At 39.1% G+C, this 72,089-nt stretch overlaps 1 protein-coding gene across 1 annotated transcript; it reads right to left on the minus strand.

Annotated features, from left to right (window-relative positions):
* Window positions 1–5,851: 5,851 nt before the first annotated feature.
* Window positions 5,852–46,504, minus strand: COLEC10 (collectin subfamily member 10). Its single transcript, XM_039227209.1, has 6 exons — window positions 46,297–46,504; window positions 25,034–25,105; window positions 23,614–23,685; window positions 12,919–12,972; window positions 10,947–11,042; window positions 5,852–8,832 (listed from the first exon to the last, which is right to left on the minus strand). Exons 1-6 carry the CDS (start codon window positions 46,442–46,444, stop codon window positions 8,441–8,443), a joined length of 834 nt encoding a protein of 277 aa, XP_039083140.1. The 5' UTR covers window positions 46,445–46,504; the 3' UTR covers window positions 5,852–8,440.
* Between the last annotated feature and the right edge of the window lie 25,585 nt (window positions 46,505–72,089).

Consider the following 72,089-nt stretch of genomic DNA (forward strand, 5'->3'; position numbering starts at 1 on the left):
TGTGGGTGAGCATACACACTGACATAAGAACTTTTTGTTCACCTCAAAATGAGTCAGCCAAAATGGATGTGTAAATGTATTCAAAGGAATGTGTCTGTGTTACTCTTTGAGAAAGGGTAATGTGGTACTGTGACATAAAAATTCCTTGCCCAACTTATTTCAGTATATCTTTGAAGAGGTGTTATGTTGAAGAGGAAGTACATATAAAAATAGGATAGATTTATATATTCCATTCCTGACAATGGAATAAATCTTGGGCCTCAGTGTGGTAGGCTTGATGTTCAATGAGCATGAAGGGAGTTCTGAGTCTAGAAATAAGTCTAGAAATCTGATTTGTCTTCTTTTCCATTGTGTCTCCTGCCTTATCATGGTGCCTGCCACTTAACATATATTCAACACTCCGTAAATATATTTGATAAATTAATGAACTCTACTATCCACCCAAGCCAATTGCTCATCATGTAGGCTTTATGCACATGGACTCTGATTTCGACTTGATTCTCCCATCAGTATTGGACACCTGCTCTGAACCCTCTCAGTGAGGCCTTAACCATCTACCTTTTAACAGTATCCTTCCTGCAGGTTGAACCCTGTGCACCCATGTACCTTCCTAATAAATAGATGATTTATGATTGAGATCCCCCACATGGTTTCAAATACCATTCATACTCTACCTCTGTGTCTCTCATGTCTTATAAACAAAATTTGAATTCATTGAATGTGGGGAATACCATCTAGGTTTAGAGAAATGTATAAAACTGGATATCCACCCTAGTAGTCAGTGCCCTAGTGAGGGCAATTCCCCCTGCCCTGATTCGTACTTTCATTAAGCGCCTGCTCCAGCTTGTCTCTGGGCCAGAACTCTCAGAGTTATAAACAGCAGAGGGCAGAACAAGGATGATGGATGGGAATTAGAAGGAAGATTTTAGTTCACCTTCAGGAAAATTTCTCTAATGGGGGTTAGCAAATTACCAAAATTCTTCAAATATGGATTGCATGACTATCTGTTACAAGTGCAGTGAAAGAGATTCCTATATTCATAAAATGATTTGTGTATACAATATCTATGGCAAATGGTTCCTTTCCTTTAACCTTCCTTCAAAAGGACATGACTATCTTCCCTTCAAATTTTAAGGGACGCGGCAAAATGATGAAGGCCTTACAACCTCTAGGTGATGCAAGTTGATGGTTTCCTTTTTAAGTTTAAAAAATATAGTTACTTTCTTATGTGATCAACATGAGTTCAGATGAACTACATCTTAGGAAAAGTAGAAATGGTTTTTAGGAATCTATCATACCCAGGAAAGAACCCCAACACTAATTCTAATCAGCCATGCAAGTTTTGGCAAATCTATTCACTGCCCTGAGGATGAAAATTTTATCTAGAAATGAGGATAAGAAAAGTTACTTGGGTATACATACTACAGACACACATATACAGCACATTCATATATATGTATATATATGTATAATGTATACATAAATACATGCATATAGCATACCTGCTGCATACATACATTTTGTCACTTAACTAATTTTTTGTATATAAAATGTATATAATTTAGAAAGTTCTCATGGTGCTACTTTGCTTTTACGAAAGACCTATATTAGCATTTGCTTTTACTAACTGAAAGAATCTGAAGAGAATTTTCACTTTTACAGGGAAAGTATCTGAAAAATGAACATAACATTTAGTGTTGACCTTGCAGCAGCCCTGACGGAAGAAGCCACACCCTGAAGAGTGACAGTTGCCCCTCCAGGCTCCATCCCTGTGACCTACACTTAGCAAGCATCTCAGCATCAACTGCCAGTGCTTTGACCTGTGCCCATGAGCATCTAGGATTTACCTCAATTTACTTATTTATTTATTTATTTATTTATTTATTTTTAAATTTTTCCTTAAATAGTTTATTGTCAAGTTGGTTTCCTTTCTTTTTTTTTTTTTGAATAGTTTATTGTCAAGTTGGTTTTCATATAACACCCAGTGCTCGTCCCCTCAAGTGCCCTTCTCCATGCCCATCTCCCCCCTTCCCCTCTCCCCACCCCCATCAGCCCTCAGTTTGTTCTCAGCATTCAAGAGTCTCTCATGGTTTGTCTCCCTCCCCCACCATTTCCTCCCTTCTTCTCCCCCATGGTTCCTCCTAATCCTCCTATACGTGCAAACAATGGAATACTACATGGCAATGAGAAGGAATGAAATCTGGCCATGTGTAGCAACCTGGATGGAACGTGAGGGTGTTATGCTGAGCAAAATAAGTCAGGCAGAGAAGGACAAATATTGTCAAGTTGGTTTTCATGTAACACCCAGTGCTCATCCCCACAAGTGCCCTCCTCCATGCCCATCACCCCCCTTCCCCTCTCCCCCACACCCATCCGCCCTCAATTTGTTCTCAGCATTCAAGAGTCTCTCATGGTTTGCCTCCCTCCCTCTCCCCAACTATTTTACCCCTTCTTCTCCCTCATGGTCTTCTGTTAAGTTCCTCCTAATCCTCCTATACGTGCAAACATATGGTATCTGTCCTCCACTGCCTGACTTATTTCGCTCAGCATAACTCCTTCAAGTTCCATCCATGTTGCTACACATGGCCAGATTTCATTCTTTCTCATTGCCATGTAGTATTCCTTTGTATAACTATACCATGTCTTCTTGATCCATTCGTCAGTTGATGGGCATTTAGGTTCTTTCCATGTTTTGGCTATTGTTGAGAGTGCTGCTATGAACATGGGGGTACATGTGCCCCTATGCATCAGCACTCCTGTGTCCCTTGGGTAAATTCCTAGCAGTACTACTGCTGGGTCATAGGGGAGTTCTTTTTTTAATAAATTTTTAATGTTTTATTTATTTCTGAGAGAAAGAGAGAGAGACAGCATGAGCAAGGGAGGGTCGGAGACAGAGGGAGATACAGAATCTGAAACAGGCTCCAGGTTTTGAGCTAGCTGTCAGCACAGAGCCTGACACAGGGCTCAAACCCACGAACTGTGAGATCATGACCTGAGCTGAAGTCGGACGTTTAACCGACTGAGCCACCCAGGCGCCCTGATATGGGAGTTCTATTGTTAATTTTCTGAGGAACCTCCACACTGTTTTCCAGAGGGGCTGCACCAGTTTACATTCCCACCAACAGTGGAGGAGGGTGCCCATTTCTCCACATCTTCGCCAGCATCTATAGTCTCCTGATTTGTTAATTTTAACCACTCTGACCAGCGTCAAGTGGTATCTCAGTGTGGTTTTGATTTGTATTTCCCTGATGATGAGGGACGCTGAGCATCATTTCATGTGTCTGTTGGTCATCCGGATGTCCTCTTTGGAGAAGTATCTGTTCATGTCTTCTGCCCATTTCTTCACTAGATTATTTATTTTTCAGGTGTGGAGTTTGATGAGTTCCTTATAGATATTGGATACTAGCCCTTTATCTGGTATGTCATTTGCATCTATCTTTACCCATTCTGGGTCAGTTGCCTATTAGTTTTATTGATTGTTTCCTTTGCGGTGCAGAAGCTTTTTATCTTGATGAGGTCATTTTTGCTCTTGGTTCTCTAGCCTTTGGGATGTGTCAAGTAAGAAATTGCTGAGGTTGAGGTCACCTCGATTTATTTTGTGCATCATTAGCAAGATGTGTCCTAAGGCATAAAAAAAGGCCTAAGACAGGTGATACACTTAGGTCGGAACGCTCAAAAAATGATCCATGTACATTCATGGTAATTGTTTCTTCACACCATTTCAGTTTATTTTTTTTTAATTTTTTTAATGTTTTATTTATTTCTAGGAGAGAGAGAGAGACAGCGTGAGCAGGGGAGGGTCAGAGAGAGAGGGAGTCACAGACTGAAACAGGCTCCAGGCTCTGAGCTGGCAGTCAGCACAGAGCCCGACGCGGGGCTCGAACCCACAACCGCGAGATCATGACCTAAGCGAAAGTCGGACGCCTAACCGACTAAGCCACCCAGGCGCCCCCACACCATTTCAGTTTAAAAAAAGGTTTCATGGGAAAGCTCTACTTTGGATCATAGGGGAAACCTGTATCTTAAACTATGACATTTCTTTTCAATGTGTAGCTGATAGTAATGGTTAAGTATTATTGCACCCTTATAATGTGCATGGCTGGTACCCTGGTTCTTATCTCTTTACACATCCTGTCTTTAATTGTCCCAGCACTCTGTGGAGGAACTGTACACAATAGGAAAAAAAGGTTTAGAGCATAGAAATTTCCCCCTTAATAGTGATAATAAGAGGCAGAGTTGGCATTGGAATTCAAGACATCATGACACTAGATCTGGATTTTCCCTTTTTTTTTTTTTAACTTTTTATTCATTTCTGAGAGAGAAAGAGAGAGAGAGACTGAGTACAAGCACAGGAGAGGTAGAGGGAGAAGGAGACACAGAACCTGAAGCAGGATCCAGGCTCTGAGCTGTCAGCACAGAGCCCGACACGGGGCTTGAACCCACAAATTGTGAGATCATGACCTGAGCCGAAATCGGACACTTAACTGACAGAACCATCCCTGAATTTTTACTTTTAAAGTGATACTCAAAGCTTCAGTGTTCTACATAGAATCTCATAATGATTTTCTTTCTTTTTCTAAGTTTATCTATTTACTTTGTGAAAGAGAGAGACAGAGAGAGAGAGAGAGAGAGAATGACCCAAGCAGGCTCCACACTGCCAGTGTGAATTCGTGAACCTCAAGATCATGACCTGAGCCAAAATCTTGAGTCAGAAGCTTAACTGACTGAGTCACCCAGGCACCCCATGATTTTCTTATTAGAAATAATACTTGAAGACATTCAGTCTCAAATCTGTTGATAACGCAGTGGGTGCTGTTATTTAATTAGTCTTTCCTATTCAATAGATATTTTATTGTCTCTAAGTATGCAATCCAGAGAGCTGAAAATTAGTTGGTTAATATCAATCAAATCAGCCCATATTTGGTTAACATATATCTAAGCAGGACAAAATATACATATATTTTTAGTGTCAACAGTTTTTATGGGTGAGGTGTCCAAAGTGTAATCAATGTTTGTTATATCTGTCTCAACCTTGAGTATACACTTTCCACAGTGTTTGGGGAATAACTCTGGATGTAAGATATTTCTTCTTATCTAGTTATGGAATGTGTTGCTTTGAGAAAGTAGTTCTGTGAAGTTGTCAATGTATTTTTTAAATTTTCTTCCCATGGAAACTTTATGTAGTCTTTGGGAGGTACACAGATGTATCCCTGAAAAGCCGAGTACAAATTTAACTTTTTGAGAATAAAATTGATTTTATTATACTTTTTAATATAATTTATTGTCAAATTGATTTCCATACAACAATAAAATTGATTTTAAGTGCTAATTATTTAAGGGAGTTCTCATGAATTTTATGGGGCAAATAAATTGTTTGCTCTTTTGCATTTTGAGCAAATCTTGATTTTCATACATCTGCTTTGCTTTCTCTTTAGCGGTGGTTATCTGCAGGACTATATGGAGGCAGTACTAAGTCACCTCCTCAGTGCTAATGCCATGGAAAGACATTGATGGATTAAAAAATTAACCAGTGAACACCAAATTTGCAAGGCAAGTTTATTTCCAGCATGCCTGTTAATTGACTCTAATCTTTAGCTTTGAAAAATAATCAAGAGAAAGAATTTGAGTGCCTGCTCTCATGAGAGAATCATGAAGGAGCTTCCATTTAACATGATCAGGCTGGAGAGATCACTGGATTGACAGTTCTTTTTATTTTTTTATTTCTAGGAGAGAGAGAGAGAGAGAGTGTGAGCAGGGGAGGGTCAGAGAGAGAGGAAGACACAGACTCTGAAATAGGCTCCAGGGTCTGAGCTGGCAGTCAGCACAGAGCCCGACGCGGGGCTCGAACCCACGAACTGCAAGATCATGACCTAAGCGAAAGTCGGACGCTTAACAGACTAAGCCACCCAGACGCCCCTAGATTGACAGTTCTGATCAGCAGGTTGGTCTTGTTCTCCCAAATGAGTTTACTTTGGTCCATTGGTTAGCTTCCTTGGGCCTCAGTATTCTCGTTGGGAAAATGGCAGCAAAGTGTCTTCCCTTTCTACTGCACAAAGTGTATCAGGATCAAATGAGAAATGGTGTGTGAGAGTATTTATTTTGTTATATGTAAAGCACATAGGGCTTCATAAAATTGAAGCAAGTTTTATAGTAAATCTAAATGTGTGGTACCTTAGACATTCTGTCATCTTTTCTTGAAAGCATTGGTAGCAAAAATGAGTCATTGAAAGAAATGTTTTAATAGTAATAATGATAATAATAGTACTTATAGTACATACAATAAATATTCTTATTTTTGCCAGTTAGAGCAAATCAGAATATGGAGCTCACTGCCAGTGGCCTCTAAGCAATGCTTACTGTCCATTCTCTCTCCCCTTTCTTCTTAGCTCTTTCTTTTCCCCCAACTGTCTCTAGGTTCTTTTCCTTATGCTCCACTCAAGGTTACTGGCCTTGATATAGTGTCCTGTTTTGTACTTTTTATTAAACTGCCTTGCCTTCCAAATATCATATGCCACACTCTCAGAAGTCTGAATAAGTAACTAGTTCATTAACTTGACGAATGGCAAACACTGGACAAATTCCTGTAATTGAGCTGAACTGATTGAAGTTTAAATGGGAGACTTTGACTTTGATATCATTGTATCCTAATGACATTCGACATGGTTAGAACGTTCAGAACTTTTCCGCAGAGGTGAGAAATAAAAAGTTCAGCTTTTTGGCTAGGGGATTGTTTTGTATGACTTAAAATTGGACTAAAAATGGACTAATTGCCAATATTTTCAAATATGGATATAAATTATGAAGTTCCAGCTTTATGACTTCTCTTGAAATATCAGAGCATGTAGTGATACTGGATCTCCATAAAAAAAATAGCAGTGACTGAGAGCAGCTGGTTTCTTTAGAAGAATAAGCTGTGTTCAGTACTAAGATCCCCCCCCCCTTTCCACTGGATTTATTTATGTCATCTTGTATGGCCCCTGTAGGACCTGAGTTTGTGACTCTCAATAAACTCACGGAAATAACCTAATTAAATCTTATCTCATAACCAGTTAGTCATGGGTGAAATCATGGACAGATGGTTGAAGGTGAACATATGTTGTTGATCTGTTTCTCTTACTTCATTAACCATTTTGCCAGCATTTTGAAGAGTCTGATCATATGTCACAAACTATAGCTGGTGCAGCAGTTTAGAAGGGGAAAAATCTAGAGTTTTGTTGACTATATTATTTTCAAATTTGAAATGAAAGCTGCTTTGAGTTTTGATCTGCAGTTCAAAGTAGAATTTTACCAGCTCAATAAACGTGAGTCTGAGGCATGTTCCAAACTCCACACCTGCCGCATTCCTGTGATATCAGAGCACTACAAAGAGCCTCCCTGGTATGGGGTTTTTATAACATATAGTTATGGCAAGTAAAAGGTCTCCAGTGAAATGTCACCATAAGTGATATATTAGAGGCAAGGAGTAGAGGACTTAGCAACTTGACATTGGTAGCAGCTTGAAGCTTCTAGAGTTTTCTAAAGGCTTCACAATCTTCTTCCTTTGTTTCCCATGTCTGAGGGGAGGAAAGTTGATATGGATACACCCAAGACACAGAAAAATGAAGCCATATTAGTAGCAAGAGGCAATTTAACAAGATTATAAGTAATATTGTTTGGGAAAAAATTCTCCCTTTCTTTTTTCTTTTCAATTTCTAAAGCTCCCCTTTCCTCAAATCAGAGCTAGAGCCTATAGCCCTAGGATTAAGTTTTGGGCCTATGGAAAGAGGCCAAAGCAACCTCCTGGTAGACCTCAATGAAGGCTATCAGTCAGAAGCACAGAAGTTCCGTGTGATTCCATATCGTCTGGAAAAAGGTCACAGGCTAGTAGTTTCTCACACAGAGGCTTGGGGTTGAAAGTATTCTTATTTCCGAGCAAACAAGAGGACCTTGCAAGTGTGGCAATAGACATGGTGGGTGACCAATAAAAGAAAAGGGGATCTTGGCTTCAAAGACACATAACATCTCTACATTACTAACAGAAGGCTTTCCCATATGTCTGGCTTTGAGCAAGGGCAAGTTAGCCTAGTCATCACCAACCAACTGTCCAATTATCCACTGTGTTAAATAGACAGTGGATTAGGAATCTTGGGAGAGGTAGCAGAGCAAATGCCAAGAGAACATTTCATTTGACACATGGACAACCACATCTTGCACAGCTAGTAATTCAAGCTCTCTCAGGATCCATGTAACTCCGTGAGCTATTGGCTCCATAATATACTGTGTATGAAAATGCTCAAAATCATCAGAGAAGACCATGGCAATGGAGATTCCAAACCTCAGTTCAACATTTTCTACTTATGTTGAGTCAGAATGAATTTGGCATAATTAGAAAGAAAAGGGTGGATAAAGATAACTGCCATGGTAGTCACAGAGAAAAAACAAATGTGTAGCACGAGGGAAGTTACTTTTTCTTCTTGACAAACTCACAGACAAAGTACATGGTATAATGGCACTCTGTGTCATTCCATCTGCCTGAGCTCAGCATTTCCACACAGTCCTCATGACCATAGGGGTCACTGGGCTCCCCCTCTCTCCAGTTGCTGTAGTTCTGCAGTGGAGTGTTGTCCGTGAACACATACTGCCCCTCCTTCTCAAGGTCATTTACCCCGATGAATACCCGGAAGAAGCCACTCTTGGCGACATAGTCAGCAATGAGGGTGTTGGCAGCTTCATCCTTTGGCATGGCGAGCATCCCACCCCGGATCCGGCAGTGGGTCAGGGATTCCCTATAGTTCTTCTCCTCCTGCACGATGTAGTAGAATTTCTCCTCAGTTTCTCTAATCCCTGCAATGACTTTGCAGGGAGGAAAAAGTGAACATGATTATGCATCTCAAAAAGGGAAAAAGCAAATATATAACATTGCTGTATTTAAATTCATTTATTTGAGGGGCACCTGGGTAGCTCAGTCGGTTAAGTGTCCAACTTCAGCTCAAGTCATGATCTCTTGGTTTGTGAGGTCAAGCCCCACATCGGGCTCTGTGCAGACAGCTCAGAGCCTGGAGCCTGCTTCAGATGCTGTGTCTTCCCCCCTCTCTCTGCCCCTCCCAAGCTCATGCTCTGTCTCTCTCTGTTTCTCAATAACAAATGTTTAAAAATTTTTTTATAAATAAGTAAGTTAATTAATTGATTTGATGTTCAACAGTTATTTTGCAAGCCCCTATTATGAGGTAGGTACTGGTTTAATATTTTTGTCACCTTCATAGTTTTCCAATGGAGAACAAAGTCTTGCCATTTGTCCTCCCTGTCCTTCCTCCTTAACTTTCCACACGACAGTCTTTGTCTTTGACAAAGACTTGTCACACGAACTGCCTCTCAGCTCCTCTCAGACTATTGTCCCATCCCACTTTATGCTCTGCCATACAGAGTCCCAACAGCATGTCCTTCTCTCTTCCACTTCAATGACTGTCGTGCCTGGAATGTCTTCTCACTGCTTTACCTGGAAAACTCCTACTGGTCATAAGGTCTAAGTGGAAGTATTTTCTCCTCTAAGGGCCTTTCTAATGTCTCTGGACGGACACGGGGCTCTTGTGCACTTTTCTCCGTGTTTCCATTGCTCCTGTCTCTTCCTCTTTTGTATCACTCAATGCGTTCGAGTCTAATTGTTTGTCTGCATGTCTCGTGTACTAAACTATGAACGTCTTGAGGATGATGTCCATGTCTTTACCACTCTGCAACAGTACACAGGATGGTAAAAGCTTATAGAATGAATATCGGAAAAATACAGGAATTTTTCCATCGGGGGCCGAATTCCTGGGCTATGAACATGTACATAGATTGAGACCATCAATAGTTCACTCCAGATACATGAAGTACTGAGCTACTGAGTAAGCTTCAGGACAGAACTGGGGACTCAGAATCATGCTGAGCTCACAATATGTTATGTTTTAGGCAAAAAAAAAAAAAAAAAAAGTATGTTTTAGGCTTTGGGGGTGTGTGCCTATATTTCTTAGGGTCTGTAAGTTAAAATTTGCCAAGAAATCTGTGAGCATGCCAATATATGTCAAACACTGTTGCTCTATGTTGAACCTCAAGGGTCTGGGTTTTTCATGAGAATCCAAGTCATGTCAGAGACAACGTCTCTAAGAGTATTCCAAGATGAAGATGAACACGAGATGGAATACGTGTATTTCTGATAATGTACAACAAACAGAATTGGATGGCATAAATAAACGTATAACAAAGGAAACCAATTTCAACTGTAACTACCATCGATTCCTCATTTGTTCTGTCTCTGAGGAGAACACATAGGCCCTGCTATAAGGGTTTCACTGCTAACTACAATGGGGAAATGGACCAAGGATAACAAAAATGGCTAGTGTGAGAAGTTGCACAATTCAGAGAAACAAGTTATGATCTGTTGGTTTTTACTGAGGGTAGAGGAATCAGTGAAACCCACAGCCAAATCCCTGATTTCCTGTAATTAGCTCTGTATCTTTGGGCAAGGTAATTTTGCTAAGCTTCAGCGTTAACAAAATATCCACATGGTGATCACTATTTCAAATTCTCAAGAAAGTAGCTATTTTTACTATTACTTCTCTTTTCTGAGTTGCTAACTCTTTTGGACTCTTCCTGTCCTTTTTTATTCTTAAGGCATGGCTTGCTAAACTCTGCTCTTTTCTCCATTCCCTTCCCTCCAGAAAGTATCTTTTTCTATCTATAGGCAAATAAACTTATTATGTATTAATATATGTAGGTACTGGTCCTGAGTGTCCTGGAGTCTGAGTGGATAATTAACATTTTGAGACCTGTTAAGTAGTGACACTATCTCAGTGGGCTTTTGCCCCACCCAAGGTATTTCCCACTAAAATTCTGGAAATACCTTGGAATTGTATTCTTGAATACTGGAATTGCAGTGTTGAAAGAGATTGAATCAACAGATAGCATAAAGCAAAAGACAGTATACTCACCATTCTTGACAAACTTCATAGATGTTTTGAGGCGAGCAACACTAATATCCAGTTGTCCAACAACTTTCCGGTATCTTCCACAATCACAGACAGTGCCTTTTAAATGACAAAAACTGTGAATTCATGTTGAAGTACACACAGATCAGTTGGAAAGGATAATTGCTCTCTTCTCAATATTTACTATCTTTTCCTAGTCTGGTTGTATGTTTCTGTGAATGGCTATACTTTTAGTCTTTTATTTAAAACAAAGTTTCCAATTGACATTGTCTTCAAGAATTTACAGAATATCTTTTGAAGTATTTTGGATGAGTTAAAATACATCCCTAAGCCAGTTTTTTAAAGTGAAGAGTAAATCATGGCAAATCACTGCACACATACTGTGGACCGTTTGGCATTTTTGTTGAATACAGAATGTGCCCATCCAATCTCAAAATAAAATCTTGACAGCTTTCTTAAAACAAATTTCTGGCCAGTCTTCTCTTCTGTTACTGCATTGCTCACTGGCTCACACAAATTTCCCAAGACAGGAGAAAACCTTCGTGATGAAATCAAATGGTAATTCTGATTATCCATTTCAAGGATGGCTTGAATGATCCTTGAATGTTTCAAGGACTAAATTTAAATCTTGTGAATAGATTCAACTTATAATTTCAAGAGACATTTGCCCCATTTGCGGACTAACTCTGATGTTAATTTCCGCCATTCATTTCCTCTTTCCTCATTTACCTTTTCAGCTACCTGCTGATGCCGAGACAGAGAAAGAATTGTAAGGAAAATGACGTGAAATGTTTTCTGGAAATGTTTATGTTTAAAAATATTTCCCCAACTCCTTGTTTTCTATGATCTTATCTTTGAATTTGACGACCTTGGTATTTTACAGGGACACAACTTTCAGGATGGAGGAGGACTTTTGTACTGGCAACTTACAAGCACTATAATTCTCTCTTACACAGAATAGGAATATTATATTTTCCCTAAAGGACCTTAGGACTTAAGGAATAGAGTGAACAAACACAAGAAGCTATTTCCAGTTTTGGTCTCTACACTTGAGAAAAAGGTTGATATATACAGAAATACATATTAAGACACTAAAATAAAGTACCAAAAAGTGTGGTTTTTAAAGAAGCTTGAAAATATTTCTTCTGGGTTTCTTTTTCTCTTTTCTTTCCTTCCTTCCTTCCTTCCTTCCTTCCTTCCTTCCTTCCTTCCTTCCTTCCTTTCTTCCTTCCTTCTTTCCTTCCTTCCTTCCTTCCTTTCTTTTAACTTTTATCTATTTAATGGCTGCTTCAGGTAATCAGTTTCTTTTACTTTCTTTTTTGGCAATTGAGAGCAAAAAAAAATTTATTAGCCAAAGTGGGGGGAAATCTGTGGCTTTTCCGAACATTTATCCATGTTCACAGTTAAAGACAAAGAATTTAAAACAGTTCTTACAATTAGTCTTCACTGCGCCTCCATGAGCTTCCCTCTGAGCAATCTACATCTTCCCCCTGCACACAGCACTGGAAATAAAACTCTTTCAGGACTCAGGAAAACTCTCCCTGGCCACTGCTGGCATGTTCTATATCCATGGGGTCTTTCCAGATCAGGCCAGATTGCTGCGGGCCTCTGTCTGGTTGAGATGCTGGTGGAATGAAAGGAACGCCACTTCTATCCTACTGCTGAGGCCACAGTGGATTTCCCCCTTCCCCCCCCCCCATCTCTAAGAGAGTGAGGGCTGCTCCCTGATGTGCTAGGTTTGCTTCCTCCCACTAAGCATGACTAGGATGGAATGTGCCATCATTCCCTTCCCCAGGGCTTGGAAAGTCACCAGCAGATGGAGAGGAAAGTTCCCTTCTTTCCTTTCCCCCAGCCCAAGTAAAATCAGGTTAGGCACTGAGAGGACTATTTTTTTCCATAAAAATGTATTTATTTTTAAAGAGGAATATATTTGAAATGATAACAGACACTGAAGAGAAAAATGAGCAAGACTTACCTGCTTTGCCTTTTCCTCCTGGGATCCCCGGCAAACCTTTTTCCCCTTTGTCACCTGAATGAAAATAATCATCACGAAAAGAACAATGAACTAAAATGGCAGGTTATTTCCAGCAGACACTATCTTATATACTTAAAATCATAGGAAATAGTTTTTGAATTTCATCTGTAGTATTGCCAACTAATATTCCTTGGTTTAAATAATTTGATTTTGCATTGGCTGCACAGGTACAACTAATCAAACAAGTCATAATTTATTTAGATTGAATGTGGAGCTCCAGTAGAATGGGTAGGGAACATTTAAATTTGTCACCTGCCCTACTAACATGGCCTTCTGAGAAAGGCTCATACAATTCTCTGCACGTTTTTAACTTTAAAAGTACCATTGTTTTGTATACCGGAATCAATTGATTAGCACATTGAGGTGCCTGTGTATTTATTACATCCCCAATTCTCCTGTATGGCTCCATTCTTGGATTTTCAAAAACATATATGTCCTTTTCCAATTTAATTCAAATATTTACTATTCTTACTCCGTGCAAGACAAAAGGCTTGATATTTTGAGAAGGTATAAAGAGAGACAAGATTAAACGTCTGACTTGAAGGGGTTTATATATTTTGGAAAAGATGTGATATATGCAAATATCTGTAATATAAAGCTGTGTCAAATATATTATGCTGAAATATCAACCTTGATAATTTTCTCTTCTGCCCTTCTTTGTATGTGGCCATTTTCTTATGCAGTCAGGGGTATCCAGAAAACAATTCTCAGAGAATCCGGAGTATTAAAGCAGAGAGGGAAAAAAATGTTGATTTTTTTTTTTCAACTTCAAAATAAGCCCTTGAAGCCTACATCAGACACAATAATTGAAAGCAAAAGCTTTTGATTTCCAAGAGGAAATGTTTGGCTGAAGTTCTTGAGAATCAAAAGAGAAGACCTTGATAGAAGTAAAATAGAGTTTATGCTTCAATGGTGAACTAGAAAAGAAAAAAAAAAAAATTGGGAGGGATGAATACAGGTTGAAGGTCATCCAGGCCACAAGGGTCTGGGGCTTACCTTTGTAGGAGTTTGGTGAGGTCAGGGAATTAGTTATGTGCCCCAAAGGGGCAATGTGAATGGAAACGGAGTCAGCATTAAGGTTCTACCTAGCCCCATCCTTTACCAGCAAAAGGGAAAAAAATGGGAGCCACTCTAAACCCATAGGGTAGCCCATATTGCCTGCTTATTAGCTATTCTTTTCATAACTGCTGCTGAGTGTCTTTTATTAAAGTCCTGTACATATTGGGGGCACCTGAGTGGCTCAGTTCTTGTCCGACTTCAGCACAGCTAGTGATCTCACAGTCCATGAGTTCAAGCCCCGAGTTGGGCTCTGTGCTGACAGCTCAGAGCCTGGAGCACTCTGTCTCTCTCTGCCCTCTGTCTCTGTCTGTCTCTCTGTCTCTGAAAAATAAAGATTAAAAAAAAGCTAAAACAGAAAAAAGAGTCTTGTACATATTGACTATTGATCTTCCGGGAAAGCCTGCCTGCCAGGGCCCTAAGAATTTGCTGGACATTTCCAAATTGACCCATGTGGATACTTCTTTTTATAGTGATGCCAGACATTCATGGGCTCCCCAAATAGAAAAAGCAGTCCTTGGAACCCACAATGCAATTTAAGTGTGTAGGAGGAAGCCTCAGAACTTGCACTTGAATGAAATAAGGCAATGGTGAAATCCATGACAATACAATGTGATAAATGCTGTAAGAGGGACGGTGAATGTTGAATGGAGATAACATACTCTGGGAGGGAGGTAGACAAGCTAGTGCTTCAGCTGGAGGGATGAAGGAGATGGCACTGGAACTGGGTTATGAAAAACTTCTCAGGTGAAGATGGGAGGAAGGTAGGGGACGATGTACTACCGAGGTACATTGGAAAAATATGGGAAATATGCCATGCACCCTGATGAGGAGGATTGATCTGCTCACCCCTACATTGTGTCCTGCAAATTCCTCAATTTCTCTTATATGTAAATTGTTAAAGACAAAAATAGCATTTGAGACTATATTAATGGCAGAAAGGGAATATACCTTTGCTAAGTGCTCATCATTTGGTAAGCGCTGTTCCAGATACTTTGTAGATATTCATATTATTTATAGATATCATCAAATTAAATCCTATAAGCTAGGTATTATCATTATCTTTATTCTACAGCTGAAAGAATGGAGGATCCTAGAGGCAAAATAACTTGTTGATGGACAGCTAGCAATTCAGTGGCAGTGCTGGCATTGAAACACAACCATTTCTGACTTCCCAGTTCATGGTGCTTCCCAAATGAGTGAACCAATGATTCAATGACATAAAGCGAAGTATTCAAAAACTGCTATCAGTAGTTGGAAGGCATGCCAAGTCCTTGTCACCAGCAGACACAATATGGACTTAAAAGTTCATATGAACATAGTTTAATATGTTATCTTTTTAAAACAGTGTGCTTTCTTTATATGTGGATCTGTCTCAATTCATCATGGGCTGAAAGTTGACTATAGCTCTGCTACCATCCTTGTTCTGGGCTAAACCCAGTGGTGGACATCAAAGAAGCCTAAATGGAGTGTTTGCTTTATAAAAGTAATGGGGTTTTAAGGAAAACAAAGCACACATCACAGACCAAGGAAATGGGACACGATCACTATTACCTACTCACACAGTGAAATAAAGGAAATGCCTGCCGGGTTTTCGGCCAAAATGACTGTGGATCAGAGCAGAGAAGACGTTCACCAAAGCAAGAGCCTTCTGCTGGATCTTAATAGTGTGGAAAATAGATTTTTGAATTGATAAATGGCTTTTTTGGTCTGACAAGATGTAAGCATTGTGACTATTTTCTAGTATTTTCCCACGAATGTCTCTCCTTTTTGACAGATAAGAAAATCAAAGCGGTGTGGTAGAGGGAGCAGCCAAGGCAGTCCAAAAAACCAGGGCCTGAATCCTGGACACTTGCTAGCTAAATTTGGACAGGTTACTTCATTTCTGTAAGCCTCTGTTTCTTCATTTTTTGAGTGGAAATAATGGCACCTAAAATTGGAAGATTGTTAAGGAGGATATGAAGATGTCATCTTATCACAGGATTAGCTCTGTGCTTAAGTAATAGACGATGCTCAACCAATGTTAGCTTCTGCCATATACTTGGCTGATTCATGGAGGACGTGAGCTTACAATGCCTATTTCCTAAAAATGAATTCAGGTTTAAGGCCATACACAAAAACTTATTTTGGCCCGTGGGTGGGAACATGTCAGTAATTACTGTCTTAAACTTGAAGAATTAAAGGTTGCATTTAAACAAACAAACAAAAAATCATAATGCTTCCACTGTAAAAGGATTATTGACTTTAAGTAAAAACATTTATTTTGCTATAAGGTTGAATTTGCCTGTACTAAATCATTCTCTCTTATTCCTAAAATGAAATATCGGCATCCAGAAAGCTACCTTGTCCATGCAAGTGACAGCATTAAGGTCAGCCCAGAAAGTTGAGATTAATCTGACTCAGTGAAAAACTTAGAAGCGCCACTGACAAAGTGAGGACAATAAATTCCAAAGTATAGATTAAAAATGAAATTAATCCAGGTGAGCCAGAACACTAAACCTCAAATTTTTTTTTTAATTCCGGGACATGCTCATAAATTTTGATCACATATCTCTGGAAGAGAAAGAAATCTTAGTGAATGGTGGAACTGATGATAAGGGACAGTAGTACTTATAGAAATAAAGAGTTGAAAAGAGGGCCATATCACAGGAAATAACACATACTATCATTCACATTTTCATTCTTTTTAAAAAATTTATGTTTATTTAGTTTTGGGAGAGAGACAGAGTGTGAGCAGGGGAGGGGCAGGGAGAGAGGGAGACACAGAATCTGAAACAGGCTCCTGGCTCTGAGCTGGGACTCACAGAGCCCGACACAGGGCTCAAACCCCCAAACTGTGAGATCATGACCTGAGCCAAAGTCAGACGCTTAACCAACTGAGCCACCCAGGCATCCTTCACGTTTTCATTCTTTTCTTTTTTTTTAATTTTTTTTTTAATGTTTTATTTATTTCTAGGAGAGAGAGAGACAGCGTGAGCAGGGGAGGGTCAGAGAGAGAGAGGGAGTGACAGACTGAAACAGGCTCCAGGCTCTGAGCTGGCAGTCAGCACAGAGCCCGACGCGGGGCTCGAACCCACGAACCGCGAGATCATGACCTAAGCGAAAGTCGGACGCTTAACCGACTAAGCCACCCAGGCACCCCCACGTTTTCATTCTTAATGCAATAAGCATCTAGAGAGTTTCCACTGTGTAATAGGCACTAAGATAAAACGTGGGACCCAAACCCACATACAACTTATCTTTATTTAAGCGAATAGACCCAATAAATCTTTCATTCGTTTGTTCTTCCAGACGTTCACAGTCTATAGGGGAGAAAAGACAAGCTAATAAACCATGACGATGAGTAAAGTAATGAAGGTATGCAGGTATGGAATTGGCTTGAAGAAGATAAGGTTGATTAACTCTGTAATTTCCAGACTGTTACTTTTTCAACATTTGTGGAAGTTCACCCCCTGAGGCTCAGAAAATCATACCGAACTCGACTCTTCCTCGTCTCTGTCGTCTACCAGCCTCCCAAGACAGGTTGTCGTAGTCTATGAAAGGTTTAAACTTGACTCAAGATTCGGACCTCCAACTCTCCTAGCTGGAGCTTCAGCTGTATTTGACACACTTAAATCTAGGAAAGTGCAACATCTAGAACAACTCAATGAAAAACGAACTTCTTGAGTTCTGGACATGTTCATGACAGTGACTCTTCTTCTGCCTCCCCTTCTGCTCATTTCCAGGGAGATACTTGGGATCTCAACCTTATTGAACATGGCTACATCTCAGAAATCTTGAAGTCCAGCATCGCACTCTCTGGCTACATCTTTCCATCTCTTAACTAGTTGTTACATGACGCTGATATGGCCAGGGGCAGATCCATGATTCATTTTATCTGAAACGTATACAATTTGGGGAGCCCTTTTTAAGAAAATTAATACACAATTACAAATGGAAAAGTGGTATAAAAATGAATAACGGGGCACCTGGGTGGCTCAGTTGGTTAAGCGTCCGACTCGGGCTCAGGTCATGATCTCACAGTTCGTGGGTTCAAGCCCTGTGTCAGGCTCTGTGCTGATAGCTCAGGGCCTGGAGCCTGCTTTGGATTCTGTGTCTCCCTCTATCTCTGCCCCTCCCCTGCTCACACGCTGTCTTTCTTTCAAAAATAAAAATAAACATTAAAAAAATTTAAAAATTAATACTAATAAAAACAAATCACTAAACTTAAGAGTAGACAAACACCACAAAATTCACTAATAATCATAACAGTTTAATTAATACATTTGTGCCTCTATAATTCTTTTTTCATACATATGGGCTGCATATGTTTGGCTGCTTTCGTGAATATCCAGTTGACCTCGTGCTATTTATTGATAAATGCATCATTTCCCATTGCAAAGTCATGTGAACTTTACATAAACCAAATTTAGGAGTCTGTTTCTGCATGTTCCATTCCCTTTCATTGGTGTATTTAACTAGCTCTGCATAAATTAACACTGTCTTAATGGATATAACTTTAAAATAAATGTTTAAATTCAGCCTTCCAGCTTTGTTTTTCTCTTTTAAGATTGTCTTTGAGTATTCTTGGTGCCTTTTATTTCCATATAAATTTTGAATTGGCTTATTAAATTCCAAGTGAGCTACTTCTGGGATGTTGATGGAGATAGCATTGATCTAAACATAAATTTTGGGGTCATCTTAACAATATTGATCATCTTAACAATATTGAGTGTTTCGATCTCTGAATGTAGTTTTACTTCCATTTTCTCAAACATTCTTTAATTTCTCTCATTATCATAATGTTGTGTTTGTTGAAGAAGGCTTAGACACCTTCTTTTTTAGCTTTATTCTTAGACATTTAAGAATTTTAATGCTGTAATGAGTGCATCTTTTAAATTTCACTTGCAACCGTTTCTGGTATGTAGAAACATACTTGATTTTTGTATGGCTAAGCCGTGTAATAAACTTAACACAAATAGTTATTCTGTAGATTCTTTTTTAAATTTTTTAAATTTTATTTTTGAGTCAGAGAGAGAGAGAGAGAAAGAGCGAGCAAGCGAGCAAGCTAACAGGACAGGGGCAGAGAAAGAAAGAGGGAGACACAGAATCCGAAGAAGGCTCCAGGCTCCGAGCTGTAAGCACAGAGTCTGACGGGGAAGGGAGGTGATGGGGGGGTTGAAACCCACAAGCTTCGAGGTCATGACCTGAGCCAAACTCAGATGTTTAACCGACTGAGCCACCCAGGTGCCCCAATCTGTAGATTCTTTTGTGTTTTCTGGACATGCATTCACATCATCTGCAAATAATGACCTTTTTATTTCTTTGTTTCCAATGATTGTGATTCTCATCTCTCATGCTGGCAGTTTTGCTCTAGCTAGAACCACTGCTATTACGTTGGTTAAAACTGGTGATGAGGACTCCCAGTCTCAGGAGAGAAGTATTCAAGGTTTCATTATTGAGTATGATTTTTAAAGGGTTTTTGTTGCTGTTTTTGATCTTTTCTTTCATATTGAATATGTTACCCTCTATTTCTAGCTTGCTAATAGTTTTTGAAACATGAATGGGTTTATGTTTAATTCAATGTTTTTCAGAATTTCGGGAGTTCTAACTGAAAATGTTGATTTTTGAAATGAAAAGGAGTGCCATTGTCCTGGGCCCCCTTTCTTCGGCAGGCCTTGAATACCAACTCAGTTTGAGCAACTTTCTGCTTGAGTTTCTTGGTCTCATAGTGCTGCCTTGCTCATGAATTGATGAATGACTTGAAAGGAAAATTAGAACAGAATACATCGCTCACCTTAGTGTGGTTCCCTTCTCTTCCAGATCAAGACCTGAAAGTCCCATTCAATTTGGTGAATGGGACCTATTCAATTTGGTCCCATTTATTTCATTTTGTGAGGTTCTTTTCTTTTCTTTCCTTTTTTTTTGGACTCAGGTGGCCATTTAAAAAAAAAAATTTTAATGTTCATTTTTGAGAGAGAAAGAGTGCAAGTAGGGGAGGGACAGAGACAGAGGGAGACACAGATTTCTAAGCAGGCTCCAGGCTCTGAGCTATCAACACAGAGCTCGATGTGGGGCTCAAACTCACAAACTGTGAGATCATGACCTGAGCCAATGTCGGATGCTTACCACCCAGGCTCCCCTCACATAGTCATTCTTAAAGGATTAATGCTATAATGACTTATAGCAGAAATCTGAATTTTGTTTTATTATTAACAATGTAAGAAATTTCTTTCGCCTTCACAACTTATCATTGGTGATGAATGTAAATTAAGAATATTGTCAAATTTGATAACACCTCTGTAAAGCCTTTTTCACATAGGAGCCATTGGATTTGAAAATTTTTTCCACAGCCTTCCTCTGGCCCTGAACATTTCAAATGTTGTTTCATTTCCCCAACTCACACATTTCACGTGATGACTGGATCTCTGCACTTTGTCATCATGACTTTGGATAGATCTGCCCAGTAAGTGGAAGAAATAGTCTCGGAAGCTATTCCTACACTGAAATTATTAGCAATAACTTAATTGTACCTGTGAACTATGTAAGTATAGCTATGATGTCCAAACTAAATGTTCCCTCCACTCAAGTTCCTCTTGGCGAGCTCCCCAGATACTCTTGTCCACTCCCACATGCAGCTGATACCAAGAGAAGCCTGAGGGAAGGAAGCTGGAGCAGAGGGAGATGGTAGGGACACCTGGGTGGCTCAGTCGGTTAAGTCGGACTTAGGTTGCAGTTCAGGTCATGATCTCACGGTTTGTGAGTTCAAGCCCTGCATGAGGCTCTGTGCTGACAGTATGGAGCCTGCTTGGGTCTTCTCCCTCTCTCTCTCAAAGTAAGTAAATAAACTTCATTTTTTTAAAAAGGAGATAGTAGTGTTACCTTGTGCATTCTTGATGAGGACAATACCAGCTCAAGGATATAAAAGTCGGTTCTAGGAGGGTGAAAAATCTTGCTCCCTTTTATATATAAAGCACAAATATACACACAATACATAACAGATGTTTAGTCCATGGTGGTGTTAAAATTTCATAGGGAAGGACAATTAGAAAAAAAATACATATAAAAAGGTTTGGGAAAGGGGAAATGCTTTGTTTTTGTTTTTGTTTTTTAATGTTAAGGGATTCTATTGTAACCAGTTGAGGATAAGATGCCTTACTTTCAAACTTCCCCAAGCCATCTGGCCATGTGCACCCGTTGCAAAGGCTCCTAATCAGGGAGCTGGGAAGGACCCAAATAAGTGTGGGGCTCTGAAGCCAAAGCTTCATCAGCTTCATGGTGAAACCATCCAAAATACATAAAATGCGAAGAGTCATAGTCTCTGAGGAGTCCATGGAGCTCTTCCCCAGCTATGAGAATTTCTTTTTTTTTTTTTGAATATTTTATTTTACTTTATTTATTTATTTATTTATTTTTACAAATAGTTTATTGTCAAATTAGTTTCCACATAACACTCAGTGCTCATCCCCACAAGTGTCCTCCTCCATGCCCATCCCTCCTCCCCCCCACATCCATCAGTCCTCAGTTTTTGTCAGCATTCAAGAGTCTCTCATGGTTTGCCTCTCTCCCTTTCCCCCACCATTTCCGCCCTTCTTCTCCCGGTTGGTCCTCTGTTAAGTTCCTCCTAGTCCTCCTATACGTGCACACATATGATATTTGTCCTTCTCTGCCTGACTTATTTCGCTCAGCATAACACCCTCAAGGTCCATCCATGTTGCTACACATGGCCAGATTTCATTGTTTCTCATTGCCATGTATATTCCATGGTATAGATAAACCACATCTTCTTGATCCATTCATCTGTTGATGGATGGCTCTTTCCATGTTTTAGCTATTGTGGAGAGTGCTGCTATGAACATCCCAGCTATGAGAATTTCAGTCCTAGGCAAACATACCCTACAGGCCATGGGATCAAAAATAAGCATAGCACTTTCTTTTCAGTGGCACTACCCTCTGTCCCTGCCCTCAAATGTAGGCTGAAGGAAAATTCTCAAAGGAATGAGTTGGAAAAGGACAGGGAGAGAGGAGATACCAACCTCCAAGACAAATGGAGAGGGCCGCAGCCTCTCTCAGGCTCTGCCAATCCACCCGCTCAAGAACATGGTTGACTAAGCTGCGGCTGGGGCCCGCATGGCAGGAAGGCTGCAGGGTCCACATCCAGGCTGTGGAATCCTGTTACGTGGGGCACTGACTTTCCCCAGATCTGTACCCTGGCACTAGTATCTCTTGCCTCCCCCTCGAATGTCTTTCCCTCCATTTCCATAAACATGTCACTGTTCTTCAAGACCTAGGTCAGTTCTTTATGTCAATCTGGCCTTACTCTCCCACCTGGTTCCTGTACTAGTCTTTTAGTTATTCAGTATTATGATTCTTTCTCAGCAAGTCCTGTCTTCCCAAATAGTCTATGAGCTCCTTGCAAGAAAATTGTGATTCTCATTCAGTTTGGTATCTTCAAACCAAGTGGAACAATGCCAGTATGAACTGCTGACCGTCAGGAGCAGTTAGAACCTGCTATCATTGTGGGTTTTATGAGCAGACAGTAAGAAGAGTGCTCAGATAATAAAGAGGAAGCCACCTCTACTTTATAACAGGACAGCAGTGAATTTGTGCAGGATGGGCACAGGACTGAAAACAAAAAGGCATGAATATATACACTCAAAGTTTCTAACCTGTTAATAAATCCCAGGTGAAGAATCATTATTATTTCATTCAATTTAGGAAAGAAAATTCCAGGGACACCTGGATGGTTCAGTGGGTTAAGCATCCAACTTTGCCTCAGGTCATGATCACACAGTTCATGGGTTCAAGACTTGTTGGGCTCTGTGCGTAGAGCTCAGAGCCTGGAGCCTGCTTCAGATTCTGTGTCTCCCTCTCTCTCTGCCCTTCCCCCACTCATGCTGTGTCTCTCTGTCTCTCTCTTTCTCTCAAAAATAAATAAACATTAAAATTTTTTTTAAAAAAAGAAAATTCCACTGCCCTTTGCTGCATTGAGTTTTATGAATGGTTGTTTTCTGTTACTTAACATGCTTCATGGTCGTGATACCCATTTTAACTGTATCAAGGATTACAACCAGCAGACCCCAGGAGATAGTTCAATATGGAGACCACCCCAGTACTATTTTTTAAGTTATTCACTTATTTATTCATTTATTTATTTATTTATTTATTTATTTATTTATTTAGAGAGCATTCATGCAAGCTGGGGAGGGACAGAGAGAGAATCCCAAGCAGGCTCCATGCTGTCAGTACAGAGTGTGATGCAGGGCTGGAACTCACGAACTCAGAGATCATAACCTAAGCCGAAATCAAGGAGTCAGCTGCTTAACTGATTGAGCCACCCAGGAACCTCAAGACTACCAGAACTTTATGTTTGATTCTGTCCCTGAATTTCTGTTTAATTTTGTTGAAGTGCTTTATTACATTTTTTTAGACACATTGTTTATGTAAGGAAGGAACAGCCAAGATATGAAGAAAGAGAAAACTTGTATTTTGAAAGAAAGAAAAGGGACCATTTTCATGATACGGGATGTTTTGGAATATATCAAGGGTACACTTGACTTGCCTCAAATTACCCTTGGAGGAAAGGAAAATGCAGCTTACCCTTCTTGCCGATGGGCCCAGTCTTGCCAATGTTGCCCTGGTCTCCTGCATCGCCCAGCTCCCCCTTAATTCCTGAAAAGCAAAGCATGCCATCTTTATATCCTAAGGTTTTGAATTCCCTTTGAAGATGTGGCTAACACATGCTATCCAGTTGGAGGAAATACCAAAAAGTACATTCTTCTATTTGTGGTATGGAACATATATCCTATGCTTTATAATCTATCTTAATAGTATGTAGTATACGTACTAAAACTAAATGTGGATAAGAATGAAAATCTTGGATACAATAATATTAAAATGCTTACTGATACAATATTTCTGAAAGGTCTATAGCAGAGGATGTTTAATCTAAAGGTCAAATAAGGGGCTGAGTGGAAGAAATCTTGCATTTTATTCTAATTCTCTTCCTCTCTAGATCCATTTGGGCTTCACTTGGGAATTCTGTTTCTTCCTTATTTCAAAACAAGATTTGACTATCTTAGCCATTTTTAAGAGGGAGAGGGAATGTATGATCATAAAACCTCATGAGAGGTTGTTCCACAGAGTGTGTATCCAAAAAAATATGATCGAAATCATGAGTTCCTGCAAAATTGTTATCAATTTTGTTTTTTTCTATGATGACCTAAAAAACACTTACCAGTTATAAAGCTGTATAATTTTGCAACTGATTGTACATAATTGTAGAATATTGTACATATTTATAGAATAGGAAGAGTCAGCATTTCTCAAATTGAGGTCTCAAAGACTGTGCGTCTTTCTTCTCTCTAACTTGCTAAAGATTTTGAAGTCAGTGGTCTAGGGCCACCACCTTGTAGCAGTTGGCAGGGAATGTGTCCAGTGCTTGGAAGACACATGCTTACACACCACAGTCCGGAAACCATATTTTGGTGAGGCTGCTCTTGAAGTTGTGAGTAGAAATACTCCCTAAGGGCCTTTGTGTCATTCTCATCTTCCTTGCCCTGTTCCTCCCACACCTCACCATTTGCTGACCGATCTCGGAGAAAGGTGAGTAAGTCGATGGGTCAGACAACTCTTTCCGTTCCTTCTCATCTTCCTCCTTACACTAGGCCACCCAAAAGGAGCTGCTCAGGAGTGGCTTCTGAGAAGAGACACAGCTATGAACCCAGCTGTGTTTCTAAAACTCATGGTTTCTTAGATATTTCTGGAGACTTCTCCTCCCTAGATCTCCTGGACTATCCCACTCCTGCCCATCCTAAGGAGGCAGCCTGAGAAATGCATGGTGACTTATTGACAGTCAGTGTCAAAAGAGCTCTCTGGCGGTGAGTAAATTCATATCGGAAATACATATCATTCATCTCTGGAGCAAAGAGTGTTCCAAAAGCTGCCAATTTCCAGGTCAAGGCCTGGAAAGAGGAACGCAATTCTAATATTAGAATGTCATTCATGTCATTGCACTTACCTTTCGGCCCCATGCGTCCCACTTTGCCATGTTTCCCTTCCTCTCCTGGATCTCCCTTTTCACCATCATCTCCTTTTGAAATGGAAAATGAATGAATGGAGCAGTTCAAATAATAATATAGCACATCCTCCCCAGGATATGGCTGTGAACATGGTTGGGATCTGTTCCTCAGCCAAGTCCTTGCCTTATAGCTCTGATGTGACTATGTACATGGGCCCACATAGACTGGACAGTGAAGGAAAGACAGGACACTTCTGGTATCTACTCCTTCACTTTTCTCCATACTGTTGGGGGAGGTCATTGAGGGGATGTGACCACCCATTGATCTGTGAACCAGACCCAGGAAATCATCAGAAGCTCCTCATCCCTTTCCCTATCTTGAAATGTATGACCACCATTCCCACAGTGGGAGCCATTTCAAGGATGCAGCTTTGAGAGAATGAGTTGTTGTTGAGACCATCTGGCAGGTGTATGTGACTGAACCCTGATATGTCATCCATACAAACTTTTGAGATTCTGGCAGGCAGGTGTGGAAACCTTCTTGTCTTACCACCACTGAAGACAAACCTCATATGTAACTCCCTTTGCTTGTTCACACCACCACCTACCAATCTGGAGTGATCTGCCTCTTTCCTTCGTCTCCGTTGCTCTCAGTGTAGGTATGGTGGTAGGAGGGCAGTTTCAAATTTTCCCCAAGAAATTCCCAAGTTTGCAAACCTTACTAACTTTATGTTTGAAGAAATATCTTTCCTGGTGAATTCCTGAGAAGTTTGTTTGGTTTGACAAATCATTTTTTAACGTTTATTTATTTTTGAGAGACAGTGTGCACAGGCAGGGTAGGGGAGAGAGAGAGGGGGGAGAGAGGGAATCCCAAGCAGGCCACACATTGTCTGTGCAGAACCAGATGTGGGACTCGATCTCAAGAACCATGATATCATAACCTGAGCCCAAATCAAGAGTTGGACGCTTAACCAATGGAGCCAACCAGGAACCCCTCTTTTTTTTAATTGAAGTATAGTTGAAAATTTCATGTTAGTTTCAGGTATATAAGTCTGATTTGACAAGACTATAGGTTATGCTGTGCTCATCACAAGTGTAGCTACCATCTATCACCATACAACGCTATTACAATATCATTGACTATATCATCTCTGATTTATTCATTTCATAACTGGAAGCCTGTATTTCCTATTCTCCTTCACCCATTTTGCCCATTTCCCCACCTCCCTTCCCTCTGGGAACTACCAGTTAGTTCTCTGTATTTATGTCTGTTTCCTCTTTTTGTTTGTTTGTTCATTTATTTTGTTTTTAGAATCTACATATAAGTAAAATCATATGGTATTTGTCTTTTTCTGTCTGACTTATTTTACTTAACATAATGTTCTCTAGGTCCACCATATTGTTATAAATGGCAAGATCTCATTCTTACTTATGGCTGAGTAACATTTCAGTGTGTGTCTGTGTGTGTGTGTGTGTGTGTGTGTGTGTATCATATCTGGTGTGACAAGATATTTATTTGTGATAGCAAATTTGGCAGGTTTGGAAGCATGTACATGTTCAAACATGTATATTGATGTGTGATACATATATAAATAATATAAATCTACACTCATATATAATTATCTAAATATATTAAAATCATAAAATATGTAAATTATAATTTATACTTTGTAAACTATTACTCTCAGACTGCATGCTCGAGAGTCCCCAAATCATAGGCATAAACCAGGTAGACAGATAGGAAGGGGGAAAAAAGCTGCAAAGCAGTTCTGTGGGGGAAACAACTATTGTAGTCATGGATGGGTCTAGCTCTTGCACCTCACCTACCCAAGGACTGAATGGGTGCTTTCATGAAAAGTGTGCTGGATGGTAAATCAGGAGTCCTGGATTTTAATGTCATGTTGGTCTCTGATGAGTGAGCAAACCTTCAGAAGTCAGTGATAGAGCTCATTGGCTTTGCAATAAGACTGATCTGGACTTTATCACTTGACCACTCATTATCTGGAGAAAGTTAGGTATGTGACCTCCCTTTCTGAGTCTCAGTTTCCCCTCATACAAACTGAGCTAATAATGCCCACCAAAGAAAGGCCCTTATGAGAACTTTAATAAGATAAAATGCATAAAAGACCTGGAACATAATCTATTCTTAGCAATGGAATAAGCTATTCCTTATATTTCAGTGTCCTCATCCTTAATGTGGACTTAATATCTGCCCTCCCTACCTCTCTCTTAGTTGTTTTAGGATCAACAAGGTAAGTATGCAAATGTGCTTTGAAAATAAAGAGCACAACACACACAATATTATGACCAGCCACCTGAATTATCACCATAGCAATCTCAGGATGTGAAGGAGTCCTGTCCATCACCAGTGGAAAGAGGTAGATAAAAAACCTTTTAAAGACAGAAGTGCAGTTCCTCAGATTATAGTTTGGGAGAGAGAAAGTTGAGATGTCATTTACTTGTCCAGAAAAAGCATGATCAGCCATTGTCTATTTTTTCCTCAGAGCAGAATGTAAATATTTTAAATGAAAGTTTAAGCCAAGTACGGAACAGTTGGATTTCCAGGTCATGAGGTCAGTCAAGTGTTAAAACGCTTCCCATGTGAAGCTCTAAAATTTCCTTCTGAGGAAGCTTTCAAAAAAGAACACACATATGATTTGTGTGATCAGACCAGAGGGGTGAAGTGGATGGACAAAGTGGCATTTCTATAGATGAAGTTAGGAGCCAATGTTTACTCCATAATTATAATGTATGCCAATACTGTTAATCATCATACCAATTCCAGGAGGTGAAAACCATTGTGGTGCCATTTTATGAATGGAGAACAGACTCAGTGAGGTTAAGTTCCTTCTAGAGTGTCATAGAGCTTGTGGATGGTAGAGCTAGGCTTCAACACGTGTATCTCTGTGCCTCCAGATCCCTACCAGCGAACAACTATCCCTTCCAATCTAGGATTCTGTGACCTTAGCAGATGGAGGATTTTACATAATTTGGTACTGTGCCCAATTTTTTAGAGAGAAAAAGGAGAGATGCAGAAAGAATGACTGTTTTTGTTCCCTTTGAAAAAAGAAAAACAGTGGGCAAGAAAAACAAAAGAACAGCCTAGTATCTCAATGACTTAATTCACAAGGAATGTATCCTTGAGGTAGTTCAGTATAACTGAGAGCTGGCTTTGCCACACTAGCTGAAGGAGCTTGGAAAGTCCTTGACCTTTGATGAGCCTTGATTCGCTCACTTGGAGAATGGACAAAATATTATCTTCTTTAGAGCTTCAAGGGGTTCTAGTAAAGGTAAAATTAGAAAAGTATTTTTCTTCGGGAAGCCCTTTCTAACACTTTCAGCTTGGGTTAAATCCTCCCTTTAATTGCCTTCATTACTGAAAATATCACTTTATCTTGAGTGAGTCTATTTTTCTGTGTTACTCCTTACACTGATCTGTGACCTGTGGGATGGCTGGGGTTATGGGTGATTTATTCTAGCATCCTCGTAATTTAACACAGTGTTTGTGCCTGGTGCTTAATAAATATAGCTGAGCTGGATATATTTTGTGAGCTACAAAACGTTTTACAAATGTAATGGTAGTGTTTAACGAATACTGTGTACCAAAGGGTTCCTAGTACTTGATATGCATCATATCATTTGGCTTCTACAACAGCCTTTGAGATGGATATTATTATTCTTAGCTCCATTTTATAGATGAGGAAATGGGTCAAAGAAAAGTTAAGTAACTTCCTAGGGTCACATAGCTTGTAAGTAATAAAGCCAGGATTCAAACTAGGGCAGGTGCCTTCAAAGCCTGTGTTCTGAACAAGGTATCTGATTAGGAACAAATTCTTGTTTACATCTCTGGGTGTTGGACTGCTATTCTGTACACTGGGACCAAAGGTGTGTGTCCTGCTCATCAAAAATCAAGATCAAAGACAGGCATGCATGTGTAGCACTTTGTGAATCATGAAACCACAAAAATGACTGATGCCATTATTATATCTCCTCCTTCTTCACCTTCCTATGAGATTTCCCACTTGTTTTCAAGCAAGTATCTAAGTGAAAGCAGCCAGATGAGGGACTTAGTCATCTACTGCTCCCTGGTGGCTCCTGATGGAGACCTGGGTGGGTGAAAATAGAATTATGATTCTTCTGACCTGTGTGCCTGCATCCCACCCTGGTGGTGAGCAGGCTGCTGGCAGAGATGAAGTAAACAACTCATGCCCTTGCCTTCAGCTTGTACCCTGGGTTCATTTGATCTTTGAGACTTGCTTTAATGAGAACAGAAGAGAGGTAGAAAAGCAAGCTTTGGAAAGGGTCCCCCACATGCCTCACAGTTGTCTGCTTTCATCCACTTGGCAATATTTCATTGGATTAGTAGTGCAATTTAGACTTTCTTTTTTCCTGTTAAAAATAGCTACTTACATTTTAAAATTAAATGAAAAGCTATCAATTGAAATTGACTAATTTCAATTTTACAAAAATGATTTGTTTCGGCCCCCCAGGCCGCCAGCTTGCTGTGATAATCTCTCCACCAGAATTCCAGCAGAGCGCACAGTTGACTAATTTTTCTTAGGGAAAGGGAAAGGTTTTTTTTCCCCCCAACAAGCAAAAAGTCTTTTAAAATTAAATTCTAGTTTGAAATGAAGTCGCTGAACCTAGGTCAGTACCCCCTGCTCAAAGGAAGCAATTATGAAAAATTAGTGAATTGGTTTTGGAAATGCTAAAGAAAAATCACTAGAAGCTGTACTTTTCCCACTGCCAAAATAGTGTTATGGACTAGAAGGAGGTTGTTAGCAATCCTTCTCTTGATCAGCCTTTGGATTTAGTGGAGCAGGTGCTATGGTGTGCTTACTTCATGGGACCAGCACTCTTCTCTAAAATATACCCTTCCCATCGCTACCTACACCTTCTTGCCAATAACATTCTCATTCTTGGAAAGATCTGCTGTCATATTGCTTATTCCCTGGACCTCTCATATACACCACATATCTTAGTATGGCCATAAAATGGACTATCTCCCAGTACTTTTACTTCCTCGATCACCACCTCCTCCTTTCACTGGAATGCTCAGCCATCCTTGGGACCTACTATGTTTGCTTTCTCCACATTCATTTAGTTTATCAGTCTTTCTGTGCCTTTACCTACCTTCCCATTAGTTCTGAATTCTTTCAACTAAGTCACTCCTATGCAGCTCTCCCTGAGGCAAAAGGAGTGCCCTCCTTTGGTGAAGAGAGGTCTCAGAAATTACATCATTTTCCTGAATCCCAGTGGTATCCATCACATGAAGAAAATAATCATTACTTCATAGGATTGTTGTGGACTAATAGAGACAATGCATGAAAAGGGTTCAGCACAGTGCCTGGTGCTTGATAAACTCATCTGTTCTTTTAATAAGACTACAATGCAAGTGTAAGAATGATTACCATCATCATCACCACCACCACCAGAAAAGACATTTCTTTTAAACCTTCCCTTGTATTTACTACCTCAATCCTTATCCTATAACCATTACTTACATTTTTACTTAACTATGTGGGCTAAGTAAATGATAAATGGAAATAGATATATACCCATTACTGAGATTTAACAATTAACGTGTTGCCATTGTTGCTTCTATGTATTTTTATTGATTTTTTAAAAAAGTAAATTACAGACATCATGACATATCTTCCTTAAAAACTTCAACAAATCTCCAAAAAGTAAGAACATTCTCTTATGTACACATAATATCGTGTCAATCTTAAATTTTAATTGGCTACTGGGATTTGCTAAAGTCACTTTTATAAAGTTCTATGACCGCGTTTATCTTGAGCCCATACTACTGTGCTGCATATAAACTAATAAAATGAAATGAGCACTTAGAAAGAGAGACAGATATTCAGAGGAGTAAACCTAGGTTCATCGAAAACAAATCATGACAAAAATTCCATTTTTAATTCTGAAAGGACATTAATAAATCAAGATATTGTCATGACCCGAGTGGCTGGAAGAAGACACATCTCCATTGGTCATTCACAGAAGACTGCAGTCCCTGTGAGGCTGAGATGATATATTGATGAAATCTGTGGGCTTCACTCTTACGGATCCTGAATTCAATTTCTAATTATATTTCTTCCCAGGTTTGTGAATTCAGGTGTGGTATTTGACCTCTCCAGGTTTCTGTTTTATCTGTAAATGGAAATAAATAGAGTACCTACCTATTTAGTCTCTCACAGTGAGGGCTGTTTCCTTATGATGAGACACATGATATTTTTCTTTCATTTTAGTAGCTTTGTGATGGAAATCGCAGGTAGAGGAAGAAATCAATAAAAAAGGTTTCTTATTTCCTTTATTTCCTGTCCATGTATTGCCAGGTTATGTCTAGGGTTACCTGTACTGCTCCTGCCCATTTCTTGAAGGTGGGATTTTTCAACTCTCCAAATGGGCTTATATCTTAGGATGGGCACCAAGCACTTGGGTAACAGGGGTCAACAGGAGAAGGTGATCTGTAATGTAAAATCAGGCCTCTGCAAGCATGGCTCACTGACCCTCAACGAAAGCAGTGGTCATAAACTGGGGAGAGGTTACAGACCCTTAGTGACACGTCATCCCAGCTCTCTTTCCTAATTTCAGACACTGAACGGGTTTTCTTCGTATTTCTTTTAATGAAAGCATAAAAAATGAACAAGCATAGTTTGTAAAGGGAGAATGATGTGTAGACATTACTTTGCATCTTCATTGCCATGACACAACTTATCTGTGGTCAAGGGAGACCCAGATCTTGGCCAACGTAACTTAAGAAGAACAACAAAACAACAACAACACAACAACAACAAACTACAACAATAAATGCTATGTTCCTCATGAATAGAAAAACATCTTTCTGTGACAGTAGGGCAGGGGTCCTCTAGCAGATTTTTCTGAGGCTCTTCCCTAACATTACCTCACCCAGTTATAGACTGCATGTGAAATAAACCATCCTGTAAAACAATTCACCTTTCCCAATACATTTAAAGCATTTGCAAAATGTTTATTTTGGTCCTACATTCGGGATATGATTACAAAAGAACTAAGTTCATTTGAGTCCATAGGAAACTGCCTGCCTCTAAGGAGAAAGGCTGTCCAAGGGAGAATCTTCTGTGGAAGAAAGCGGCTCTTAACCAAGATGCAATTTGGCAAGGGTCTCAGCCTTCAGAACCACAGGTCTTTGGAAACGGTGCAGTGGGCAGAATACGAGTTTTATAGCCTGTTATGGGCTGCATCGTTTCCTCACCCCCAAAATTCACATGTTGAAGACCTACTGCCTGTACTTCAGAAGGTAACTGTATTTAGGTATAAGGACTTTAAAGAGATGAATAAGTTAAATTCTGGCTGTTTGGGCAGTCCTAATCCAATCTGGCAGCATCCTAATGAGAAGGGAAAATTTGGACATACCAAAGGATACAGGGATAAATGTAAAAAAATCCCTGAAAAGGCCATGTGAGGACAGAGTGAGAAGGCAGCCATCTGCAAGCCAAGGAGAGAGGTCTTAGTTAAGAGAGACCAAACTTGTCAACAACTTGACCTTGGCCTTTCAGCCTCCAGAACTGAAAGACCATAACTTCCTGTTGTTTAAGCCACCGAGTTTGTGGTATTTTGTTATGGTAGCCCCAGCAAACTAGTTCATAGTCACAGAGACCTGGGCTCGAATCCTACATCTCCACTTAACCACTCTTTAATATTATACTAAATAAGCACTCTCTCTGCTTCAGTTTCCAAAACTAGAAAGCTGAGATAGTTATATTTTTCTTATGGAGTTGCTTGAAGATTAAGTGATATTATAGATGGCAAAGTTCCCAGTGGATATCTGTGCACTGCATGTGCCCTTAATGATCCACTAAATGTTGAGTGTATAGTGGGAATCTTTTGCTTTTACCTTCCTGGTATCTTCTTCTGTGCTTCTAGTAGCAGCCCCACAAATTTGCATAGGAAATCACACTTGTTCATTCTCAGTCTTTGTCTTCTAAACCTAACCCACAGTGATTGGTTCAGCAATGGGCATGTGACTCAACAAGCCAGTGAGTCTCAATTTGTAGATAAGTCTCCTCAACAACCCAAGTAGTTATAATTTTCAAAGCTGGAGAATTGCTTTCTGCAAGGGTTGCTGAGAGGACAGACCACTATCGAAATATCTGAATCTATTTTACCACCATGAAGGGAGAACTTCTTTAAAATGAAGTCATTATTGAACCAAGGTATGAAGACTGAGTCCTGAGCACATCATTCCAGACCAGATATAGCACAGCTTGAATCTCTCCCTATTACACGAGTCTATAAATTCCTCTTCTCTTCTCTGTTTGCTTGTTTGATTAACCTTGAAGCTTGGTTTGTAGTTGGTTTCTTTCACTTGCAAACACAAGTTTCCTGACTAATATAAGGAAACTTACATTATGTGTCTATTAGACACAGATCAGGAAAAAGGCCCTTCCTACGAGGAAATAAAAGCCTCAGGAGAGGATGGGCATGTAAGCATATAATTACCGTGATAAATGCGAGAAGAACAGCTGTTATGGGAACATAAAGAAAGAAACACCTGTCTTTACCAGCTCACACCTGAAACTTTTCCTCTATTCTTTCTCTGGAAGAAATGGGATCCCTTGTACCCGGGCTCTACCAAAATATATTTATAACAAGATAAGTGAAAAAGAAAATAAGATAAATACAAATTTGTCATTGTATGTGGGCATGCTGGCACCACACTGTTTTCATCAATAAAATTTCATGTGGGTTTTTATTTTCCATCCAAACCATGCTTTCTGTGGGTTTGGCTCGCATGTCACCCCCTCTCCCCAGGAGTCTGCTCGGGACAGACTTTCTTGCTGCCATCTCCCTCTTTAACTGTCAGGATAATCTCATTCTCTGGAAAGAACACCGCTCCTACTTCAGAGCACTCACCACATGGTGTCACATGATGGGACAGGTCAGGGGTATACACTATATTCTCTGTATTCCTAACTCTTGGCACAGCGTCTCAGATGTAATGGGTGCTTTCTCAACAAAGATTTTCAAAAGAAAAGGAATAACACCCTTAAAGTTAATATAGATAGATGTGAGCTTAATGACAATACAGTTAAATAAATTAGTGATTGAAATGTCATTCTCTTGAATGGCTGATTAATGAATTGACTTGAGTTGGCTGAGACAAGTCTGTGTGATGGCTTATAATCTAGGAAGGCAGACAGACTGGCTCTGCTACTCTCTCCACCTCATATTTTTGTCTCCTCATCTTTTTTCTTAAGTTTATTTATTTATTTTGAGAGAGAGAAAGAGAGCACATGTGTGCCCACAAGCGGGGTAGGGACAGAGAAGGGGAGAGAGAGAAAATCCCAGGCAGGCTCTGCACTCTCAGCACAGAGCCTGACTCAGGGGTTGAACTCATGAACATGAGATCATGACCTGAGCCAAAATCAAGAGTCAGATATCCAACTGACTGAGCCACCCTGGTGTCCCTGTTCCCTCTCGTTATTTGCCCGTGTCTCCCAGTGTTGCTGCCGTGCTCTAATCAGCCAGGCTCAGTATCCAAATTGGCTTTGGCTGTTCCTCACTCCCACCTTGATTCTTACTTTTTTTTCACATATCTCCTTTCTTTTTCTTCCTAACCCTATTGCCATCATTCTACCGCTTCCTGTCTTCATATAATCCCTTCCTTGTGGGTGGTCCCTAAATGATCTACATTGTGTTTTCTTCACTGGTGACTCCAAGTGCCTAGAATAGTGTCTGTTCAATGAATAACGTGAAATACTGGTTTCCTTAGACCCGAACTTCACTTTTTCAAACCATCTTGCAGACTAATCTTTATAAAATTACATTTTCATCATAAAATTGCCCCATTCAAAACATTTCAGCAGTTCCTCTGTGTTTACAGGCCAAGTCCAAACCAGTTAGTCTAGCATTTGGACTTTCACAGACTGGCATCATTGGAACTTTCTGGTGTTATTTTCTGACATTGAGTTGCATAACCTTCTATTCCTGTTCAACTTGCTTATTCATTTTTTTATTAAAATGTCTTTCAGTTCATGGCTCCATTGAAAGGCACACACTTTTCTCTCTGTTTGAAGTTCATCTCTTCAGAGGAAAAAAACCCCGACATCATAAGAGAAAAGAAAAACATATATGACCTTATGTGAAATTAAAAGTTTGTATATGATAAAAGATGCCTCATAAACATATATGGTTTATAAACAAATATATGACAGACAAGGAAAAAATCAAGACTAATATATAGAAAATGATTAATATTCTTAACATGCAAAAAGCTTTTGCAAAAAGACAATAAGTGAAATAAAAAGATGATCTAAAAATATAAATAATAAATGATAGATGAAAAGTGCCCATACTCACTATTAGTCAGAACAATAGTACATATGGAAATGTCTTTATCACACTTTGCCATTAGATTTAGTAATAATTTAAAAAGACTAATAGTATCCAAAGATGCCGTAGAAACAGAGAGCACTCAATCAATGCTTCTGGCAACATCAATCGCCACACCATTTCTGGAAGCTAGTCTTTCAATAAGGATGAACATAAAGAATCCAAACCCTCTATTTTACCTTAGGGAACTTATTTTATGGGAATAACTGTAAGAACTAATAACTAAGTTTAAGAACGTGTGTGTGTGTGTGTGTGTGTGTGTGTGTGTATTTATGTATATGAGAACATGTGTTTGCAGTGGCAAAGACAAAAACCATAAACAATCTGAAGATTTATCATCATGGAACTGATGAAAATACAAGGCAAAATATTGTGCAGTTGCTAAAAATAGTGAGTTAGAGAGAGAGAGACCTCTGGAGAAGGCATAGAAAGAATGTCTCTTGGAGAGTCATTTGCATCTGATCCTCCTTAGGAGAAAGAATAAATGAACAGAAAAGATATAGAGAAAAGTGCCAATACCAAGCTATTAGTGATGATTACATGAGAGGAGTGGGTCTCTGGAAACAGAAGAATCACAGCCACATGTGAAATCATTAGATTTCTCTTTACCTGTCTTGATTTGCATATATTTAAACATGCTAGATGTTTAAAAAGCATGAAGTATTCTTGCAGTTTAAAAAATAAATCATAAATAATGTAAATAAACTATGGTCCTTCTCTCCTTTTGTAAATTTTACCAATCAGTCTGTCTCAAATTCTAAATTGTCTGAATTTATTGGTAGGATTATTTCCTTGGTAATTCGCCATCTGCTTCCTTGTTGCTGCCTTGGAGTATTATTTTAAAATGCACTGTTATTTAACCTTTTGTATTAATGTCAACTACATAATTGGAGTGTAAGTTCCTTGTGATGAGGCCAGATATTTTACACTTTGTTCTCAAGAGCTGCTTGAAACTTCACAATTTGCTCATTCATTCATTCCTTGAACAAATATTTACTGAGTCTCTACTAGCTACTAAGTCCTGTGTTGAGTCCTATGCATACAGCACGGTTTCAGACTAGACATGATCTAAGCCTAAAAGTTTGGTGGGAAGGAGACACCAGACAAGGTCTTCTAAGTGTCATGAGTATTACGAAAGGGAAATTGTCATGAGTGCTGTTGGCATCTAACAGGCTGAGATTTTGAAAAGATTAATGATATGGGGGTAAGGAGATTTGGCTTTTATTCATCTCTACTGCTCTTTCCTCAGATGACAAGATAATGTGTCAAATAAGGATAGAAATAGAATAGAAGTGCTTTTTCTATACTAATATTAATATGCTAAACAATGCAAGGAAATGTAATTTGTAAGGACATATGATTACTTTACCTAATAACAATATCAATGTCAATAATGATGACAACTATGTTTACTGGGGACTTCCTATGATCCAACCCAGGTTGTTGACATGCATGACCATGATCTCAACCAGTTCTTTTATTGAACCCCATTTTTTCAGAGACCGATAAACTTTATTCCTCCTTCAGCCCATTCCTGTGTAACCTGGCAAAGAAAGGTGAAGATTTCAAGTATCCTGCAATATTTCTTACTTGCGTTATAAAGCATCTCTTCTTGTTTTCAGGTTTTTTGTTTTTTTTTTTTGGTTTAAAAAAAATTACTACTCAGAACTTGCAAGTCTTTTGTAGTTACTGCATGTCTAAGTAACGGGAAGAAAGAAAACACAACAGGTAACATTGTACTTAATGAAAAATACAATATCAAGGTTTGTTGGGCAGGTTTTCTTCCGCCTGCACATATCATTCATTCATTATTGAAATGCATTTACAGCCATGTCAGTAGAAACCAATGCAAGGAGGAATCCCATCCATCCAGGACTAAGTGGCAGGTGCTTCTGCAATGCGCTGTGGTAGTTAAGAGCAGATCTGGGATCTGAGGGCTCAGTTCAAGTCCTGACTCCCATCACTGGCTCACTGGCAACTCACTTAAATTCTACAAGTCTAAGTCGTTTATAAATCAGAATAGTGAAATATCTCCCTCACAGTGTTGTTGAGGGGAATAATTCAAATGAAGCGTCAAACAGTGCCTGGAATGCGGTGAGCACTGGAGAAATGTATGTTATAACAGTATCACCCAATAGGCCACCTAGAATTTCTAGCCACTAGAAATTAGAGAGATACAAAGAAGGGGCCAAGGGCAAGCAGTGCCTCTTTTAGCCCATTCCTTGGCGGTGCAGATTTGCAACTCCCTGGCTGACGTGTATTTTTGTTTCCAGAGATTTGTGCCTCTGGCACTGAAACGTTTACAACACTCTGTAGATGTAACATACAATATTCTGCCTAAAATCCCTTTCAGTACAAAAAGGCCCGGAAACTAATTTAATGAAAAAGAATAGCATTATAAGTAATAACTGTGCAATTATATCCCAGCATCCCAATCCATGAGCATCCCACATACCTGTGAGGATGGTGGTGTCCTCCCTGATGATTCCAATAAATGAGACAAGTTACAAAAACTATGAGTCAAGACAAATAGTGTGATTTGTTTTCGTAGAGAAGAAATGCCTAAAAAATATTTACGGTATCTATTTTCAACTGCCTGGCTGGACTTTTCCATATGAATGTCCAGAGGCGGCCCACGCTATTTAGAACTCATTATAAGCTGCCAGTTTTGCTCCTGAAATCTCTCTCTAATCTCCCCTCTTTCTCTGTATCCCAACAACCCTCATTCATTTCTTGCTTTTGGTTCATATCCCACCGGAAGCCTCCCACCTCCTTCAGTGCTTCAGTCTACCTTCAACCTTGCCAAGAGATTTGTCTACCTAAAAAAAAAAAATCTAAGTTGCTTCGTTTTCCTGCTCAGACTGTTATTGGCTCTTCTGGTTTAAACTATTATTTGCTGGTCAGGCCTGATACAGTCTTATAACTTCGACAAAATAGCGACAAAAACTGAAAGAAAAAAAGAAGAAGAAAGAAAACCAAGGTACAATGAAAATTAGGTTAACAAAATGTAATTAGCTTCCATTTACAATGAAGCCATTGGAACTGGAATAGGGAAAACGCTCTACTTTATTAAAAGATTGGTTTTAATAAAAGGCAGTGGAATAGCACTTAGTGTCTCCTCCATTGGACATCTCTGTTCCAAGAGTAAGTCGCCACGGACCAGAAAATTAAGTCAGTAACTTTGTTGCTTTAGTGATGCATTTGACTCGGCAGAGTACTATGCCCTAACCTTCCATATCCACACATATTTCTAAATCCAAAAAGTAAGATAGGAAGGGATACAGGAGAACAGGGAGTAAAAATGATGCATTTGGGAGATGCAGTTCTCACTAGAAAAGCCTTGTAGGCACGTGCAGACACACCCTGGCATCAATGAACGCTGAGCATTTTCACTTTGCATACACTCATCTGTGCAGAGTTAAAATGCTAGAGAATTGGGAGGAAGGAGCAGGAGAAAGTTCCACCTTAGTGTGGTTGGGTCATCTTCGAATAATACTAACATGCTAATTCCTCCTTTGATCATGAGGAGACAAAATATAGAGACAGTTGGGAGAGAGAGAGAGGGAGGGAGAGATTAATCAAAATGTTGAATCCATTCTAATTTGAAAAATAAAAATGTTACCTTACGGCTCTCTAACCTAGGGAAGTGGGTCATATCTCTTGACTTTGTGCACTCCATGTGAGCATTAGTTCAGTGTATTTGGTCTGTGTCTATGGGCTAGTACTGACTGCACCAACATCACTGGTCCAGGCTTACTCTTCAGTGCTAGGGTAACACTGACGAATTCATTCCAGAGACCTTCTTTTGTAATATAGCAAAATCCCTCCATCTCTTTGGGGACTTTGGCTTTGGTCTAGAGCATATTGTCATACTTGCTATATCATTCCATTTCCCATTGGACATAAGGGCCTCTTCAGTCACTCAGCATGTGGTCTGATGAGGGGGTGCTGTGGAAAACTTTGGTTCTGCATGTCAAAATCTCTTTCTAGATTTTTCTTCATCTGAAGCCAAGCAGAGCAAATTCATTTAAATTATTTTTGACTGTACTCAAGACTGTAGTTTCTTGGGGTGCCTGGGTGGCTCAGTTGGTTATGTGTCTGACTTCAACTCAGGTCATGATCTCATGGTTCATGGGTTCGAGTCCCACATCAGGCTCTGTGCTGACAGCAAGCTCAGAGCCTGAAGCCTGTTTCAGATTCTGTGTCTCCCTCTCTCTCTGCCCCTCCCCTGCTCTCTCTCTCTCTCTCTCTCTCAGAAATAAGTAAAACATTAAAAAAAAAAAAAAAGACTATAATGTCTTGCACATACAGTCGTCCCTGGGTTATATCAAATAAATCACCCTCAGAAGGTTCACAGGCAAGAGTAGTGTGCTTTAGTTTCTTCTCTTTAAATAGGAATAATGATTCCTGTAGTATGTCTGCAGAACCAGTGAAAAATAATTGATGAACCCTTTGTAAATCCTAAAGATTCATATTCATGTAATTTGTTTAACAGATAAAAATATTTTCAAGTGGCCACAAGAGACGTGAAATAATGGTTCTAGAGTTTTCAAATAAAAAACAATTACAATAAATAATTTGAAAACAATTACACTATTTAGATGCTACTTCACTTGAGCCTTTGAGTGTCATATTTTCATTGAACATATTTGTAGCAGAGGATGTTACAAGCGAATTTTGTAAAATTATAGAATATTGCAGACCAAATCTGTGGTGCAAAAACCAGACAGACTGGTCATGGGTTGGAAAATCCTGAAAAGATGTGAACCATTTCTAACTGAAGTATATTTCATAAACATAAATAAACAGTGAGAGGCTTAAGTTTGTATCTGGCCTTCATGTATGGTCATGACGCAAGGTGAACAGAACTGTCTGCCTGGGGCATGGGAAAATATTCCTTAAAGGAAGAAAAAAGACCCCCAAAACAAGAAAAACATTCTTATTTTCTTTTGAGTTTTGCTAATCCATGGTTTTCTAATATTTAAAGAATCCTTGGCAATATTTGAGAGAAAGTGCTAAGTGCTCTGTGTGTCTTAACTCCTTTCTCCTCACCACTAACCTATGAAGTAGTCACACTATTATCATCCCATCTTTTCTTGCTGCAAAGAAAACTGATGTTTGGTTTTGTGGGTTTTAACTCATTTAATCCCATTACATCCATAGGGGGGTATTTACAACATTGTTGTTCCTATTTAATTGATAAAGATCACCAGGCTCAGTTGGAGAACTGCTGAATGAAGGCAACATTAGTGAAGGGTAATGGGGTGGTCTCAAGTTTGTGAGCTACTGAACAAAAGTGGACTTGGCATTGGGACTAAAATAGGCAGGAAACTGCAGCCATCTGCAGAAGGTGGCGGCATGTCCTGGGTATCTAGATATCTATTTATAGAGCCAACTTTACTGCCTGTGAGCCTTTTGTTAGGGATAAGGGGATAAAAGAAGCTCATAGTGGCTGGTAATTGGAAACAGAAGCTAATGGCAAAAATGAGGATAGCTAAGCTATATGCTAGACGTGTTTTAATTTTCAAATTAAGTATTTGATACGGGCAATGTCATTATCTCCATTTTAAATATGAGGACACGGAGGCTTAAGGTCTCATAAATAGGTAAGTGACAGAGCTCAAATTCAAAGTCCAGGATCTTTACCAACATTCAAGTACTTACTACTGTGGCCCTCGCAGTGACTAATAGATAGTCAAGTTATTGTGCAAGAGAGTTGAGGAAGGAGGTGGTATGAGTAAAGGACACACCCTTATTAAAATGAAACAAGCTAATTTTTTTTTAATCATTATCATTTGTACCTGCTGCCTCATCTTTGCCCACACTTTGATTGACTGGAGTTTTACTCTTCTTTTTCTGGTTTAACCTTGAAATATTTTTTTGGAATCTCTTCAAAGGGAAAAGGAGAGGAAAAATTGTCCAGAATACCCTGGCCAAACCACTTAAAATTTTGCTTTGTCTTTATGCATAAAATGCATATTAAAGCTCTCAATGAAAGAATCTAGTGAATTAGTGCAGTTAATATAAAGGTCTTGGGAAAATACCCACTTGCTTAACCTCTCTGATAAAGTCACCAGAAAGAAATTAGCAACTTAATTTGTATCAAGGTGACCGAGCTAAAACAATTCTGTACCATGTTTATACACTGACCTCACAGAACTCCCTTTCTAATGTTATAAAACTAAGGGAAGGATCATTTCATACTTAATGAGAATGACAGACTGTGAGGATGATGCTGTAACATGGTAGAACAGAACAATGACCAGCCTGGTGATTGGAACAGGAATTCCAGTTCTAGCCTCTACCAACCAATTAACCACTGTGTGACCTAGAACAGGTTATTTTACCTCTCTGGGTTTTGGCTTTAACAGATGTAAAATTTGTAATTTGGGACTACACCGAATTACCTCTGATAGTTACATTAAAGGTAGTGAGGCTTCCGATTTGGCTGTGAAAGTGAGCCTGACATTCCTGGGCATATTTGGCCATCTGTCTGGGGAAGTCACAAGAAGGCTTATTTGCACTGGAGACCAAGAAGACTCCTGAAATAACTCAAGCTGTGCCAATTGCGAGGACCAGAAAATGAGGGGTATCAGGTACCTCCTTTGCAAATGGCATTTGAGCTAAAACCTAAATGAGAAGAAGGAACTATCTTTGGGGAAATCTGGGCTGAGGTGAGGTTGGGCCAGAAAGAGGGGAACACTGAGTACAAAGGTCCTGGATTAAGAATGAAAGACAGAGCAAGGATGCCTGAAACAGACTACAAGTGAAAAAGCAGTTTCATGTGGGAGAAGTAGGGAGAAGCCAGATAGATTGCAAAGGAATTTTTAGGCCACACATACAAAAGTCATTGAAAAACGAAAAGCTCCTAAACACAAAATCTAATGGAAGCCAACATAAGCAATTAGGTAAAATACCTTTAATTTCCAAACAAACTAATAAAGTAATGGAGTTGATCATCAGAGAGGAGGTATATCATAATTTCAGCATATACCGGTACAATGCTGAGCTGTGATGTTGAATGGACACTCTGTTGTTCTTAGACATTCTTGCATCCATTTCTTACCACACAGGGGCCAGTGGAATATACTTTCAAACCTGACTCTAATAGAAACAAGCGGATGTCATGGAATGGCAGTGGATCCAGAGCCAGAGGCCCGGAGCTAACGTTTAAATTGCATATCTGTTCTGTAAGTGCATGAAAGAGTTTGAGAGTTCCCCTTGGCCTCATTCAGATTATGTCCTTATCTTTAAGTTTAAAGTAGTTGCTACCACATAGGGAAATTGCGAAAATTAAACAAGATAATCTACTTGAAAATACTTTGGAAATTGTGAATCATCACTCAAATATTTGTTGGTTTTAAATTTCTTTTTAACATTTCTTGTTAAAATTTACCACCCCTGCTGTTTTCAACTAAAACCACTAGAGGTCAGAATTTTACACAAATTGTTTAAAGAAACACCCTAGGTAGGAAAGAGAACATTTTCCTACTGAACAGTATAAAATAATAAAGTTAAGGCATAGAAAGAAAAATAAAGATGGCTTTCGACAAAGAAGTTTTGATAATTGGAACAATGCTTATTCCCAAAATTGTTACTCAAAAGACAGATAAACAGGGAGAGGAAGGAAAGTTAAGTAGAGTTTAATTATCTATTTATGATGCCTACATGGCTTAAAGTTTACAGTGATTATCTTACATTATTCTTCAAACAGTTCTCTGATGAAGCTCAGTTTACAAATAAAGAAACTAAAGCCTAAATAGGTGTAAAAACATACGGAAGATCAGATTGAATTCAATGTCTTTCTTCCCACCAAGTCATGCTTGGCAAATAATGCAGTAAAAAAGGGTCAGTGTATGTTGGAAAACATATTATATGACACATTAGCATTACTGGTTTTCCACCCGCAACTCTAAATTATGTATTTAGTTCCCAGTCTCCCAAATTAATTTAGGGAAAACTCCTTTTAATGTTTCTAGACTATCTAGAATATCTAGAAGTTTCTGTGCGCAGTGCTAGTAACTACGGTATTGACATGATTAGCCTTGGAGAAAAATATAGACCAGCTTGCTGTTAGGAAAAATGTTTTGAACAGAAGCAGTAATTCAGTCCTTTGAAATGATTCTTTATCTATCCAGCTTTGTTCTTTTTCTTTCTCTTTTTTCTCCCTTTCTTTCGTCCTTCCTTCCTTTCTTATTTTGTAGAAATAAATATGCAAGTCTACCTTGTTGGGAGGGGAGGAGCTATGCTCTTGTGCACGAAGGACTGGAGTAGGGTAGATGGCAGTTTCTATCTTGAGAGAAGACAAAAACTAAGTCTTGTTTCTCGCTGTAAGCGTAGCATCTAGCACAGTGCCTAGAGTGTAGAAAGGCGGTGATGAACATGTATACGTTGCTCCACGTGCGTGAATACAGGCAATTGCAAAGAGAAAATGAATTAATTGAACCCTAAGTCCAAGAGTTTGCAATCTGATGCTCAGCTTGAAATGTAGACATGTTCTGGGACAAGTACTTTCATTTGAAACCTGTAGTATCTAACAGGAGGCCTGAGGTGTTGTAGGTAGTCAGTACATTCCAGAATTGTAGAATCTCTTCTATAAGAAGGGACTTAGAATTCATTTTAATGCAAAGTCCCCAGGACCTGAGGGAAGAAGAAGGTATCATACCAGGTGCCTAACAGACTTGGTTCTGGAACCCGGGGTTCCAGAGGGCTCCCTCCCAAGTCTCTCCTCCCAGAAGGACTGACTTCTTCATTCTGTCGTATTTCTGGCTCATAATCATCTCATAATTTCTACACAGGGTCAGGAAGAGAGTGAAGGAGATTTACGTTGTTTTAAATCTTAGCAAGGTTGGGGCGCCTGGGTGGCTTAGTCGGTTAAGCGTCCGACTTTCGCTTAGGTCATGATCTCGCGGTTCGTGGGTTCGAGCCCCGCGTCGGGCTCTGTGCTGACTGCCAGCCCAGAGCCTGGAGCCTGTTTCAGTCTGTGACTCTATCTCTCTCTGACCCTCCCCTGCTCACGCTGTCTCTCTCTCTCCTAGAAATAAAAAAATAAAATAAAATAAAAAAAATAAAATAAAAAGGCAAACACCTCCATGCCACTCCCTTCCTCCTGCCTTGATTGAGGAGGTGATGCCTGCAATGGCAGCAGCCCATCTCACTACCATGAGAAAAAGACGCAAAGACCCTCAGAGTCGCTGACCCTACTATCATCATTTGACCANCTTAGGTCACGATCTCGCGGTTCGTGGGTTCGAGCCCCGCATCGGGCTCTGTGCTGACTGCCAGCTCAGAGCCTGGAGCCAATTTCAGAGTCTGTATCTCCCTCTCTCTCTGACCCTCCCCTGCTCACGCTGTCTCTCTCTCTCTCTCCTAGAAATAAATAAAAATCTTAGCAAGGTTTCCAGGGGGAAGGGGAAATTTTTCATTAAGAAATGAGGGTAGGAAGACCATGGCAAATAGGCTGCTGGTATCTAATAAATATTAATTGCCCTCCTTCCCTCCTAACTTTTTTCTCTATTGTTCAAGATACTGATGTATGTTATTGAATGCATCTATTATGCCTAAAATAATGCTTAGAACTAAGAGGTATTCAATATGTGTTGGCTGATTGGAATAAACAGAATTATTGAATTGGAATGCATTATATTTTGGATGTTATTTTGACAGTGTTTTGTCCATTCTTCTAATAGCTTGAAAGTTTTAGTTTCTCTGCAAGGAAAATTGTTTAACAGTGCTCTTCTCAAATGCACTCTCCCATTTGCAGGAACAAAGAAAACTTTAATTTTCAGCATTTTCCATGATACCCCAGGAATGACAAAAAATTTGTTATACTCTGTTGGAAAGTCCACTAATAGTTTTAAGTAAATACTTTTATTTCTAATCAAAACTTTCTTTTTTGAACATTTGCCCTCACATTATTCATTTATTCACCCAAGAAATTATTTGGAAGCCCCAAGGTCTCATTGTTCTTCCCTGCATTTATTTTATGGTATCAAAGGTTAAAGCTTGGATTGCAATCTTAGGAGGAAATTAATTCACTGATTAAGAAAAATGCACTTTAAGCAATACGCATTTAAATAACTGACGAGCATAAGGCGATGTATTTCTGTTTTTTCTAAAAGGCCCTTTTTTTCTACTTAAAATTTTAAGCAGCTACAATTCTTCCACCCTATAGCCTGGAGAAACATAGCATGAATTACTAATAAGGGAGCACCGATTTGCACTGCAGTGACCACTTTCAGAACAAAAGGGTCAGAACTGAAACCAGGAAAACAGCAGCATTTTTTATCAACCAGTTGCTTGAAGCACATTTAGACCTTGGCTCTACTTGAAAAAATTTTGCAGTAGTCTTATCATCCTTCTGTTAAAGGCACTTGGCCCCAAAGACTCCACTTTCAATAAAGAAATGTTCATTTATACACCACCTGCAATCCTCAACAAAAATTTTCCTCTTCTTTGGAAGCCAGAACCCCACTAATTTATGAGATATATGAAAGATTTAATTTTCTCTTTACTGAGCTTTTCTTGGTAGCTTTACCAAAATCAGCACTGAGAAAGGCATTGGAATAGAGCAGCCCAGGAATAGAGATGGAATTCAGGAAAGTATCCCTGAAAGACCAAAGCTGTGGCTTGTGTATCTTCCCCTGGAGCAGCACAGGGGAGGGACTTTTCCCCTGCCCTCTCCCCACATTCTCCTGCCTAACATCAAGGGAGGTTTTTAAATAAACCACAGGCCATTGGGTTTGCAAAATAGAAGGAGAGAAGGAGGAATATGAGGAGGAATAGGGAGAAGAGAAAGTCATTGAGGGCTCCAGTAGGGTTGAGGGAGGAGAAAACAGAGTTTGCTTATTATATATGAACATTTTGGTTTTTTTTTTCCTCACCTTTGGGTCCTGGTGCAATAGTGTGTGTGGCACAGGCTTCAGTGGTAGGTCGACTCTCCATGTCCAGACCCAGACCCTGAATTTGCAAAAGAAAAAGCATCAGAAGGATGAACTGGTTTCTTCGAAGTAGGGCTCCAAAGCCACTCATGGCTGTAGTTCTTCAAACACGGATTGCCCAGAAGTGCCAAACAAGCAACTTTATTTTAAATAAAACTTCTGCTTTGGGGAAGAAAGTCGTGTATCTGGAACACATTCCAAAAAGGGCTACAAAGACGAGAAGAAAGCATATCCTAGGTTGTTTATTTTCTCAGTACTCCAAATGGACTGTACATTATCCAGACTGTTTATTTTCAAGTGACAACAGTTTACTGAAAATTATCTCTGAGCTAAACACTTGTGTGCAGGTCAGTAGAAACAACCCAGAGAGCAGAGAGGATAGAGATGTCTTCCGCTCAGTACATGAGCTGACAATTTAATACCCCACGTTACTCTTATATGTTGGGTTCCAGATGGATTGAGTCAGAGATTGCTTGAATTACCTGCATGTTATGGAAGCACCATGCAGGGCTTTGAGTTACTTCTTAAGGAAATATTCATTACCTGCTTGTGGCAGTTGAATGCTAGGGCTCCCACTGCCCTTCATGACCTTATTTCCTTCTCTTGTTAAAAAGAATTGTCTTGAGATTAAACCCCAAAGAAAAGAACAACAGCTTTTCTGCAATGCAATTTGGCAATAAGTACCAAGAATATTAGAAATGTTTATAGCCTTTGGCCTAGTAATTGCCTTTCTGGTACACTACTTTAAGGAGATGTTCTAAAATGCAGGCAATGTTTTATTTGAGAAAATGTGGCAAAAAGAGGGAGGGGCGTCAAATGCCTAACAACACATTATGGTTGGCAAATCATAGTAAATACAAACACATGGCAGAGTATGACATGACAGTTTTATTAAAATGATGTTTGTAGCAAGTTTTTTGCTAAAATAGGGGAGATTTTAGATTATTATGTTTCCTTTTTTTAAGTTTGTTCATTTACTTTCAGAGAAAGAGAGAGGGAAAAGAGAGAAAATCCCAAGCTCCATGCTGTCAGTGTAGAGCTCAATGTAGGGCTCGAACTCATGAACTGTGAGATCAAAACCTTAGTCAAAATCAAGAGTCAGAAACTTAACTAAGTGAGTCCCCCAAATGCCCCTATTATTGTTGCTTAAAAAGCAAGACAGATATAGATAATAGAGATAAAGACATAGACATATATACAAAGATAGAAATTGTTCCTCCTTTATCATCTATCTATCTATCATCTATCTATATCTCCCTCCCTCCATCCATCCATCCATCTGTCCACCCATCTACCTATCTGTTCAATCAATCTATTAGTTTCTTAGGTATATTAGGTGCATAATTTCTTAGGGCTGCAGTAACAAAGTGCCACAAACTGAGCTGCCTAAACAAACAAAAATTTGTTGTTTCACAGCTCTGGAGACTGGAAGTCCAAGACCAAGGTGTTGACAAAGCGATGCTTGCTCTGAAGACACCAGGAGAGGATCAGTTCCAGAACCCTCTCCTAGTTCCTGGTATTTGCTTGGCATGTGACGGTACAACTTCAGTCTTCTCACAGCTTTCTCCCTGTGTGTTTCTTGGTGTCAGAATATTTCCCTTTTTACAAGCTTACCTTTCCTAACAGATTAGGGCTGCCCTCTAATCATCCCCTTTTAATGTGAATACCTCTTATAAGCCTATCTCTGAATATGGTTACGTTATAAGGTACTAGGATTTAGGACGTCAACATATGATTTTTTAGGGGGGGCGGTCTGGGAAAACAAAATTCGACCCCTAACAAAAGGCTTATCAAATGATGGAACTGGATCTTTTTATTAGCAATACAAAGACAGGGAGGAAAAGGAACTGGCATTAATTAGCCATTATGTGCAAAATAGGGCTGATCTCTTAAGTGTATCTTTTTTAAGCCTTAAGATAGCCCTGCAGAATGGATAGTAACTCTCCCATTTTGCAGACAAAGTGCTTGAGGCTCAAAAAGCTAAGCGTTTTGTTTAGCATCACCGTGAGGGTTAATTTTATGCGCCAACTTGACTGCATTATAGGGTGCCCAAGTATTTGGTTCAACATTATTTCTGGGCACACACATGTCACTGTTTCCAGAGGAGCTTAGCAGCTGAGTCTGCAGACCGTGTCAAGCAGATTTTCCTCCCCAGTCGAGGTGGGCCTCATCCAAAGCATTGAGGACCTTACTAGAACAGAAAGGTAGAGGAAACCTCATCGGTGAAACAGACTTTGGTCTTTTCCTGCACTTAGACTGGAGCTGACAGCATCATCTCCCTGGTTCTTGGACCTTTGCACTGGGACTGAACTTAACATCATAACATCCCTGATTCTCAGACCTTTGGACTTGGACTGAAACTATACCACCAGCTTTCTCGGGCCTCCAGCTGGCAGATGGCAAATCATGGGACTTTTTAGCCTCCATAACCATGTGAACCAATGTCTTAAAACAAATCCTTCCATCTCTCAATATAGGGATACATACTGACATACAGAATATGAATATCGATATAGATGTATCTTGATGGTTCTGTTTCCCTGGAGAATTCTGATTAATAGTCACCAGTTGAAAAAGGGACCAAAAAAGGAGAGCCTGGGTGGGTCAGTCAGTTAAGTGTCTGACTTTGGCTCAGGTCATGATCTCACAGTTCGTGAATTGGAGCCCCGGGTCAGGCTCTGTGCTGACAGCTCAGAGACTGGAGCCTGCTTTGGATTCTATGTCTCCCTCTCTCTCTGCCCCTACCCTGCTTACACACACTCTCTCTCTCAAAAATAAATAAACACTTTTAAAAAGAAAAAAAGAAAAAGGGACCCAAAAAAGTCAAAACAAATCACTCTCCCAAATTCCTGCTTTAAAATGCTACTTGTCTTCCATAAAGGTGAATAAACTTAAGTTTTGAAGATGCATTAATTTTCACATATTCTTAAAATGTCGAAATGGTTTCATTTGTTGTATTAACAGTGGTAGAAAAATGGTGGGAATCCATAGAATGATGTGAGAAACCTCAAATTCCATATCTATCAAAACCAGAGAAATGGCATAGAGCAAAACACTCCATTTCAATTGCTATAAGGCGTATAAAGTGAGTTTAGACTTGATATTTAATGTACTTTCTGAATTCTAAGATTCTTTGAAATAGGTATTATTTAAGTTGTTGTTTAGACTGTTCTAAATCTATTTCATTTCTCTTTCCAACATTTCCAACAGTGAAATACCTTCATTACATTTATATGTAGAAATCCACTAGTAACAGTTTGAAGTAAATGATAGTCCTTAGAATTTTTCCTTGGGATATCCCGTGCCTATTCTTTCCAACCTGTCTCTCTCTCTCTCTCTCTCTCTCTCTCTCTCTCTACCTCTCTCTCTAAGTCAACAATTCATAGAGACTTCCAGGGAACATGGCAGAGTAGGAGTATGTTAAACTCACTCATCCCACAGATCCATCTAGATACACTCAGTTTAAATAACCCAGAAAATGACCCAAAGACTGGTAGACTCTCCCCAGCTAGATGTAGAGAAGAGGCCACACTGAAGATGGTAGGAAGAGCAGAGACATGGTCAGAAGCCAAACAGACCCTCGATACTGTCTGTGGGAGGGAGGACACCACAGGTATGAAGAGGGGAGAGGACCAGACCCCACACCAGACACCCCAGGCATGCGGAACTTGCATGAAAACCAGAGGGACATAATTTCATGAGTTCTTCCTCAGCTAGATGCCAAAGAATGAAACTGGATGACTTTTAACACCATACACAAAATTACATGCAAAACGGATTAAGGACTTAATTGTGAGACTTGAAACCATAAAAGTCCTACAAGAGAACACAGCCAGTAATTTCTCTGACATCGGCCATAGAAGCTTTTTCAAGATACTGCTCCTGAGGCAAGGGGCATGCTCAGCATGTGGCCTGCTTAAGATGCTCTCTCTCCCTCTGCCCCTCTCCTCTCTCTCTTTCTCAAGATAAATAAACAAACTTAAAATAAAATAAAATAAAATAGGACAGATGATTGGATAAGTGAAAAGAAGTAGTCAAAATATGTTAAGTGCATTCATCTCTGTGTTTGAATAATATCTAATGACCTGATAAATATGTAATGCCCCAAAGGATTTCTACTGAGATGTGAAACAATTCATACTCAGTTATTAGGAAATGAATTCATTGATAACTACAGGTAACTCTGGTTTTTGTTTGTTTGTTTATTTATTTGTTTTTGTTTTTTTTAGAAAAACATGGTGTGGAAAAAGACAATAAGCCACTCAAGTTTTCAACAGGTATAAAATCAGAAGAACTTAATGGTAACTCTAAAAAGACAGGAATCAGTGACTGGATTATGAAACAGTCTCTGTAATTCCACATTTTCCTGAACGTTTTTATCTTCCTCTTCCCAAGGCATTGACATATCAGGCTTGGTTTTGTGCTTGTCTGAATCTGACGTGCCACTAAAATGAATGATATGTGATATTTCCCCGCTGTTAGTCTCTGAACCATTTTTCATGGCTTGAATGGCGGGCCCGTGAAAGATATATCCACATCCTAATCCCTAGAACTTGTAAATGTACCTTGTTTGGCAAAAGGGTCTTTGCAGATGTAATTAAGCTAATGCTCTCAAGAGGACATAATCTTGTATTATCTGGGTGATGGTGACAAGTGTCCTTAGGAGACACCCAAGGGAGAGACATAGGGACAAAAGGAGAAGCCATGTGAAGACAGAGTCTGAAGAGGCTGAAATTATGAAGCGACAAGCTGAGGAACACCCGGCGCCACCAGAAACCGGAAGAGACAGGAAGGGTCCTCTTCAGAAGGAGTTCTGCTGCAGGCCGCGCCGGCTCCGGCAGGTGCAGGGGTCCCTGAAGGACGGACGGTGTCGGCGAGAGAGAGAGTGAGAGAGCCCCGAGATCCTTTCTGATCACCAGGCAGGCATCTCTGTCCTGTCGGTTTTGGTGTCTTTATTTATAGGTTAAATGATAACATGACATCAGAAAAAGGAATTTTTACAACGGATAACTCTTCGTGATAAGATGCTTTGGAAAGTGTACAGAAGCAGGTCTTACAGAAATATTCTTGCAGAACTATTCCAATTATAGTGAGGTTAAGTAAATCTTATAACTAGAGAATTAGGGTATTCTTAGTAAAAGACAGGATACATATTTATTCTAAGTTAATAACGCTAAGGTTAGGTCATAGGTTAAGTGTATAGATGGGCTAAGAGTCATTCTGTCTGGCTCTCAAATGAATGTTTTTGAGTTGGTTAGTAAGTTGTTTGTGGAAACCTATTTGATGCTGAATGTGTGAACACCATGGAGGCCCTAAATGTGTCAGCCTTTTGTTTGTGGGTAATGTTTTCGCTACTCTTATCTGTCCTCATCCCAGCCACCTGTAAGGGAGGGTGTTTGCTGAAAGTAGGCCTTGGGGAAGGGACTGCCGTACATCACCAGTTAGGAGGAGGTGTAAGTATTGACTTCAGTTCTGCCCTTATCTGTACCTTAACCCTAAATTAGGCTCTTTGTCTTGGGGCCAGGCTCAATTGTAACTCTTGTGTTCTTAACCCCCTAAGTCTTGGATCTGCAAGGCCCATAGGAAGAGCCTTTTGACAATCATCCATAGAGCTTTCATCTAAAATCTCTCTTGTAAAGGCAGGAATATGCTTTTCCTTATGAGGTATCTGTGTTCAGAATATTGGTCTGATATGGAATATCGTGAGGCCTGGTCAATACCAGCACAACAAGAGCCAGTAGTAGCAGGAGATCCCAGTTTTCATTTCTCATGGCAGGAGCTGTGCAAACACTGCCATTTCCTTGCTGTGACTGCCATCCAGAGAGGCTGGTGCGGCTCCCAGCAGAGTTCAGCTCTGCTGACACCTTGATTTCATACTTCTGGCCATCAGGACTGTGAATTCATAAATTTTTCTTATGTTTTTTTACCGTTTCTTTATTTTGGGGGAGAGAGAGAAAGGGAGAAAGCGATCATGAGTGGGGGAGGGGCAGAGAGAGAGAGCCCAAGTAGGCTCCACACACATTGTCAGCACACAGCCTAATTTGGGGCTTGAACCAACAAACCATGAGATAATGACCTGAGTCTAAGTAAAGAGTCAGATGGTCAACTGACTGAACCACCCAAGTGCCCCCCAAATTTTCACCACATTTGTGGTAATTTGTTGCAGCAACCCTAGGAAAATAATATACTGTTCTTGTGATATTCATTCACAGTTATACTGGAAGGAATGACATGTCAAACTATGTACTCAGTGCCTGACAGAGACTGAGCAACATCTATTCTTGTGCATCTCAGTTATCATGCATCCAGCTTATATGATATCTGGAAGGAGGTAAAATACATATGAAATGAGCACGTCCTAAGGCAGAACTGTCTTACTAATTAAAACAGGATAGCAACAAAATGACACCTTCCTTTCCTGAAGAAATTTCCTGACAAATTGCTATACCCCCACTTCGGACTTGGTTTCGTATTTGTCCATTTGCATAAGTATCTTATTGGACTAAAGTTCTCTCTTGTGAGTTAATTCAATTGAATGCAGTTTGTAAGAAATGGTAATTAGTAGAATAGCTTTTAAAGTGACATATAGTTAGGAAACAACATGCTAACAAACACACTCATAAAATTATTTTATTATTGTTTGCTTTTTAAATCTCATATTTATAAAAGCATATTTTTAAAAAATGGTTTTAACAGGCTTCTGAGATTAAATAGAAGCCTCCTACTGTTCCCATCCCATTCTTGATTCTTATTTCTGTAAGGAAATTATTTTAATAATTTTAGTGCTTCTTCTTTTATCTCCTCCATATTTTAAAATAAATTTATGCTAATGTTCTTGATTTTTATTTGTTTCAATTTGGATACCCATTGTCTTCTTAATATGGAAAACAGAGATTTCTTTCTCTTTCATTCTTAGCCCTACACCCACCCCCACACACATTTCCTTTCTTTCTCTTTGTAATTTAATAATATTATCATTTAATATGATATTCAATGTTTATGTCATAAAGACGCTATAACAATTATTCATGCAGAATCACATGGTGCAGTACTATTACATCCTGTTTCTTGTACTAATTTCATTTTCACAAGGTTTAATAATTGGGTTATTTTCTTTTGCATAGCTTTCAATGAACCAATCCCACAATAACTACTAATTCTTTGAGATTTGTCAGTTCTGTGGAAAATGCAAAATGTTCAATTAGTTTTCATTGCTTTTCTAAGAAATACTTTTTCTGGAACACTCAAGCTTCTTGCTCTATCTGGATTGGAAATTCTTTAGGCTTCTGGTAGGGCTATTCAATTGGGATGACTCTTTGCCATTGTTTAGAAATCTGTGTTACAACTCCTTTTCCTAAATCCACATCTTTTTATTCTTGGTTTCATAATTGTTTTCTTTTCTCATTTTATGGTAGCATGTCCTCCAGTAATTTCTTATAAAGCATGGAGCAGTAGATACACTTTTGAGATAGTACATATCTGAAAATATAATAATCGTACCTCCAAATTATGTAACATTTTAGCTGGGTATAGAATAAAACTTGTAGAAGAAAACATAACAGAAGATCATTGTGACCTATGGTTAGGCAAACATTTCTTAGATATTGCACCAAAGCTGCCATGTTTCATTAAAAAATTTTTGATAAATCATACCAATTCAAAATTTAAAATATTTATGCTTCAAACACACACACACACACACACACACACACACACCTTTAAGAAAAAAAACAGACTGGAAAAATATTTGCAAATCATACATCTAACAAAGGACTTGTATCTAACTCAATAATAAGAATACTAATGACTAAAAAACATAACCTAAATACTTGAACAGACATATCTACAAAGAAGATAAATAGCTAATATATGTATGAAATGATTTATTATGTCATTATTTATTAAATTGCAATGAGATACCACTACACACAGACAAGACTAGCCAGAATAATAAAAAACGTGACAGGAGTAAGTGTCAGTTAATAAAGTGGAACTCTGATATATTGTTGGTATGGATGTAAAATGGTATGGTCACTTTAGAAAGCAGTTTGGCAGTTTCTTTTTTTTTTTTTCTCTTCCTCACGAAGTTTGGCAGTTTCTTAAGAAGTTAAATATAAACTTAAAATATAATCCAGCAATTCAACTCTTAGATATCTAGGAGAATTAAAAAGTGTGTCCACACAAACACTTGTACATGAATGTTCATAATAGTATTATTGATAGTAGTAAAAAATTGGAAACAATACAAATGTCCATGAGGCAGTGAATGAATTTTGTCTATCAAGTAGTATATCAGGACAGTGGAATATTATTCAATAATAAAAGGGAAAAACTACTGATAGATGCAGCAACATGGATGACACCTCCTCTCCAAATTATGCTAAGTGAAAGAAATAAGAAACAAATGACTATGTATGATATGATTCTTTATACCTGAAATTTCTAGAAAAAGCAAGATTTTAAAGACAGAAAGTAGATGCGTGATTGCCTAGAACTGGGGGTAGAAGCAGGGATTGATTGCATACAGGCACGATGAAACTTCTGCAGGTGGTAGACGGCTATGTTGTAAAACTGAATCATGGGGGTGATTGCACAAGTATAGAAATACACTAAAGAATTCAACTCTTTACTTCCGCCTGGTCAATCGTACGGTATAATTTATACCTCCATGAAACTGTAAAAAAGTTAACATTAAAATTGCATTCAAAACTCTTAGAATGCTTTCATTCTCAAGAAGTGTTTATAAGCCTGGAAATCATGAATGAGACAAACTTGGCTTTGCTCTGCTCTGGAAAGCAGTCTTTACAGATCTGGTAAGTCATCCATCTTAACACTGTTTCCAGTTCAGTGTGTATAGATTCAGCACACCTAAAGAGTGTCTTCAGGTGAGACTTTTTTCAGTTAAAGCAATCAATAGAAAGTTACTAGAGAAAAGAATAAATATTACTATAGATACACAGTTAAATTATATTATTTAAATACATCTAAGCAGAGAGTTAATTATAACAATTAATTACATTAAAGAGCTCAGGTATCACCAATCTTTTTTACCTACTAAGGGATCAATACCTTCTTCTGGCCCTAATGGAACTCAGGGCAAATTCTTGATTTTCATTATTTTTTGTTCTGTGATTAATTATATATAGTAATCTCTTGAATAATATTGGGTTAATGAGAATGGATAATTGTACAGGCACATAATGATGGGAGTTTGACTATGGAAGATAGAAATGTGTGAGGAAAATGAATTAATTCATCTGCTCATTCAACCACTATGTAGTATTTATCAGATATTGTGGTATAATATCTGTAGCTACAGTCCTCCATAAGATAGTCTCTTAAGAATTTTATCATTTTCTTGCTGAGAAAACATAGAAGTTTAAAGTAGTTGCCATTACTTTTTTTTTTTTTTTGCCTTTTGGAAGGAGATAGATACCAGGTACCCAGTTTCATAGAAGCCTAGAGGGGAGGGACCTAGCTTAGATCGGGAAAGTTTTCCTTTAGGGGATATTTCCTAAGCGGGGTTTTGCAACCTGTCAGAGTTCCACAAATAAACCTGAAAAGAAATAAGGGGAAGATATTCCAGATAAACACACTAGCGTATAGTAGTCTGTGGGACGTAAAAGTAATTCACTAAGGCTGGAGTTTGGAACTTGGGGGTGGGTAGATGAGGCTCAAGTTATTATTAATAACTAGATCCTAGGGGCGCCTGGGTGGCTTAGTCGGTTAAGCGTCCGACTTTTGCTTAGGTCATGATCTCGCTGTTCGTGGGTTCGAGCCCCACGTCGGGCTCTGTGCTGACTGCCAGCTCAGAGCCTGGAGCCTGTTTCAGTCTGTGACTCCTNCGTCGGGCTCTGTGCTGACTGCCAGCTCAGAGCCTGGAGCCTGTTTCAGTCTGTGACTCCTTCTCTCTCTGACCCTCCCTTGCTCACGCTGTCTCTCTCTCTCCTAGAAATAAAAAACAAAACAACAACAACAACAACAACAAAAAAAAACAACTAGATCCTAAAGGGCACTGTATGAACTGCTCAAGAGTTTGAAAAGTGTCCTAAGGATAGAGGGAGCACATAAAGGATTTTTAAAAAGGGGGATGTCACTATTATAACTAATAATCAGAATGTAAGAGATGTGTCAGAGATAAAAATTAATCAGCTTCGTGTAATAGAAACCCAGCAATAGTAACTTACTGTCTTAGTGAAATAAGACACATCTGTCTGTTTGTTTTTATAATAAGGAATCTGTCCAAAGGCAGAGAATCATAACAGAGTATTTCCATGCTATCACCAGGAACCACGACTTCCACTTTCTGGCTTTCCCATATTTTATTTGTGGCTTTTCTCCTCATAGTCACAAAAGGGCTGCTACAGTTCAAACACTGCACCTACATTCTAGGCAGGATGAAGGGATGGTTGTAGACAAAAGGCTAAGAGACAAAGACAGCTAAGTTTGTCACTTTTTTGAAGAAACTTCCTAGAAAACTTCTGGGGTGAAATCGACTTACACCTCAATAGCCCGGGTTAGGTATTATGGCGGCAGCAAAGAGGCTAAGAGATCAACTATTTCAGTTAGGTGACCCGGGGCTTTGGAAGCAAGAATGGGTATTGAGTAGGTAAACAGTAGGGCTGAACTCTCTGTGTGCCCTGAACTTTAGCTGGGCCAATTTGGATATAGAGAAGCAAATAGATTAAAAAAAGAAAAAAAAAAAAGGTGGAGGTAGCAAGAAATGCTGATTGTTTAGAAATGGAAGGGAGGGGAGGGAAAGGGAGGGATTCTCAGGTTTCTAACTTGAACAGTTGGGTGCAGTGCCATTTATGGGGATACGGCATGCAAATCTGGGGGGGAAGATGCTGAATTAAATTTTTGGGTACATAGGTTCAACATCCATCTGTATTATTCAAGGGGACACATCTGACGGCCGGAAGGAAATCTCAGCAGATGGCACAGATTAGAAAATCACCGCCACATACATTGTATTTAAAGCCATGGGAGTGGATGAGCTCTTGAGAGAATAAAAAGTGAGGAGAAAAGACAGTCAAGGTATTTCAAAGGAAGAATCAATAGAGTTTGGTAAGTTGTCAAATCTGTGTAGAGAAAGAAAGTTCACATTTTATAACAGGGAGATGCTTGGATGCTCTTGGCAGCACAAAAAGGAAATAATACTTTATGGTGCTTTTTTTTTTCCTTTTGACAAGGCTTTTTTATTATTTGCAGTCAGCTCAAATACATGATCTCTTGAATTGCTTTATGTTCTCGAGGACAAATAGATGATTACATTGAATACGTTTAATAGAAACTACGTTAAACAGTCGTCATGACTTGACATTTAAGAGGCCTGAGCCCAACTTTAAATTCCATCACAGATTTTGCCTCTGGGAAGATTATTGTTCTACATCTTAACTCTCCAGTTTGCAAACACGGAGTCCCACATCCCCACTCTGCTCGTGCAGATGGGTCAAATAAAGGTTCACGGTCCCTGAAATCCAGGACACAGGCACCAAACGGATACAGATCGAGTAACTAAAGGGCATCTTTGCCTCTCCCTTCACTGTGCACAGAGGTCAGGGATGAGGATTCTTCAGGGCAATTGCTGCCGTGCACTATTCCCCTGCCCCTTGCTTCCGAAAAGCCTAAAGCAGCGGGGCTGCCACGCAGAGTATGTGGTTGACCTGCTATATCTGTTTGACTCTCAACACAGAGCCATTCAAGAGAAATTATCAGGCATTTGTTAAACTGATGAAATGCAGAATATAACCCGTTCCTGGGAAAATATTTCCTGCACTGTGGAGATAAATATTTATTTCAGCTGTGCTCGGAAGCATGTGACTAATAAATGACATGCTCCTTTTTTTAATGGTCTGTTTACATTTTAGAGACTTCGCATCCCAAATCTTGGTCATTTACATCATATATAACTCTCAAACCATATTTTCCTGAAATACTTTTGAGAAGATCTAAGCTTAATCATCAGGCAAATATCCTTCATTTCCTAAATTCGCATATGACTCTAAACTTTCTAGTTGATAACAGGCAGAGACGCCGAGGCCTTTTACTGGCGTAATTACCTTTTCTTTCAAAGGATCCAAAAGCTTACAAGGACATGTTACCATATATACAACACCGAAAGACAAGTTTATTTAAACATGAGTATTTCATTACTAAAAATATGTTTTAAATGTGTTAATTTCAGAGGCAAGAATCTATCATAGAAAATGGAAGCCAAAATGTAGGGACTCCAAGAAATAATTTTGCGTATGTTTCTGGGCGTCTACATGTATGTAGGGAACATGTTAGGATATCAGGGCCATATCACTGAGCTCTGTTCCATTTTGGTGTTGGGTTCTGTTTCTCAGTCTCAGTTCCCTGGTGCCTCTGCTAAGGGTCCCCTGTCTGTCACATGCAATGCATCTCAACACTGTACCCTGCTTCACTCACATGTAAGTGAATCCTTTCCTTAGACTTCCCAGACGCGTCACCAGCACCAGGTAGTTATATGCAGTGTCCTACATGCTGAGCGTAACAGAGGTTGACATTTCAGAGATTATCAAACAACTAAAATCTGAGTGGCAGGCATCTTCTTCAAAGTTCTGGAGGCAATAACATACGAGGAATGTCCTCTCTGCTATCTCCTGTCAGGCTTTCCTTCTCGAGAACATTTTTCTTGGATATTTTACCTCTGCTCCTCTCTTCTGGGTTCCAGATACCCTCACTTTCCATCTTCCTAGAACTGCCAAAGAAGTTCCTAATTCATTTTTTGGGTTTGTTTTCATTTTGCAGATACTTTTGCTTTCTCACTGTGCTCCTTCCACTAAATTTGCCCCATAATTTCTAAAATAAAATACCTTTTTCCCGGTATGAATTGCCACCAGCAGCATTTCTTTCGATTAAATTAAAATGTGAAAATGGTTATTTTTTTCTCCTCTAAAAATGGAATGGGCACAAAAACAACATCACCAGCTAATGGGGGAGAACATTGGCTTGCTTTACTATTTATAATTTGTTCCACAGATATTGTAGTAGTCTGATAGTCTTTTTTTAAAAAATTTTTTACAGATTATTTTTGAGACAGAGCACGAGAAGAGAGAGAGACAGAGAGAGGCAGACACAGAATCTGAAACAGGCTCCAGGCTCTGAGCTGTCAGCACAGAGCCCGATGCGGGGCTCAAACCCACAAACTGTGAAATCATGACCTGACTCGAAGTCAGACGCTTAACCGACTGAGCCACCCAGGCGCCCCAGTACTCTGATAGTCTTGAGAACTAGGAGGAAATGGAGATTCAGAGACTCTGAGTGACACAATAAATTTCTATAACTAATAAGTGCCATGAACAAAACTTAGGAACTAAAGAATAGAAATTAAGTATAGAATTTAGAAGTTAAAATACAGAAATTAAGTATATTAAATAAATTACAGATATATAATGAAATATCACTCAGCTACCAAAAAGAATAAAATCTTGCCATTTGCAACAACATGGATCTAGAGGGTATTATGCTGAGTGAAGAAGTCAGGCAGAGAAAGACAGATATTATATGATTTCACTCACGTGCAATCTAAAAACCAAACCAAACAAAATAAATGAACCAACAGGGAGAAATACAAATACAGAGGGGTTGCCAGAAGGGAGGAGAGTGGGAAGGTGGATGATACAGGGAAAGGGGATTAACAGGTACAAATTTCCAATTATAAAATAAAAGTACAGCAAAGGGAATATAGCCGATAATATTGTCATCGTGGTATATGGTGACAGATGGTAACTATAATTACTGTGGTGAGATTGCATAATGTATAGAATTGTCAGACCACTACGTTGCACTCCTGACGCTAATATGGCATTGTATGTCAGCTGTACTTCAATAAAAAAAATAATAAACAAAGTAAAATAAAAAAAATCGAGGTCAGCCATGATAGCTGTAGTAGCCTTAAAAATAAAAGGAAATGATGACCTGGATAATGGAAGTGTCTGTCATTTTTATCTTAAAATACTTACCTGGCAGGCAAACTTGTACGTGGCTCTCAGGGTTAAGTGTAGGTGACATTACCATCCATGATCTTCGTGACAGATGAGTATGTGCACAGACTTGGCATTGTTGCTACTTTGCTAGCATCTGACCTGCTAGAAAAAAAATGCACATGTCTTGTGAGCCCTAGCTAAACTATGGGATGTTAGTAGAACCACAGCGAACAAAATGTTTTGCCACGAGCAAGGCAGATGACTGCTTACGAATGAGAACCGTCGATAATCTTCTGGATGAGGCTGATTACAGCAGTTTTGTCATGCCGGTATATTTTCTGCCAGTTCTTCAGGGGCTGACAGGTTCCCCAGAAAGGTCCTATTTTGTTGAGTCCTGAGTACTCTGGCTATCTCTTTTGATGGTATAAAAATATGAAAAATATATGATAAATAAAACTGTTATGTTTCTCACTATGCATGAGAGAAAACTGAGACACAGAGTGTTTAAGTGGCTGGCTTAAGGTCACACAGCAACTGAGGCTCAGAGATGGGATTCAGGCGTGCACTGAATTTAAGCTGCACTTAGGCTGAGCCTAGTGTCTTTGAGTTCTGCCACTAGACAGTTTGCCACATTACTGCAACATGTGAAGCCAGGTGCATGTTATGCAAAACTGACAACTTAAAGGATGTGCTCACTGTCTAAAATAAGGGTGATGTTTGTGCCTTTGTTCATACTAGATACATCTTTTTTTTTCTTTTTTTTTTAAGCTTTAGTTAACATACAGTGCAATATTGGCTTCAGGAGTAGAATTCAGTGCTTCCTCACTCACGTACAACACCCACTTCTCATCACTAGTGCCCTCCTTAACACACCACCCATCCAGCCCACCTCCTGCCCACCTCCCTCCATCAACCTTCAGTTTGTTCTCTATTGTTAAGGATCTCTTGTGGTTTGTTTCCTTCTCTTCTCTCCACTCTGCTTCCCATATGCTCATCTGTTTTGTTTCTTAAATGCTACATGAGTGAAACGAGATGCATTTTTTAAAAATTTCATTCCTCAAGCTAAGATAAATGTCACAATCTTTTATCTATTGTACATTCATTTATTCATCCATGCACTGATAAACATTCAATGAACACTTATTTGGCTCCATCTGTGTGCCAAGCACACTTGTTTGTGATAAAGACCCAGACTTCCTGAGTAAAGTATTTTTATTGCTGTTTTAAAACACCGATAACGTTCTCATTAGATACGTGATGTCCATCTTCCTCATAAAAACTTGATTTTATAAAGATAATAACTCGGGCTCAGGAAGGTCAAAAGACTTGCCTTCAGCCTGTTGGTTAGGGGATAGCAGGGACTCGAGTTCAGATCTTCTGATTGGCTCTCATGGCTTTTGTCACCACAGCATTGAAAAGGAAAACAGTGGCTTTTATGCAAGTTCTGCCTAAAAAAGGTATCTGGAAAGAGTCAATGATGGGTGCGTTACTTGTATTTCACACTTTTATTTATACTCCAATTCTCACAGTTAAATTTTAAAATTTTATTTTATTACAGACCCGTAAAGTCCATAAGTAAATGCAGGTATGTTTTAAATTTTCCTGTTCTTGGGTGGCTCAATCAGTTAAGCGTCTGACTTCGGCTCAGGTCATCATCTTGCAGTTTGTGAGTTCAAGTACTGCGTTGGGCTCTGTGCTGACAGCTCAGAGCCTGGAGCCTGCTTCGGATTCTGTGTCTCCCTCTCTCTCAAATATAAATAAACATTTAAAAAAATTGAATTTTTCAGCTCTTACTCCTCCAACTTGGAAAGGAGCTTAAGGCAACAGCTCTGAAAGATACATGTGTTTCAGTTACACACTTGGTTTGGGGGGGGTGGAGGTTGGAAGGATTTATTGACTTTTAAAAAGCACTTCGTTTTCTCTTTTGCTCAATTTTATCCTTAGTCCAAGTATTTATTGATACTTTAGTCTTTTTTATTGTAAGGAAGCTTCTCAGAATATTTTAGATGTGTGAAGAATTAATTGGCCTCACTGACTATGGAGTGAGGAGTGCCCAGCACTGTGGGAATGCTGGGCACAACACAGAGACCTGACCAACACAGGCAGCACAAACATGACTTTGACCTTGTTGTTTCCATTCTGTAAACAAGCCAGTAAATCCAGGACAGAACCACTCAGATGTGCTTCCACAGGGCAGAGAATTCCTTCACATGAGTGACCAGAATGTGGACTGATTTATTGGCCTTTTTATGTCCAAATATACATATATTTATTTCACGTGGCTCTTAAAATTATGCATTTACTTAATTTTGTGTTGTCTTAAAAGGTAGTAGCTTTATTAAAGTAAAATAAATTACCAAGTCAAACGGGATGAGTTTTATCCTGAAAAAATATATCCACCCAAACATTTAATCAGACTATGAATGTATATATGCTGCTTCTTGCAGACTCTATCTAATAACTGATAAGATTTCTTTGGACAGAAAATCTTCTTACTGACCAATTTCTGAGGAATTGTATCACTTTAAAGCTAGCATAAGATGATTCCCATATATGGGCCACCTTATGGGTGGCTAAGTTGGTTGACTGTCTGACTCTTGATTTTAGCTCATGTCATGATTCCAGAGTGGTGAGCTCAAGTTCCATGTTGGGCCCTGTGCTGAGCATGAAGCCTGCTTGGGATTCTCTGCCTGTCTCTGTCTCTGTCTCTCTCTCTTCCTCTGCCCCTCTCCCCCCACTTGTGCCTTCTCTCTCTCTAAAAAAAAAAAAAAAATGGAGGACTGATGGATGTGGGGGGGAGGAGGGATGGGCATGGAGGAGGGCACTTGTGGGGATGAGCACTGAGTGTTATGTGCAAACTAATTTAACAATAAACTATTTGTAAAAAAAAAAAAAAGATGATTTCCATAGGTAACTGTGGGTTTGCCATTATAATTTTAAAGGGAAAATAAACCTCCTTATTTATTTTTTTCCTTGACATCCAGGAATATATTAAAAGAAAACTCACTTATTTTCCTGTTACTGTGGAAATTCTTAGAAATTACAAATGATACGTGCTCTGAAATCGAATGTTGACTTCTAGTAATCTCATTGAAAACAGCATACCGAAGACATGTGGAGTGCAATGGGGTGCTAGGGAACATCCCATTTTTACAAGTTCTTTAATATATGAACTAGATTCTCACAAAAAAAGCCAAGTCATCAACTTCAGTCTTGAAAGCCTACCAAAAGCTAGTTCAACTATACCAACAGGGCATTCCCTGGAAAATGGAGGAAATTTAACTTTTATTTATTTATTTGTTTGTTTGTTTGTTTATTTATTTATTTATTTATTTATTTATTTTTTAACTTTTAAATGACAGAGTTCCAGATCCCTGATGAAGATAGCCAGGGGTGCTATAGCATGGCTGTTTTCCAGGCTCAGTCAGTGCTAAGGTGACTTTTTGTTACTTCTTCAGAGCCAATTATACAACTTCTATAATTAATGCTAAAAGGAGATTCCTTTGATTCATCAGAAATTTATGAGTACCTACTCTGCCTGTACTTACCAAGTACAGTGGAGATAGTACAATGAATGACTTAGTCTTGGAACTTGAGAATCCCTCTTTGTTCAAAACCAATTTAAAAATTGAAAATAAAAAAACAACCCAAACTTGAAAAATACCATTATGCTACTCTTGTGCCTTGGTAAATAAGTATGTTAAAAAAAATACTTCCTTACTTTAATGATGAGCTTTGAGGATTGGAGGCGTCATGTGGCATGATGGCCCTTATTCTAGAGTGGATGAGTATTATATATGGAGATAACATAAAACTTGTTCGAACTCTAGAATTTACATTGAAAATCACCTTTTTTCTAGCATCTATGAGATAAATATTTAGCCTGATATTTTCCTCTCTCTCTCTCTCTCTTTTTTTTTTTTAAATAAAAGAAGGTGCAGTGCCTGCATAGCTCAGTCAGTTAAGCATCCGACTTTGGCTCAGATCATGATATCATGGTTTATAAGTTCGAGCCTCATGTTGGGCTCTGTGCTGACAGTTAAGAGCCTGGAGCCTGCTTCAGATCCTGTGTCTTCCTCTTTCCCTCTCTCTGCCTTTCCTTGGCTCTCTCCCTGTCTCTGTCTCTGTCTCTCAAAAATAAACATAAAAGAATTAAAAATAAAAAATAAAGGAGGACAATTAAGACTTTCCATTTGTTTGCATCTTTGCTGATAGCTGTGCTTTTATTAATTGTTTTTTTTTTTTACTGTAATTGACAGGAGATCCTTGGCATTGGACAAAGCTATTTATTTATCTTATTCATTTTTTAGATTTTCTTTATATTAGGCAATCCCATTCCTACAGAAAAATGTAGAAAACTGCAGAGCTTTAGTACAGAAATGAACCAAAACCATAAGCTGGTGGGATTTATGCTTAATAGAGTAAATATATGCTTTTTTTGCACATTTTTCAGAGAAGAAACTCTTCACTCTTCCACCTGTTAGGGAAGGTTTTAGAAAACCTGCATGTTCCTAGTAGATACAGGTTAGCTCTATAAGAAGACAAATATGGATAGGCCTTTTTGTCTTTTTATAGAAAGTAAAAGTCCAAACTGCATTTTGATCTTCAGTTTCGCCCCGTTTCTACTTCCTGATCTTTCGAATTCAATCGAAGCTTCCTTGCTGGTGTACCAAATGCCAGAAAGACTCCCCCAGCTTGATCTAGAAGGCTAATGGCTGGATGACACAACATATGCTGTAACGTACCATTAGTTACTGAGTACACACAGAGGCTTGAGATTGCTGGCCATGGCCACGCTTTTGGCTTGGAGTTGCGCCCTGAACTTCCACATTTGAAACGAGTCCATGATTTTCTGGCAGGCTGATCCATTACCCATGTGACAAGAGTCAAAGTGGTAAACCAGTTCCCCAAGGCTCAAGATGTACCCAAAATGTTTACCTTGTGCACTGATCCATATACACTTTTGTTGGAAGGTGGTTGCTACCTTGTGAAAGTGCTGTGCTATCTCTTTTGAGATGGTACCCTTTAACATCTGTTGATTTTTGGAATAACACATATTTTAAAAAATACACTTTTGAATAAAGTCCAAGGTAGGAATGCTTGATGACTTAGGAGAGCTAAATCATCATTTAGGGGTTTCCCAAAGGAACGCTCTTGCCAACATCTTGTCACATTCTTAGCTGAGTTCTTGACATGAAAAGTTCGCACTGGTTACTTCATGCTAAACGCTAAAGGTGAAGTAGAAAATCCTATGTTCCATGTGTTGTGGGGCCATGGGCTACACGTGAGGCCATCAGAAGATAGTGTGTGGCTCACAATCAAGCTTAAATGAAGAGAAACTTTATTCTAAATAAGCAACAATAGAATCCATGTGTTATTTGTGTGCTTGTAAGCAGGCAGACAAAGCAGACATCACCTAAAAGTCATGAAAGACTAGGATAAAAATTACAACTGTTTGAAAATCAAGTCTTTTTTTTTTTCATATTTGGAAGAAGTCTGACATCTCCAGCTTCAATTTAAAGGTGGGTTGGGTAGGGTGAATCGTTTGAACTTTCTATAACTTCTTTAAGAGATGCCACTAAAAGAATGGAGTGGCCACTATAAAATATGAGCAAAGCAACTGCTAAAATAAGATGCAGCCAATATTTATCTAGATGATAAATTCATGTCAGGAATTCCAATTTACCGTACATCTATGGACTTATGATACCCACCATTAATCATACTTTTACCGAGAGAGCCCATTATCATCGGTGCAGAGCCACCAATGAAGCAGAAGCAAGGATGAAATAAAAAGAGGTTGCTAAGATGAAGGTTGTAGATTCTAAACAAAGATGAGTGACACATGTTGGGTAGGATAAATCTACAAATAGCCTGGGGCCAGACATCAGACATTATTTGAAATGACAAACTTCACATTAACTAAAAGAGAGAAAAAAACGTTTATAGATGGAGACAGACGGTGGTGCTAAAAGTTATACAACTGCATGATTCATTTCCAGAAGAAATCAATGTTGAGGTGACTTTTTTCCTCCTTCAGAACCAATAATGAGCCTCCTATAATTAGGTAAACTTTCTCTGTCCTATCAAAACAAACTGTTAAGCCACAGCGAGGCCACTGACACATCTACCCCTCAACCAAAGCTATAGTATTTTAATCTAAGTACAATGCAAAGATGTATGAGTCAATCTACCGTAAATTTTCAGCAAATAGTATGTGTCATTGGAAATAACTTCTGCTTTTCCGAAGACCGTAGATTTATTCTGTAGGAGTTTTAGAAACAAGCAACAATAATTTTAGCTAAAGCAATTCCCTGCGTTCACTAAACCATAACTGTCTGAAACTAGTTATTTCTAGAATTACACAGAACCAAAATAGCAAACATGTAAACAGAGAGCTATGGGTTAGATTCATCAAATGAGGGGAAGAAAAAGTTTTGAATTTTAAGGTATAAAATATCACATCTGTGAACTATTTATAGGTGCCCAATTTTAATGCACAATTCAAGCACTAATTAAAAACATTCTCCATAAATAGAAATCCAATTTGCCCATGTGTGCGCAGAGTGAGTAATACAATCAACTTTTTCCAGCTATCAGTTTTCTCTTCATACAGTCGGTCAAAAAGTAATTGACCTTTGGACTTCTCATTAAAACTCAGCAATTGAGGCCGGAAAAATGAAGCTGGGTCTATTCATGCCATCAAATAGGGTTAGAGCATATCTAATCTTCTCGTTTTCAGCTTTCTCTGTTGTCAACATGAGTTGCTGGGCCAACTAGAGGAAAAGCAGAGTTGAGCCGATTGGCCATGCCACATTTATCCATCCATACCTACAGACAGAGTCTTGGATTGCCACAAAGCTAATGGAATAAAAATATATGACAAGTGACATCTAAGCCCGCCTGGACCCTGGGATGGAAAGATGGACTCTCACTGTATCAACCTTATGTCTTTAGCTTGTGTCAATGCCTAAAGTAAATTCCAGGAAGAGAAATTCTCTCACCTTCTGAAAGTTCTGAGAAATACTTGTATCATAGAGAGCTTGAGGCAAATGGGTGGGGCTGGGCAGAGGGGAGAGATGGGTAATACATTTTCCTGGGAAAGGATAAAATTAGGAAATTAATAAACAAGTCTATGGGAGTCTAAAATTGGAGCTGGGAAAAACCAGAGATGGTGTCATTATATTCCTTTATTTCGCAGATCATAGCGAAATGATAAGACCCAGAGATATAGAGCAATTAGCCCCAAGTCCCAAGTCACACTTTGCTAGGACCTGTGTTTAGCTCTCAACTCCGAGCTGTGTTTTTTTCAGTCACAGCATGATTTTACTACTCTTTCATGTATTTTCGTTTTGTTTGTTAAAAATAAATGAAAATTAGAAAAGAGAAATTCTCATTGAGGACATCTTGCAAAGCCACACATACATGGTTGGGTCTTCCTGGTAAGAGTTACCTCTGCTATGGCCTCCTCATGTGATCTTGATCATTTTCAAGTACATGGTATCCCCTGCTCCCCCCTCCCCCCACCTTTTTCAGTCCCAAGCTGTCAAGATGGTTTTTATGTATTTCTTTATGGAAAGCTAGGATTTAAAATGTTTCTTCAGATTTTTCACAAGTAAAATGTGAATCTTTACATTCAACATGAAACTTTTGTTTAAATTAAGGTAATTATATAAATTATCTTTCAAATCACAGGTTTGTGAGTGCAGATGGAGAGCTGTTCATTATTCCAAAGGACAAGGATGCAAACTTGAGCTGTTCTTTGCAAACTAGCACATGTGATCTCCCTAACTTTAGTGTTTCCAACATCCATAATAGTATAAGCTCCCTGTACATTCAGATATCCGTTTCTGTATATTTGTGGGTATTTGATGGTTTTGCTTTGTTTTTTATTTTGAAGGGCGCATTATGTAGTGGAAAGATAAAAAGAAATAGAAAAAGATCTGGTGGTCTAAGCCCTACTTCTAACTGTGAGGCCTTCAGCAAATCGTTGTTCTTTCTTGGATTCAGTATTTACCCTGATTAAAAGACAGGGATGGACTAAATCATCATTAAATTTTCTTCTAGCCCTAATAGCCTAGGGTTTATATGCCTTCTAAATTTCCATTTAACATATATATATTTTTATGTGTGTGCATATACATACGTGCATATATATATATACACACACATATATACACATACGTGTGTGTATATATCTTCATATGTCTGTATAAAAAATAGACGTCAATTATGAAATGGACATAAAGTTTCAAAAATATTAAATAAGAAAATAACCAGACTTGTGTCTGGAATATACTGTTGGTAATGTTATCTTTGAAAAGAAAGCAAAATTGTTTATCTATATTGCAAGTCACACCTACAGACATAATGTTATAGCAACTTGGTAGTTCTGTGGCAGACAGGAAATGTTTTTTCATGTGTGTTTTTGGCAAAACTCTACAGCTTGGGATACTGGTGGTTTTTTTGTTATACAAAGTCTTTCATGTGGCAAAGTCACATTAGACGCTGTCTGGTTGCTCTTGGTTACCAAGGCTTTTCCTATTTGACTCACCTTCAATTTTTAGGCAAATTCTCTGGCTTCCTGCTATTGTTTCTGGGCATCTGCAAGTTCTGGCAATTTGTTATGTGTCGACTGAAGGGAAAGGCTAGGTAGGTGATAAAAGAGTGTTACAGGGCCCGTGTAACTTTAGAGGGGTGAATTATTAAAAACATAAAGATAGTTGGATAAGAAATAGAAAGAGAATTTATCATAAATTCTAGATCCTTATCTAGTTTAATAAATCCCCCCTTTTAAATTATAAGCGATAAGCCTTATCTGCCTTCTGCATATGTCGCAGGCACAATCTAGGGTAGTGTTTTGTCTTTCCATGTTGCTTGTCTGAACTCTAACATTTTGCAACTTCCTCAAGTAATCTTTCTCAGCCAGGGAGACGAGTGCAAAGATGGGTGGCTTCTCCCTTCTGCTATGACTCTTATTTTTTTTTAAGATTTTAGTTTATTTTTAATAATCCTCAACATGGGGTTTGAACTCACAATGCCGAGATCAAGGGTCACAGGCTCTACCGACTGAGCCAGCCAGGTGCCCCTGCTAACACTCTTCATTGTGAATTTTAGGCACAAAATTAGTTCTTCATACAATTACTGTGATATGTTCTTGTTCAAGCTGCAGCAAAAGGAATAGTTTTTTTTTTTTTTTTTTTACAAAAGAACTTAAACTATGAGCTCGACAATGTGCTAAGCATTTTATAAGAATAATCTTAGCCAATCCTCAACATGATCCGTTACACAGATGAAACAAATAAGGTTCAGAAAGGTCAGTCACTCAACCAAGTTTGCACAGCTAGTAAGTGGCCAACCTAAGCACATCTGAAATCTAAAACCTGTGTCCTTAACAAGGGTAATATGTTATCTCAGGGTATACTAAGGGGTAACAACTCTGTTGGTTACTTTTGAACAAAATCTTATATTTAAAAAACTCTGGCACATCCATTTAGCATATTTGGTCTTTGAGATGCTCTATGAGGACAGCAACAAAGGTGTGTGCTAAGGTTCATTTCAGAGATGAAGAATCCACACTCAGCAAAGGATGACACAGTGTCCCAGGGCTAGTGAGCCGTGGTGCCATCAGCCATACCTGAGCTTTGGGGCAGCTGCCCTAGTGTAAAAATCACTAGAGCCAGAGTTATTTCCTCAAAAACTAAAAAAAAAAAAGTGAAAGCTCAATTAATCAATTTTAAATAAGGAACAGTTGCCATATTTATCACAAATGCTGGAGGAACCATTTAACCAACTCTTCTCTCCCCTCTCTTACTTATTTCACATCCCAGCCAATGACCGGCCAGTCTGGCTGTGTGACAACCCCAGGAACGGTGGTTAATAGAACCCAAATTTCTACGATTCCCTGTTTTATCAGGCACCAGCTAATAGTGACTAGTCCGATTTTCCTAGTAAATGCGAGTGTTATGTACAGAAGCCATTCTTTACAGGTCTTTCCATCGAGTGGGTGCTCACTAAAAGTATGTTGACAAAAAGCAGAAGGTATTTTTACTAAGACATGTAATAATAACATTTATTATACCTTAACCTTTAATATATGCCAGGGGCTTTGTAAGTACCTTAAGTGTATTAACATATTTAATCTTTACAGCTGTCTTATTTTACCCCAATTTCCCAGGTATGAAAAATGAAGCACAAAGAATTCAAGCAGTTTGCCAGAGTCACATCATAGTAAGAGGCAAGGTGAGAATTTGAACCCAGTTAGTGCAGTTCAGAAAAATTAAGATTTCTTACTCATTGGCACTTGGCGATTCTGTTAGGGAATATTCTTTTTAGTCCCTGATTCATTCCATAAAAATACAGAAAATGCATTCCAATAGTGTTTTTGCTACTGAATTGATGTACTGGATGTAAAATCATTTTTAAAAAGAACTTCAGGTTTTTCTACCAGAATTAAATGGTACTCAATCATTTGGAGATCAGACCAGGAAAATAAAAGTGTTGCTTGAACAGATTCTCGGCTGAGTATCTGACAAGTACTGGCATCAGGCAGTAGATAACAACAGGGGCCTTGGAGTGAGCAAAGCTAGGCTAGAGATGCAGCTCCATCCCTGTGTCCAGCTAAGTTTGCCAGAAGCAGAACGCTTAGGCAAGGAAGTGTGTGCCTCTTTGGCATTGTGCCAAACTAAATGTGAAATTTCACTCCTGTTATTTCCGTACACATACACCATAATTTCTTATGTTTGAGACTCATTCTATGTTACTGATTCTTTGTCTGCCCCTGTTCTTTTGTCCTGTCCTTTTTAGAAGGTATCGCAGGCTCATTTGCCCTGTGGCTTCCAGGTTTTGAATTTGCCCAGTAGGCAAGTAGCCCTGGCTGGAGATCGGAAGGTGGGGAGAGAGAAAAGTGAGGTAGTCCCTCCACACGGGCCTGAGGGTACAGCTTCCTGCGAAGGACCTGACTAACATATCCCAAATCTGAAAGGGTGTCCTCATTGTGGATTTCAGCAAGAGGAGAGCCACCACGTGCCTATTTTTCTACATGCTTCCCTTACACCCCCCCTCCCTGTGTGCCTCTGGACCAGAAGGAATGGACTTTCCCCCTTTCCTTTGTGATAAATGCATCTCTTACATCATATCCTTAATTTCACTTCTCATGGTTTGAAATAAAGTACAATTTTCAACCTCCCACTTGAATCTTCTGTAGAAGCAACTGTTTTAAGCTGAAAACTGGAGGGTGAGCAGGAGTGAACTGACCCTGGGAACATCAGTGGGATTGGGATTTGGGGTGTGAGAGATCCAAGCAGAAGGAAGAGCTTATTCCAGGATTTAAAAAAAAAAAAAGAAAGGTCTTAGTGCGTTCAAAAGGAAATTCTACATGGCTGGAGCAAAGGCTCACAAGGGAGTATGGTGACAGATGTGGCTGTCAGCACAAGTAGGGGCCAAGGGACCATACTTTACATGCCGCAGACTGTGACCCCTGAGCCTTTAGGAACAGAATTTTGGTGATACAATTTAACACTATTAGGAAGATGCTTCCTATTACATATATTCAATCATTTGTATTGTAATTTCGTGTATAATACTAATTAGTTGGACATGCAAAACTGAAAAGAACTCAAAGAAAACTAACGCGGCTGGAGGTGACTAGTGTGGGGAGGCCTTGGAACGGCTGGTGACATGGTAGAGCCAAAGAAAGCAGCATCTGAAAAGGTTGGGATATCCCAGAGATATCCGCAATCCAGAGATACCACTTCACACCTGTCAGAATGGCTAAAATTGGTA

This window comes from Hyaena hyaena, unplaced genomic scaffold (assembly GCF_003009895.1).
Source record: "Hyaena hyaena isolate Hyena2069 unplaced genomic scaffold, ASM300989v1 scaffold_26, whole genome shotgun sequence".
In the NCBI taxonomy this organism is placed as follows: Eukaryota; Metazoa; Chordata; class Mammalia; order Carnivora; family Hyaenidae; genus Hyaena; species Hyaena hyaena.

Bases quoted from the DNA above. Each gene is read 5' to 3' on its own strand.
- COLEC10 (XM_039227209.1), bottom strand. From the start codon at position 46,444: ATGAGTGGCTTTGGAGCCCTACTTCGAAGAAACCAGTTCATCCTTCTG. The intron at 11,043-12,918 runs GTAAGTCTTGCT...GTCATTTAAAAG, and splicing joins AGGAGGAAAAGGCAAAGCAG to GCACTGTCTGTGATTGTGGA. The intron at 8,833-10,946 runs GTGAGTATACTG...CTCCCTGCAAAG, and splicing joins TATGAAGTTTGTCAAGAATG to TCATTGCAGGGATTAGAGAA.